General features: G+C 36.1%; 2 protein-coding genes across 2 annotated transcripts; one reads left to right on the top strand and one right to left on the bottom strand.

The window, feature by feature from the left end:
• The first annotated feature begins 32,884 nt into the window (after positions 1–32,884).
• Positions 32,885–36,632, top strand: LOC139843908 (putative F-box/LRR-repeat protein 9). Its single transcript, XM_071834093.1, has 3 exons — positions 32,885–33,075; positions 33,632–34,022; positions 35,787–36,632. Exons 1-3 carry the CDS (start codon positions 33,060–33,062, stop codon positions 36,361–36,363), a joined length of 984 nt encoding a protein of 327 aa, XP_071690194.1. The 5' UTR covers positions 32,885–33,059; the 3' UTR covers positions 36,364–36,632.
• Positions 36,633–67,682: 31,050 nt separating this feature from the next.
• LOC139845528 (kirola-like) lies at positions 67,683–68,781 on the bottom strand. Its single transcript, XM_071835779.1, has 2 exons — positions 68,567–68,781; positions 67,683–67,986 (listed from the first exon to the last, which is right to left on the bottom strand). Exons 1-2 carry the CDS (start codon positions 68,754–68,756, stop codon positions 67,718–67,720), a joined length of 459 nt encoding a protein of 152 aa, XP_071691880.1. The 5' UTR covers positions 68,757–68,781; the 3' UTR covers positions 67,683–67,717.
• Between the last annotated feature and the right edge of the window lie 3,308 nt (positions 68,782–72,089).

Below are 72,089 nucleotides of genomic sequence, written 5' to 3' on the forward strand. Positions count from 1 at the left end.
GTTTGCGAACAAGTTTGAAATCATTCAAACTATGTTCTAGTTTATAAACTCTTATATATATAGCTATAAATATATGAATTGAAAAAGAGTTGAAGTAGAGTTTTTACCTCAAGTTTAAAATGTAAAGTTGCTGGAAAGAAGTAGTAAAATAAAAGTTGAGAGAGTTCTTGCAAGTGTGTGTGAAAATTGGAAGTAAAATTTGGAAAATGAATGTGTAAAAATGAGTTAGAAATGGTGCTTATTTATAGGCTTGAAAATTTGGTTTTTAGTGAAAATATCTAAGATAAGTTAAAATTTATTATGTCATGAATGACATATTATTCCAATAATTGAAGATTTCTATTGGTATATACCAATAGTAAATACTTCTAGAAGCTGTGTATAGTACCCTAGATATACGTATAGGATTATTGAGGAAACGGAACGAGAATTCAAATATAACTATCTTTTGTAAATATACTTATATTGTTTTATGTATAAAAGCCCTTTAAAAATGATTAAATACATTACTTATACGATATATGTATAAACATTATAAATCATCAGTATTTATGTCAAATAACGTTACGTATGGTTATTGTTTTGAAAACTTAAGTTAGTAGTTTCAAAATATACTTATGACTTTTTGTTATTAATATAAAATGAGATATTAAAACATCCTTAGATCATGTTAAATATGTATGTATAATTATCATATATTGTATAGTTCGTGATATCATCGGTCAAACTAGACGGTCAAACGTTGTGTAAAACTCTTTTCAAAAACATAAATCTTAACAATTTGGATTGCTTATCATGTTGGTAAGGTTTAATTTATATAAATATTAATCTTATAAGTATAGAACGATCGAAAAAGTGCGGGTCATTACAATCTAACTGTGGACAACTAGTTGTAGGTTACTAACGAGGACAGCTGACTTAATAAACTCAAATCATTATAACCTAATAAAAAATGTTGTAAATATATTTTAAACATACTTTAATATATATGTACATATTTATTATAGGTTCGTGAATCGACCAGTGGCCAAGTCTTACTTCCCGACGAAGTAAAAATCTGTGAAAGTGAGTTATAGTCCCATTTTTTAAATCTAACATTTTTGGGATGAGAATACATACAGTTTTATAAATGTTTTACAAAATAGACACAAGTACGTGAAACTACATTCTATGGTTGAATTATTAAACCGAATATGCCCCTTTTTAGTCTGGTAATCTAAGAATTAGGGAACAGACACCCTAATTGACGCGAATCCTAAAGATAGATCTATTGGGTTCAACAAACCCCATCCAAAGTACCGGATGCTTCAGTACTTCGAATTTATCATGTCCGAAGGGAGTCCCGGAATGATAGGGGATATTCTATATGCATCTTGTTAAGGTCGGTTACCAGGTGTTCACCATATGAATGATTTTTATCTCTATGTATGGGATGTATATTGAAATATGAAATCTTGTGGTCTATTATTACGATTTGATAAATATATAGGTTAAACCTATAACTCACCAATATTTTTTATTGACGTTTAAAGCATGTTTATTCTCAGGTGATTATTAAGAGCTTCCGTTGTTGCATGCTAAAATATGGACAAGATTTGGTGTCAGCATGCTTGTATAATATTGTTTAAAACTGAATTCGAGATTTATTTTGTTATAACATATTAATATTGTAAACCAATATGTATTGGTAGTGTGTAAGTGTGATGTTTATAGATTATCATTTCTGGATAATCTAGGTGGTATCCTTTTAACCTTGTCGATAAAATAAAGGTTATGGTTTGTTTTTAAAAACGAATGCAGTCTTTGAAAAATGTCTCATATAGAGGTCAAAACCTCGCAACGAAATCAATTAATATGGTACGTTTATAATCAATATGAACGGGACATTTCAATGTATAAGCTACTATCTTCTTTAAACGTATTGCTTTGATGGTCAATTGCAGAGATTTTAAAAGGTAAAGTTCTCATGACCCGCCCAATTGTGACTCATGTCCATAACACATTCCAGGTAATTTGCTATTTTTGTCTCTTCAAACTTCGACTTCTTGACGTACTTGGAATGTCTTACATGTAACTTTAAAAGTTACAATTGGTTAAATAGACTACTTAGTATACATATAACTATTTGACAAACTACTTAGTTTCGAGATATATATTTGGATACCTATTTGACAAAATTAGTAGTCCATCTAAATTACTTAGTTTAGATAAATTTATATCTAATTTAGTACTTATTCCATGATTTGTGCAATTTTGAAATGAGTCCCTTTTATGAACTATTGTCTCTCTCCCGAGATGTAAAGATAGAATGGAAAAAAAGTTCATTAATGTAAGTTGGTGTTTGAAAGAATCGTGTATTTTTGATTGCAGGGACAGCTGAAAAGTGGCCTGTTTAGTCAACAAATAATAGGCACACCAATGTGCAAAGCTTAGACTATCTAGCACTTGAAATGGTGGAAAAGAAAGCTCATGTGCATTATTTGTTAACGATGGGGATATCTCCTGGAAAGTGGATCAAGACTGTGCTTTTTGGGAAGAAGACAACAAAATCTAATCTATCAAGAGTAAGAAAAATATCTCTTTATATATATCATAAAAAATTTATAGACAATGTTCGTTGAAGTAAACAACATTTTGGGGAACAGAGTGTTAGACCACTTGGTCAAAATAGAAAAAGTGACTTTACATATATGGTGATTGACAAAGTAATAGGTGATTTCATTCAAATATCATGTTATCTTTTTAAGGATGCTGGAAATAAAGACATATGTTGCAAATAAGGCACCATCAAACGATGATGGTGCTGACTCGATGGTTATCTCTAGCCCAGTGCGTCCTATACTCCTATTGTTGCTTCAATTGAAGAGCATATATAATTAGAGAATAGCTCAAGTGCCAACTTATTGCCTGATGGGCTCATACTATGGATTGCAGGTATAATAAACTAGATTTCAAAATCTATTTGTTGGTTGTTATTGCATGTACCTGTAATTGCATCACTCACCTAATTGTGCGAAAAATAACATTTACGAATACTATTTTATAGAACTTCCATGCAACGCACGGGCTCATAAAAGCTGGTGAAAAGGGTTAAGGGTACCATCAAAGCTGGTGCAGGTAATCGTTCTAAATGTTGAATATGGCATCTATGGTTTTCGATCCTTCTGATTTGAATATGGCATAGTTGGATCGATTCAAACTGATTATAATACTTTTGAATAAAGGTATGACACTTAGACACTCAATGAATTTATTTTTTTATCTACTTTTGGTTTCAATTGTTGTGCCTTCAATATGTTATGAACAGATTAAAGTTAATTTTGTTTTGTTTTATCTACTTTTGGTTTCAACTGTTGTGTCTTTAATGTATCCCGCCTTGCAGACACTTCTGACTTTTATGAAGATTCAATTAATTGTCAGCATAGTGTACGCGTTCATTCTTTTATATTCTCTATCTTCAGTTGGTTAACGGGTCAAAATTAGTTTGGGAAAAAATGGGTCAGAAATAATCGCTTATGTGCTTTCCGATCCTGCTGATCCGAATATGGCATAAAATTTTACATTTGAACTAATATGTTTTTTATCACAATACATTTCAGGAACAATATGAAGTTTTATTCGTATGTACTTTATTCGTGTCCAGAAAATCAATGATTCAATATGCATATCCAACTTGAATTTTGTTGATCCTGGAAGAACATGGTGTCAAGATACTTTCATAATCAAAGTTAAACTTGGTTAATGGGTTGATAGTACAACATCAGATGTAGCGGTTGATGGTTTTTTTGCAAGTACAGTCCATTATATCCGGTCTCAACAGGGCAAGGGTGGAGCAACAGGGGAAATATTTTGAGCCAATCAAGGTCTAATTAGGGTTTGTTATTATATAAAAATACTTGCCCTGCTCCGCAGGTGTTGAGGTACGGAAATAATTCTCGCTTTTGAATTTCTTGTGCGCTGGATCCTCGGTAGAGTACGTGAGGTATGGTTGTCTATAATTTTCGATTACATGATTCTTCATGCCTCCAAATTTGGAATGTGTAACTTAAGAACATAGTTTTGAAATAAATGTTTCTTATATAGTTGAACATCTTTGATTTACCGGAACGAAATCTTAAGGTGGCAATTAGGATCCATTTAAAACATTGTTTGTTTAATTATCTACTATGATGTTTTTTTTCCAATGTTCATTTGATATTATCATCATTAACTTATGTTTTAATAATTAGTGTAATTAGAGTCAACCGTGTAACGCACGGGCTCTCAAAGTCTAGCAGAGATAATAAAGGAAAAAAGAGGCGGTGGATGGAAATGATCGCCTTCTTCTTATCTCCAATAATTAAGTAGGCTACGAACCCATCCCCAATTCATCCAAAATAGGTGATGGCTGATTGGTTGATCCATTCCTATTACACTGTCTTCGGAATTCAGGTGAATATCCATATCGGAATAGCTGTCGGAGTTTAAGGAATTTGAACTAGATACGGGATCCATCTTGTATAATTAGGGAGATGATTTTTGATATGAATTATATTATAGAATTTAGTTTGGTATTCTTCAATACATAATTTACATATGTATATATAATACAAAATTCCATAAATCACGGAGAAATTTTCAGAAGATGTCAGGAAAAGTTTACAGTAACAGATACGCTAAGATATGAATTTTGTCTATACACTATCTATGCAATCAATACAATAAGACGCGTTTAGACTTAAGATGATAGACAGGTAATTTCTGACAAGAAATGATAAGAAAAACTTTTGACATGCAGACACAGTCGAAGTCCAGACTTACTAATGTATCCTAACAACTATCAGTTAGACACACTCATGAAAGACCTGGTTCACTAGAACCAACGCTCTGATACCAACTGTGACGATCGCTCCAAATCCATATGGACGAACACGTCATTCATCGATTTCATTGCGAGGTATTTGACCTCTATATGATACGTTTTGTAAACATTGCATTCTTTTGAAAAGGCACACCATAAATGAATATTTAAATCAAAGGTTTTCGACATCTTATGATTTCTGCATATAGACAATCACCGTAAATAATAGTTTACAATAGTACTTCCGTTGACAATGCAGTCAAAATAAGATACATGGTGATGATTTGGTGAATGCAATGTTTCCTTAAAAAAATATGCCATGTAAGACTCCATGCACATAGCTTGTCTAACATATAAGCAAACAGCGGAAGACTTCTAGGGAACCTGAGAATAAACATGCTAACAAGTGTCAACACAAAGGTTGGTGAGTTCATAGTTTTAATGTTTCGTATAATCTGTATATAAAGGTGGATCACAAGATTTCAGTTGTTTCATCCAGAAACGTTTATCAAAATATTCTACAAGATTGAGCACCCTGGTAACTAAACTTTAACGTTATAATAAGTACCCCTGTTTTAACATAAATGCAACTAACATGTACAATACACGCAATCCAACGTGTACTAAACTCAAATAGTATACGTCTATTTTATAGTTCAGGCTAGGGTTTCTATACCTGGAACAGACGGGGATGTCAAGCCCTATGGATCCATATACTACTACTCGCGCCCACCAGTTCTTATAACTGGCAGTTACTAGTTACCAAAGCTAAGGGATTTTCGGTTCAAACTCAGTATATAATTTAGTATGTACTTATGTCCATTGCGTTTAAATAAAGTGCATGTATTCTCAGCCCAAAAATATAGATTGCAAAAGCAATTAAAAATGGAGCAAATGAAACTCACCTTAGCAGCATATAAAGTCGTTCACCAAAATGTGACTGAAATTCGGATTACCAAATAACCGTAGATCTCAACCTAGAGAACATATGTTGGTCAATAAATGTCTATCAAGCTAGATCAGGTCATAGTGTATCATTTAAAAAGTCAATTTTAACAATAGTTTCAAAAGTTATCCAAAGTCGTTTCAAAAAGTCAATTTTGACAATAGTTTAACAAAACGAGACGTGCCTTATATAAGATTTCATTTACTCGGCTGGTAATATTTAAAAATCCATTTTATCAATCTTGTAAACAAGTTGTTTAAATCTTAATTGCAGATTCAAAAGCAATTTCAATTAACGTCAATCATAATTCAGTTGATCATATCTTTTAATCCATTCATCGAAACTATTCGATATCTAAATGAAAAGTTATTGATTTTTCGCCAGCTTTCCAAAAACATGCATATCATATACCTTTTATCAGTAATATATGTATTTAATTCGTGATTCAACATAAACTGTTTAACGACTAAATTTAGCATACAAGCATACCTAAACATATATACTAGCACTAGATATGTATACACTATTAATATATAAAAGATAAGATATGAATGCTCACGTATCAATATTGTGATTCAATATTGCAGGAAAGTACGTAGACGCAACGGAGATGATAAACACTAGGTTTGACTTGCCAATAATACCCATGAACATTACCCATAACCTCTATAGTTATAACCCATAGTTTCCTTAGCTCTATCCCGCTCGAAAACCCATTTTGAAATAGACACGTTCATGACCTCGTCGTAGTATTTTATGTATAATACTACTAATAATAATAAGATTAATAATAATATTAATCTTAATAATAATAATAATATAAATAATAATAATAATAATATATATATATATATATATATATATATATATATATATATATATATATATATATATATATATATATATATATATATATATTATAGAGAGAGATCGAGATAGATGAAGAATATATATGTTTAAAACAAACTGATTTCGAACGAATTTATAGTACCAGGCCTCCATTCTGTTCCCATGCGATCGCATGGTTTATGTGGGCAAATGCCATGCGATCGCATAGCACCCATCTCCAGCTCACACTCTTTTGTATTTTTGTTTGTCGACATATTTATTAATAATATATATATATATAATATATATAATTTAAATTAATTAATTATATATTATATTATATTCTCGTGTATAGGTGACTTGTAATTTTTATTCCGATAAGTCGTACGTCGTCACTCGACTTATGTCCCGGTTCCGGTTTTTCGAATGTCCCTTCGTACGCTGAGAAAACTCGCTCTTTACGTTTCGTGACTCATACCTTTACCAAATTATAGACTTAAATTATCCATAAACTATACCACTAGAGATATAACTTATACATTTGAGTGTTTTGGTCATTTACTTCTATAAATCATCGTCTCGCTATTTGTTAATATATATATATATATAATATATACATTTTCATTTTGAAATAGTGTTATACTGTAGCAAAGTTTTTTAGTGTAGCAAATAGTGATTTTCAAAAACACTGTAGCTTTTCGGGTACTGTAGCAATTCGAAAATACTGTAGCAAATTAGTGTTTTACTGGTTCATCTTAAACGTTTTAGTTAACTTATCTAAATATCAATCGAATCAATAATCGAATGTTACTATCGTTTACTAAATAACTTGAAATCATATATATATATATATATATATATATATATATATATATATATATATATATATATATATATATATATATATATGCACATTAAGTTAAATATATATTGTTCATGAATCTTTGAGAACAGTCAAAGAATAATTGATTACATGAATATAGTTCCAAAACTTTGAGACTCAACATTACAGACTTTGCTTATCGTGTCAAAAATATTAAATCATTTAAAGATAAAGTTTAAATTTGGTCAGAAATTTCCGGGTCGTCACAGAAAGTTTCTGCCGTTGTATAACCCACACATATATAAAGTTTAAGTACTCGTGCCTAGTATGTAAAACGTAAAATACGCATGTATTCTCAGTTCCCAAAATATTTAAAGTAAAAAGGAATGCTATAACTCACAGTGGTAAGGTAGTAGTAAAGTTGAGTCGGGAAGTAAGCAAGTACGTAGGTCCGGAAAGTCCTCAACCTAAGTTAAATAGTACTAAGTCAGTAAATCGTTCCAATAGGTTTAAATGTATGTAAATTAGGTATTAAGGGTCATCATCAATCATTATTAAACAAAAAGGTGTAAAGTAAGTTTCGTTCATGAAAAGAGTTTAAAACAAAGGCTGACTTTGATCAGTCACCATGGCCTCTATACCTACTGAAATAAGGTGAGACTAGTGGTCATGGCTCCGTATATGAGTCCTTTAGTTGCTGTAAAAATTCCAGAAGCATACCCGTCTTCGTTTGACCGTGGCGACGGTTTAAGTGCGAGTAGGTCAGAATTTTCAGCACAACGTTAAAAGGACATAGTGACACTCGGAAGGCCATAAATCCTAAACAGTAACTCGGATTAAGACGAGTCTTAAATGAAAAGTTATCTACACGACTAAAAAAACTGAAAATCATCTTTACAGCAGCCCAGGTGGTCTGACCAGTTCCATAAAATAGTGAGCAGTGTGTTCCAGTGGGTTCTTGGTGCTTGACGTTCATCACGGTTCTCATCCTTGATGCATATAGCTTCAAGTGTACAACTCGTTGATGTGTTTACATCATCTTTACCAAGTTTTGACCATCATAACACAAGTGTAAGTCTAAGATAAGTAGCACAACTCAATTAAGTGTTGCAAGTAGTTTGATGAACCAAAGTTACATCAAGATCTTAGATCCGACACATACATGAACTATAAAAGTAATATTGAACTACAAACTTGAAAGTAAACTAACTAATCAAGATCTTAAGCTGTAGAACATAGTTCTTAGTTTGATCTTGAAGATCCAAGACCCAAAAGTCTTGATCTAAAGTTATTAAGTTAAAACCTAAGTAATAACACTTGAATCTTTACTTTAATGAAACCATAAGTTACAAAACTTAGATTTTCATCTTGTAAAGTGTATGTAAGCTTACAAGCTTTTGTTTCTGACAAAATAAGTAGACCATAAACTATAGAACTTAGATCCATCACAAGTATATGAAGTTATAACTAGAAAGCTATACTTCCATGTTCTTGAACTTATAAAGTTAACTTTTGTTCAAGAAAAATGAGATCAAAGTTAACTACTAACACTTGACCAACAACAACCAAAATCACGAATTTAAAATGCTAGGAAATGAAGAAATAATCTAAATAAACAAGTATCAAGTTCAAGGTTGTTCATACTTTAAAGATTCAAGCCAAAGTCTTGATCTTTAAGAAAAGTAAACTTTAAGTTTACAACATGAACTTCAAGTATGGTTTTACAACACATGAACCTTCAATCTTTCAAAACATTAGATGTAGAACATAAACTAGAAAGTTTTGTTCTTGTATGTTCTTGAATAAACAAGATAATATGAAGAACAAACTAAAGAGTTTGATTCTTAACAACATGTAAGTAACAACAACAAAGTTTAAGTAATTAACCAAATACAAGAAGCAAGTAAAAGAATGATGATGATGTGTTGTTTGGTTTCAGTTTTGGACAAGAGAAAAGGAAGAATAGAAGTTCTTGTTACTTACAATTTAGAGAGAAAAATGCAAGTAAGAGTGTGTGTGCAAATGTGAGAGGAACTAGTGAATGAAGTAACAAAAAAAATGAAACCAAAACTCCTCTAAAGGCCTCTTGGCCGACGGTTTCACCAAGGGGTGGGGGAAGGGATTAGTCCACTAGTTTCATGCATGTAAAGGCTCAAAAGTTGGTGATAAGGGTGCATGGTGTTGGAAGGTGGTGTAACCATACTAGTAACTAGATTCCATAAGTATTAATCCATTTAGTTTAGTTCTAAAGTAATACTTACATGAGTGATGGGCTAATAAGTCCATTAAGGTGAGTAGAGTGGGCTTCTAAGTCCACTAACACTAACGAAAGCTCAAGTTCAAGTGATTAACAAATTAAATCCAACAAAGCCCAAGTAATTAACTAGTAACTTAGTTAATTAAAAATGATTAATAAAAATCAATCATGAATGTAAATAATATCTGAAAATATTATTCGTGAAATGTTCGTGTGTCAAAAAGACGTGTCGGGCAATTAAAAGTCAATCATGGTAACAAGTAAATGTATAACAATACATTCATTTAATCACAAGCATTAATAATAAAAATTATTAATTAAACGTTGGAAAAACTAGGGTCGTTACATTACCCACCTGTTAAAGAAAATTTTGTCCCGAAATTTTAAGCTGAGGTAGATGGAGGAGTTGGGAAAAGGTGAGGATACTTCCGCATCGTTTGATCCTCTCGTTCCCAAGTAAACTCAGGTCCTCGTTTGGCATTCCATCGTACTCGGACAATCGAAATCTTGTTGCGTTTCAAAGTCTTGACCTCACGGTCCATAATTTCAACAGGCTCTTCCACGAAGTGGAGTTTGTCGTCAATCGTAAGTTCTTTCAGTGGTATGATAAGTTCAGGTGCAGCAAGACACTTCTTCAAGTTTGACACGTGGAAGGTAGGATGAACTAAGCTCAATTATGTTGGAAGATCCAAACGGTAAGCAACGGGTCCAACACGCTCCAAAATTTTGAAAGGACCAATGTATCATGGGTTCAACTTTCCGCGCTTTCTAAATTGAATTACGCCTTTCCAAGGTGCAACCTTCAACATAACACGGTCACCCACGTTGAATTCAAAGTCCTTACGTTTACGGTCTGCATAACTCTTCTGACGATCACGGGCCATCTTAAGTCTAGCTTGACTCTGAGCAATCTTCTCCGTTGTTTCATGGACTACCTCGGGTCCGGTGATTTGCTTTTCGCCTACTTCGGCCCAACAAATAGGAGATCGGCACTTGCGGCCATACAACGCTTCAAAAGGTGTGGTATTAATACTCGAGTGATAACTGTTGTTGTAAGAAAATTCAGCGAGTGGCAAATGCCTTTCCCAGGCCTTTCCGAAATCGATAACACATGCACGCAACATGCCTTCCAAGGTCTGAATCATTCGTTCACTTTGCCCGTCGGTCTGTGGGTGGAAAGCAGTACTCATGTCGAGGCAAGTTCCCATGGCTTCTTGCAAAGAACGCCAAAATCTAGAAGCAAAACGGGGATCGCGATCTGAGATGATCGATAAAGGTACACCATGACGAGATACAACCTCTTTAATGTATAGTTGAGCAAGTATCTCCATCGTATCCGTTTCCTTCATAGCCAGAAAGTGCGCAGATTTGGTAAGGCAGTCAACAATAACTCAAATAGTATCGTATCCGCCCACCGTCTTTGGTAGCTTGGTGATGAAATCCATTGTTATCCTTTCCCACATCCATTACGGGATTTCCAGTTGTTGAAGTAATCCAGAGGGTGTCTGATGTTCGGCCTTAACTTTCGAACAAGTCAAACACTTACCAACATAAGTTGCAACGTCTTTCTTAAGATTCGGCCACCAATACTGCTCCTTAAGATCGTGGTACATTTTGCCCACTCCGGGATGAATCGAATATCTCGATTTGTGGGCTTCATCTAGTATAAGGTTCCGTAGATCTCCATAACAAGGTACCCAAATTCTTCCGGCAAAACATCGAAGTCCAGTCTCCCTAACCTCGAATCGAGAGACAAGTATGTTCAAATGTTCGTGAGATAAATTCTCCTCCTTGAGAGCCTCATCTTGGACTGCTCGGATCTGACTGTTGAGATTTGAATGGATGGTGATGTTCAGTGCCCGAACACGAAGGGGTGCCATCCTCTCCTTTCGGCTCAAAGCGTCAGCTACAACATTGGCCTTGCCAGGATGATAACGAAGTTCACAATCATAGTCGTTTAGCGTCTCGATCCATCGACGATGTCTCATATTCAGTTGCTTCTGATCAAAGATGTGCTGGAGACTCTTGTGGTCGGTGAAGATAGTACTTTTAGTTCCATAAAGATAATGTCTCCACAGCTTTAATGCAAAGACAACGGCTCCAAGTTCGAGATCGTGAGTAGTGTAGTTCCGTTCGTGAATCTTCAGTTGACGAGAAGCGTAAGCGATAACCTTTGATCTTTGCATCAGTACACAACCAAAACCACTTTTCGATGCATCGCAATAAATGACGAAATCGTCACTGCCTTCAGGAAGTGATAAGATAGGTGCGGTGGTCAACTTTTTCTTCAAAGTTTGAAATGCTGATTCATGTGCGGGTTCCCAAATGAACTTCTTCCCTTTGTGAGTCAGTGCGGTCAAAGGACGTGCAATCAGAGAAAATCCTTCAATAAACCTTCGGTAGTAACCGGCGAGACCTAAAAATTGGCGAATATGCATCGGAGTAGTGGGGGGTCTCCCACTTGCTGATAGCTTCAATCTTGGCCGGATAAACTTTGATACCCTGGTCTCTCACAACATGATCCAGAAATTGAACTTCCTTCAACCAAAATTCACACTTGGAGAATTTGGTGTAAAGTTGCTCTTGCCTCAAGAGTTCAAGCACTAATTGAAGATGTTGCTCATGCTCTTCTTCGCTCTTAGAGTAGATGAGGATATCATCTATGAAGACGATAACGAACTTATCCAGGTATGGCTTGCAGACACAATTCATGAGATCCATGAACACGGCAGGTGCGTTGGTTAAACCGAATGGCATCACGAGAAACTCATAATGACCATAACAAGTTCTGAATGCAGTCTTCATCACATCGCTTCCTTTTACCCTCAACTGGTGATAACCGGATCGCAAATTGATCTTCGAGTAAACGCTCGATCCTTGTAGTTGGTCAAAAAGATCGTCAATTCAGGGAAGAGGATACCGATTCTTGATTGTCAATTTGTTGAGTTCACGGTAGTTGATACACATACGGAAGGATCCATCCTTCTTCTTTACAAATAAAACAGGTGCACCCCAAGACGAGAAACTGGGTTGGATAAATCCATGGTCTAGCAGTTCTTCTAATTGGCTCTGCAACTCTTGCATTTCGGAAGGTGCGAGTCGATAAGGTGCACGAGCTACAGGTGCATCTCCTGGTACTAAATCGATCTGAAACTCTACTGCTCTCGGTGGCGGTAATCCAGGAAAGACATCGGAAAATTCATTCACAATTTGAGCGTCGTTCACACTCTTCACCTCAGTTTCTACCGTTTTCACATGTGCTAGGACAACAAGACGTCCCTTCTTTATGATCTTTTGCACTTTCATGCAACTAATGAGGTTCAGCTTCGAGGTACATCTCTCTCCGTAAATGATCAGTGGCGCGCCCTCTCCGTGTGGTATACGAAGAGCTTTATCTCCACAGAAAATGTCAGCCTTTATCTTTGTCAACCAATCCATACCGACAATAACATCAAAGCTTTCCAACTTAATGGGTATCAAGTCAATCTCGAAATCTACACTAGCTATGTTGATAATAGCTCCTCGACTAATATGGTCAACTTTCTCAAGTTTTCCATTGGCTACCTCTACAAGCATACTTTCTTTTAAAGGAACTAACGACCAATTAATCTTATCGCAAAAGTGTCTACATACATAACTTCTATCGGCACAAGTATCAAATAGGACAGAAGCTAATAGATTGTTGATAGTGAATATACCTATCACCAAGTCAGGGTTCTCGCGTGCATCCCTTACATTAACGTTGAAAGATCTAACACGGGGTGGTCTGCCATCCTTTCTTTTGTTGGGACACGCATTTCTGAAGTAGCCCGTCTGTCCGCATTCGTAGCACTTTTTAGGTCCATTGTGGTTCGCCTTCACATTCAGGGTGGTGACCTTGCAGTCCTTACCGATATGTCCGGTCCGTTGGCACTTTTCGCAAACAACGTTACAATACCCAGTATGGTGCTTGTAGCACCTCTTGCATTGTGGTAGGGTACCCTTGTAGTTGGGGTTTGAGTTGGTGTTCGGATTGGGATTTCCACCGTTGTTGTTTCCTCTGAAACCCTCATGTCGTTTCGCCGGGTTTGATCATAGGTCCTTCCCCTGTTGTTATCCCATTTGCGCTTATCACTACTACCCGCTTCAGATTTAGCCTTCTCCGGTTCATCGATGATGATTTGGTTCATTAAATTATGCGCCATGCGCATCGCTTCCGGGACATTGGGTGGCTTGGACGAGGTGACGTTTCCCTTAATGGACTTAGGAAGTCCCCATAAATATCTTTCCATACGCTTGAACTCCGGGGTAACCATGGTAGGACACATCAGGGCTAGTTCCAAATATCTACGATTGTACCCATCGAGGTCGTTTCCCACAACCTTCAACTGCATAAACTCAATCTCCATCTTCTGAATCTCGGTCCTAGGGCAATATTCCTCAATCAGGGCCCCTTTGAATTCCTCCCATGGGGTAGCAAACGCCTCATCAATACCTTTTGCTTGAGCCAACGTGTTCCACCACGTTAGTGCACCGTCAGATAGCATACATGAAGCAAACTTGGTTTTATTTGCTTCTGAGCAGTTACTAACTCGAAACACATATTCTAATTTCTCGAACCATCTAGTGAGACCAACCGGCCCCTCTGTTCCACTGAAGTTGTGGGGTTTGCAGCTTTGAAACTCTTTGTACGTGCACCCATTACGAATGGGCTGGATAAACGGTGGCGGTGGCGGTGGAGCTTGGAGGTTCCTTTCTGCTAAAGCTGCGGTGACTCGCTCATTGATCATCACCTCGATTTGGGCTGCGGTAGGTGTTGATCGTCCGTTGGCCATGGTGTTCTAAATAAAAATTTTGACTCAAGTCAAAATCCAGTATTCAAATAGTAATAATACAGTATATGGTAGCCAACATGGAATCAACACATCACATGTTTATTAAGTAATGCAATCCAGGTACAAATACCACAGAATCATCATACAGTAACGTAAATAGAACATCGTGCAAGAATTAAATAACGCAAATTTCCATTCATTAATAATAATAAGTTGCATACATCAGCATAGGTTCGTACAATACATAAGTAATACATAAAACTACAACTAGATTACATAACGGAATCTACTACAAAAGCCCTACGGTGAAGGTGGGTGTAGGATGTCCAATACGTGGGACATCTGGTCCTCGAGCTCAGTTACCCGAGCACGGAGGATCTCCACCTCCCTCATCAGTTCCTCGACAGAGGGGGATGGTGGGGCAGGCAGTGCAGTCGGTACAGGTGGTGCTGGTGGAGCTGGTGGTGCAGACGATCCGGCTCCAGATGTAGAGGCTGCGAAGCGGTAAGGCTTACGGATGAAGGGATCAGCAGGATACGGCACAAGCCGCTTACGGGCTGTAACCCTACGACGCCGACCATATGCGTCAGTGAATGCTCGACCTCCATTAATCCCTGGAATGATGGTACCATCGAAACGGTACCGCTTCTTCGGCGGGGTGGAGGGTGGCTGTACAGGTACATCATCAGGGTCCTCCTCGTCGGAGTCATCGTCACTAGAGTCATCTGTGGATGATTCGTCGGATGATGGGTCATCTGAATCATGTGAAGGTGGCTGCACGGGTTGCTGTACTGGCTCTCCTCGGGCGGCCATCATCTGTCGGTATCGGGCGGGTCCGATCGGCACGAGACGTCCATCAGGAGCACGTCGGCACCAATGACGATACTGATTACGGAATAGACCTTCCCCAAATTCCGCGGGAATCACAACACCACCAGGATGGTGTTGTGGCTCCTGAGGTACTGGGGCTAGTGGAGCTGGAATCTCCGGGAGGTCCTGGGCTCCGTCTGCAGTAACCACTGGGCCAGGTGCATGACTACTAGCTCCGGAGGACGAAGTGCCTGAGTCACTAGAGGGTGTCGCCGATGGGATCTAAGAATCGGCAACAATGGCAGGTGAAGTGGCTGATGAGTCTGTGTCGCTGCCCAAAATGATAGCAGGTGGAATATCCGACATCTGAACAAGGAAAAATAAATTTTCCATGTCAGTAAGTCATAAAGCAAGCACGTATTAGGCCAAGTAACTACAACAGTCTAAATCATGTATAACAGTAAATAGCATGGAAATAATAACGAATCTTACAGGAGTAGCATGAAATCGAAAGCAAATAATAGCATGCAGTAGTGAAAACAAGTAGCATACGGCATATAGCAGTAAAAGTAAGCAGCAGCATGAGGTAAGTTCAGCGGAAACAAGTAAACTAGCAAGTTGTAGATTAGTCCTATTAGTGAATCCTACTCGGGTCAATCTTAGACTCACTAATGCAACCTAATTCCCTACAACCAATGCTCTGATACCAAATGTGATGCCCCGTACAAAACCATCGTGTACGAATCATCAACAACAGGATCATTACAAGGTCAAACACTATATGCGTTTTCAAAATAAGTTTGCATTCATGGTAAAAGGTGACGTCATAACTAACGTCGAATGTTTTACATCAAAAGTATGCTTCTATGAATAGAAGCAAAGATAATAGTGTGTGACCCTTAGGTCGTTACAAATAATTGTTTCAGAAGTATTAAAGTTTATGAATGCAAGATAAACGTTCATGCGGTGACATCTCTAGAGCAGCGGGTGTCTACAGCAAGACTAGTACAACAGCGGAAGCGGCTAACCTTAAGTACCTGAGAAAAACATGCTTAAAAACGTCAACACAAAGGTTGGTGAGCTATAGTTTAAGTATAACAGTAATGTAAGGTAGGCCACAAGATTTCAGTGCTACAAATAGCGTTTCAAAACAGTATGTAAAGTATATGTTTAACCGTGGGCACTTGGTAACTAACTTAACGTTTATAACCCCCTGAAAGTACACTTGGCAAGTGCGTATGTATACGAAGTATTAAACACCCGTTAAATACTAGCGCTACTAGCCCGAGTGGGGATGTCAAACCCTATGGATCCATATCTAAGATTGGCATTCATCGGTTCAAAAACCAATGACTAAACGTTACCGAGCAAAAGGGAAAGTTTCTGCCGTTGTATAACCCACAAATATATAAAGTTTAAGTACTCGTTCCTAGTATGTAAAACGTAAAATGCGCATGTATTCTTAGTTCCCAAAATAGTTAAAGTAAAAAGGGATGCTATAACTCACAGTGGTAAGGTAGTAGTAAAGTTGAGTCGGGAAGTAAGCAAGTACGTAGGTCCGGAAAGTCCTCAACCTAAGTCAAATAGTACTAAGTTAGTAAATCGTTCCAATAGGTTTAAATGTATGTAAATTAGGTCTTAAGGGTCATCATCAATCATCATTAAACAAAAAGGTGTAAAGTAAGTTTCGTTCATGAAAAGAGTTTAAATCAAAGGCTGACTTCGATCAGTCACCACGGCCTCTATACCTACTGAAATAAGGTGAGACCAGTGGCCATGGCTCCGTATATGAGTCCTTTAGTTGCTGTAAAAATTCCAGAAGTAAACTCGTCTTCGTTTGACCGTGGCGAAGGTTTAAGTGCGAGTAGGTCAGAATTTTCAGCACAACGTTAAAAGGACATAGTGACACTCGGAAGGCCATAAATCCTAAACCGTAACTCGGATTAAGACGAGTCTTAAATGAAAAGTTATCTACACGACCTGAGAAAACTGAAAATCATCTTTACAGCAGCCCAGGTGGTCTGACCAGTTCCATAAAATAGTGAGCAGTGTGTTCCGGTGGGTTCTTGGTGCTTGACGTTCATCACGGTTCTCATCCTTGATGCATATAGCTTCAAGTGTACAACTCGTTGATGTGTTTACATCATCTTTACCAAGTTTTGACCATCATAATACAAGTGTAAGTCTAAGATAAGTAGCACAACTCAATTAAGTGTTGCAAGTAGTTTGATGAACCAAAGTTACATCAAGATCTTAGATCCGACACATACATAAACTATAAAAGTAATATTGAATTACAAACTTGAAAGTAAACTAACTAATCAAGATCTTAAGTTGTAGAACATAGTTCTTAGTTTGATCTTGAAGATCCAAGACCCAAAAGTGTAGATCTAAAGTTATTAAGTTAAATCCTAAGTAATAACACTTGAATCTTTACTTTAATGAAACCATAAGTTACAAAACTTAGATTTTCATCTTGTAAAGTGTATGTAAGCTTACAAGCTTTTGTTTATGACAAAATAAGTAGACCATAAGCTATAGAACTTAGATCCATCACAAGTATATGAAGTTATAACTAGAAAGTTATACTTCCATGTTCTTGAACTTATAAAGTTAACTTTTGTTCAAGAAAAATGAGATCAAAGTTAACTAGTAACACTTGACCAACAACAACCAAAATCACGAATTTAAAATGCTAGGAAATGAAGAAATAATCTAAATAAACAAGTAACAAGTTCATGGTTGTTCATACTTTAAAGATTCAAGCCAAAGTCTTGATCTTTAAGAAAAGTAAACTTTAAGTTTACAACATGAACTTCAAGTATGGTTTTACAACACATGAACATTCAATCTTTCAAAACATTAGATGTAGAACATAAACTAGAAAGTTTTGTTCTTGTATGTTCTTGAATAAACAAGATAATATGAAGAACAAACTAAAGAGTTTGATTCTTAACAACATGTAAGTAACAACAACAAAGTTCAAGTAATTAAACAACTACAAGAAGCAAGTAAAAGAATGATGATGATGTGTTGTTTGGTTTCGGTTTTGGACAAGAGAAAATGAAGAAGAGAAGTTCTTGTTACTTACAATTTAGAGAGCAAAATGAGAGAAGTGTTTGAGAGAAAAATGCAAGTAAGAGTGTGTGTGCAAATGTGAGAGGAACTAGTGAATGAAGTAATAAAAAAAAATGAAACCAAAACTCCTCTAAAGGCCTCTTGGCCGACGGTTTCACCAAGGGGAGGGGGAAGGGATTAGTCCACTAGTTTCATACATGTAAAGGCTCAAAAGTTGGTGATAAGGGTGCATTGTGTTGGAAGGTGGTGTAACCATACTAGTAACTAGATTCCATAAGTATTAATCCATTTAGTTTAGTTCTAAAGTAATACTTACATGAGTGATGGGCTAATAAGTCCATTAAGGTGAGTAGAGTGGGCTTCTAAGTCCACTAACACTAACGAAAGCCCAAGTTCAAGTGATTAACAAATTAAATCCAACAAAGCCCAAGTAATTAACTAGTAACTTAGTTAATTAAAAATGATTAATAAAAATCAATCATGAATGTAAATAATATCTGAAAATATTATTCGTGAAATGTTCGTGTGTCACAAAGACGTGTCGGGCAATTAAAAGTCAATCATGGTAACAAGTAAATGTATAACAATACATTCATTTAATCACAAGCATTAATAATAAAAATTATTAATTAAACGTTGAAAAAACCAGGGTCGTTACATATTCACTTAATACTTAAAACACATTATTAAACTATTTCGTTTGTCATTTCACTAGTATGTTCATAAAGCCCATGGATTATATTACATTATGTCTGAAACATATTAAAAGTCAATAATTGGAGGGGTTTTTTTTTTTTTTTTTTTTTGACAAAAATAACGAAAACTTATATAAATATGGAAAACGTTTTCGAATAGAAAACTTCTTCAACAAAAGATGTAAGAGAGAAGTGTGATGAGGCTCGTACATAGACAGTGGCAAACATATAAATTATCTATACCCAGTCTCATCTTGACAATCCTGAACCAATAATCAAAACAATTGCCGATTGTAACGACCCCGACAAATCGTCAAGTGACGGCGTCGTCTACATGGGTCCCATCACCTGGTCATAAGTCTTTATGACAACGTTTGACCAAAATATGTCGCCTTCATTTCAAAATAAAGATTGTTTCCAAAGTTTACAAGAATTGTTCAACCAAAAGTTAAGTTACAAGGTTCTAAGTACAAATGAAATCTAGACGACACGGTTTAAAGTAAAGTCAAAAGACGCTCCATGAAATGCATGTATACTCGACATCCAATGCAAGTATCAAATAGTAAGCGGAAGCATGTTTCACATATCGTGCATGAGACGACCCGACCCAATCCATAGGGACGAATACAATAACATATGATTACATCGCGAGGTACTTGACCTCTAAATGATACATTTTACAAACATTGCATTCATTTTTAAAAGACAATCTTTCATTACATCGAAAGTTGATATGTATGCATACCATTTCATAATATCCAAACTATAAATGACCTAATCTGTCATTTACTTAATAATAATCTTTAATGAACTTCAACGACTCGAATGCAACGTCTTTTGAAATATGTCATGAATGACTCCAAGTAATATCTTTAAAATGAGCTAATGCACAGCGGAAGATCTCTTTCAAACCTGAGAATAAACATGCTTTCAAGTGTCAACCAAAAGGTTGGTGAGTTCATTAGTTTAACTTAAACAATCGTTTCCATCATTTTAATAGACCACAAGATTTCAGATTTCCATTTCTCATAAACATACGTCCCATGCATAGAGACAAAAATATCATTCATATGGATTGAACACCTGGTAACCGACATTAACAATATGCATATATAAGAATATCCCCATCATTCCGGGATCCTCCTTCGGACATGATATAAATTTCGAAGTACTAAAACATCCGGTACTTTGGATGGGGCTTGTTGGGCCCGATAGATCTATCTTTAGGATTCGCGTCAATTAGGGTGTCTGTTCCCTAATTCTTAGATTACCAGACTTAATAAAAAGGGGCATATTCGACTTCGATAATCCAACCATAGAATGTAGTTTCACGTACTTGTGTCAATTTCGTAAAACAGTTATAAAAGTTGCGCATGTATTCTCAGCCCAAAAATATAAAGGGTAAAAAGGCAAATGAAACTCACACATATAAATATTGTAAAACAATTGATAAAGCATTTTGCATGTATTCTCAGTCCCAAAATGTATATAAAAAGGGAATAATGAAACTCACCATACTGTATTTTGTAGTAAAAATACATATAACATCATTGAACAAGTGTAGGGTTGGCCTTGGATTCACGAACCTAAATTATTTATATATATTTATGTATTTGTCAATATTTTTCTAATACATTAAGTTAAGTCATAGTGTACCACAATCCTAATGCTCGAGTCTAATATGCATAGATTGACGAAAATAGGTTTGACTCAAAATGATTTTTAAAAGTTTATAAATGATTATTATATAATTTAAATATCGTCGTTTTATATTTTTAAAATATTTAAAAGATTTAACAGAGTAAATAATATAATTCACTTATTAATAAATACAATTTTATATTAAAGTATACTTTTATATATTTTAAGTAATAAAATTTATAAAATTCATTTGATGTCATAAAAATATTGTGATAGATTCTATTGAGATAATTATATTTTTATTTGATAAAATAACATTGATAATAATAATAATTATAATAATAATAATAATAATAATAATATCAATTAGATAAAAATTAGAACAATGATATTAACGACGATAATAATAATCATTCTTACGAAATTTCAATTGGCTATAATTTCTAATCCGTCCATCAGATCCCTTTGACATCTAAAGGAAAAGTTATTAATTTTTCATTAGCTTTTCAATGACATGTATATCTTATACCTTAATTTATCCCTAGTATAACAACCTTTAAGATTCAACATAACCTATCTAAGGGCAATATCAAATGTACAAGCATGCATAATTCTATTTTCTCGAGCACTAGTCAGGAATACACTATTAGTATGTAAAAATTAAATTAGGAGTACTCACGTATCAATATTGAGATTCAATATTGCAGGAAAGGTACGTAGACACAACGGAGATGACAACCACTAAATTTGACCTCACGAGCATACCCATGAACCATACCCATCACCTCCATAGCTACAACCCATAATTTCCTTAGCCCTATCCTACTCGAAGAGCATATTCTGAACTCGCTCATTCATGACCTCGTCGTAGTATTTTATGTATAAGTAATAATAATAACACTCCTAAATAATATTAGTTTGAATAAATATACTAATATTAATAATAATAATTATTATTATTATATATACAGAGTAACTTGCGAATTGTGTGTGTGTTATGTCTTAATGAAATGAACCAGGGACATGCAACGAGTTTTATAGATAGTTGGTCAAACCGCATGATGGAACTTTCCAAATGGTATCCATTTTTTCCAAGTCTGCCGACACCCCAATTTCATATCTTACACATAACATAACATATACGTGGTTTTTATTTTAATATTATTTAATATATATTATATTTAATCTTTAGAATTAATTAAATATTATATTATATTTATGTTCATGGTAAAAATATAATTTTTACAAAAATGACACGGTCGTGGTCTCACGACTCATGTACCACTTTCGGTTTTTCGGGCGCACTTTCGCACGTTTAGAAAACTAGCCTTTTACGTTACACGACGTGTAACTTTTACAAAAATTAGACTTTCTTATCAATAATTTATCTTTATAAAAATATCACTTATAAAATTTAGCGTTGTGGTCATTTACTTATTTAAATCAAAGTCTCGTTGTTTATCAAAATATTTTATTTTAAATTAAACATTTTGTGACATGTACCTTTATTAATAACTAGACTTAAATTAATTAAAAACTAACACACTCAAAGTGTAACTTAATCTTTTGAGTGTTTTGATCATTTCCTTTTATAATTCAAAATCTTGTTTTTTATCAAAGCCTATTTATTAATATTAGTTTAAAATCAAAACGTTTTATGCCTTATTTAAATTAAATTTTATAATCTTATACATATTTTTGAAATATTTATCTAATAACATACTAGTTATCCTTTCAAAACTAATTATATAATTTAAGATCATTTACATAATCGAAAATCCTATAACGTTTATGCTTTAAAACTTAATTTGATTTCATTCTTTTATGCGTAAATGTTTAGTTTAATTTCCTTAACTTTCTAAATAATATATCTTAATATAACATATCAAATGGGTTTATCTAGTCAACGAATCTTATCCCAAGTATTCCTTCTATATGATCAATCGAGTATTATGAAATTCAATTCTCCACTAACTTTTGTCTAACTCCCAATAAGTGATACTTTGTTCTTACTTGTAAATCACTTTACCATTTATTCCGAATACCGTTAAAAAAGTAAGGGTTTCCTAATTCAAAGTGGACCTCATAACAGAGACTCATAATCATAGTTCAATGTATCCGATAATTCAATCATTTGATATTATCTTTTAATCTTCGATAAACTTACATCGAACAAATACGTTCATGTAAAGTATTATTCATTCAATAACTTGATAGCATTTCCAATTTCATAAAATAGATCTCATATCTTATATTCATAATAACTAATCCGTTCAATGTTTCATTAATATAACTCAATTTAAAATCAGACATATGTATATGTATATATATATATATTTATTTACACATAATTGTTCGTGAATCGTTTGGCATGGTCAAAGGATATTTGATTACAGAAATATAGTTTCAAAACTTTCGAGACTCAACATTACAGATTTTGCTTATCGTGTCGGATATATATAAAGATTAAAGTTTAAATTTGATCGGAAATTTCCGGGTCATCACAGTGCAAGCCCTGAGAAAAACATAGAAATCTGTCAACGAAAACGTTGGTGAAATCATAGGTTTAAGTAAGTAAGTGAGTAAAAGTAAGTAAGTCGAACCACAAGGTTTGAAAAGTTGAAATAATAGTAATACATTCTAAAAGTTAATATTCACGAGCACCCAATTTTCAAAGCTTAACATTCCATCCATTGTATACCCCATCCATAGTGCTAGAACAAACACTGATTCTCGAAAATATATTTCATCTGTAGACGGTAGCGAACCGTCAAAGATGAGGGTTGTCAACCCATATGGCCATATAACATAAGTTCTCGCTTACACCCGTCAAGTGTAACTAATGATAATCGAATTGAGGATTTTTGTTCTAAACTCGTATGTAGAATGTTTGTTTTCCCGTTCTTGTGTTCACTTAGTTCAAAAGAATCGTTTATGTTTTCTCATCCCAAATATAAGTTCAAAAAGAGTAAAAGTGGGACTATGATCTCACCTTGCGTGCAAGAGTTAATAAAGTACTTCAACAAGTAAACGCGTGCAAAGACAAAGCTAGTCTTGACCTAAACATATAGGTTATATCAATAACGGTAAACACAAACGGTCAAAGATGTTCAATTAGTCCTATGGCTCGTTACAACTCGATTATGTAGCATGTGAATCAATTAGTCAAGTTTCATGCACGATACAAGTAATTAAGCATGTTAGAACGATCGTATAATTGTTTGGTTAAGTTTGACTAAAAGTCAAACTTGGTCAAAGTCAAAGTCAACGAGGTCGGGTCGGGTGTCCGACAATTTTCTCATGATGAGAAGTCATATACGAGCATAATAGTCAAGTTTCATGTTAATCGGAGTTACGGTTAAGCGGGAAACATTTTGGGAGCGTTTAAAGACAAGGAAGTTGGCCTGGGCCATTTGCGCGGTGCGCAATGGGTTGCGCGGCGCGCACCCATGTGCAATACCAGGTCAGAACTCGACCAAGGGAACCATTTATTTGGTTTTTCTGATTTGCGCGGTGCGCAGGTGCACGCGCGGCGCGCATAACCTGGGGAAGTGCTGATTGCAGAAAAAAAATAACTTAAGTAACGAACCAAAACTCATTTTAACATATTTCATGCACCGAAAACACTTAAAACGCATATCATATAACATGAGAAAGGTAATTTGACAAGGAGAATAACTAAACGCATTTACTCAATCAAAACCAAACAACTTATATCAAAATCACCATTAATGCTCATCATTTATTACTCCAAGTTCATAAATGCCATATTATGATTCGGTAAATTAATGCACATGTGTAATACGCCGTTTTGAAGATAATCAAGCATACAACACAACTAGACACTTACAATTAACATTGCTAAGCATTTAATGCATCAAATATTCAATTTACTTTTATCAAACCCTAACCCAAAATCATAAAATCAACAATCTTGCTTATGAAACTAATCCATGTCAAACTACATACCAATTTGAAGCTAGTGATGTTAGGAACACAATTAAAACATGAATTTTCATCATCAAATAACATATGTACACCTAAAACTCAAGATTAAACAAGCATTCTTTCAATATGAGCTAGTTACACCAAAATAGCAAGAACAAGCATACAAAACACATAATCATACTAGACTTGAGCCATAGACACTAATTAACAACCTTTTAACTCAAGAACATGAATTTAAATAAATCTAGTGATTTAGAAATGTTACCCAAATGTGATGAAATTGGTACCAAATCGAAGAGGATGAAGAGAGGATCACGAATATATAATTTGTTTTGATGTTTGATTGCTTGAATGGAAATAGATGATGAATTTAGTGAATGGGTGTTTTGAGTTCAAAAATGGTGGAGAGAAAAGAAAAAAAGAAAGTGGGAGGTGAAATGAGTGGATAAGAGGAGGTGTTGACCATTTGACCTAGTCAAATGTTTGGCACCTTGGCGAAACTAGTCCCTCAAGTTTGTTGTCGGGTGCGGGAATTAACCAAACAAAATATTTAACTTCACGAGAGTACGGGGGACGTTATAATCCAATAACGAAAATATTTTAAGAATGTAGCTAAAAGAGGATACGAATCGAGATGCTGAGGATATTAAATAAGTAAATAAAAAAGACGGCGTTAAAATAATTTAACGGAAAAATGCGGGATGTTACATTATCCACACCTCAAAAGAAATTTCGTCCCGAAATTTAGTTGGAAGTAATAATCGATGCCTCTCACTCGAGACCGGAGATGTTAATGCTATGAATAAGTGAAGGTACGTCATTGAGTGTTCTCATGAATTTGGATAGTTAGGGTTTCACGTTGTATTAAGGTTTGGTTTTTACGATCCCTGGTTTCAACTGGTTTTCCTATGAAGAGTAGTTTGTCATCGATAGTTGATGTATCTAGCAGGATTGCACGTTCCTATTCCGCAGGACACGTTTCTAAGTTTGTTACACGAAATGTAGGGTAAACGGAAACTTAATTGAGTCGGAAGTTCTAAACGGTAGGAAGCGGTTCCAATACGCCCCAAGGTTTCAAAAGGTTCAATATTGCGGATATAGCCTTTCTCGATTTCCCAAAATGGATTACACCCTTCCAAGGTGCGGTTTCTCAATATTACGCGGTTACACACTGGGTTTGGTGAGGTTTTCATCTAAGTTTGGTATAACTCTTCTGGCGACAATGGGTTGTCTCGAGCCCTTCTCGGACTTGAACGATCTCAATTGTTGTTTCTTGATGGAGTTCAGATTTTGGTGGTTGATGCTTTGGTTAAATGAACAGGGGTATGACATTAGCGGTCATATAGGGTTTCAGAAAGTGCGTGTGAACACACGAGTGGTATCTACTGTTGTAAGAGTGATCTACTAAAGGTGACAATACGAGTTTGTGACATGTCTTTCCAAGACGTAAATCGTTAGTTTGCTCGGTTCGTCGGTTTGTGGGTGGTACGCGGTACTCATGTCTAAGCGGGTCTCCAAGGTTTCTTGCAAAACTAGAAGTGAAACGAGTATTTCGATACGTGATAATTGACAAAGATGCACCGTGTTGGAATAGAATCTCTTAATATACGTTTGAACAAGTTAGTTAGGGTTCGAAAATGTTCGTTAGAACTATTCACCCTCGTGGCGAATACTATTGTAATATGAAGAGTTTCTCTATCCATGGAGAAATGTTACAAGGAGTTTCCTTAAACGGAAATGCGAGCGATAAAGATAGGAGTGAAATGAGGACTTAGAATAGGATGAGCTTACATCTCGGGGTTGCCATAACGTGCCTCTAGTTGTCAAAAGTTGAAGTCTGAAAGAGAAACGAGGTAGTACACGTAGTTGTATAGTTCGGGGTTGAATAATGGTTGGACGATTATCAGCAACGCAAGGGCGTTAAGTCAAAGAAGAGTGAAGTATCGTTGGATTGTGTGTTACCTTAAATTCCAGTAATATCAGACGGTAACGGTGAAATAACATAGGTATGTAGTGTGGTACGTGATGACGAGAAAGTTGATCGGATCCACAATTTAGTATTCGAATTCTTCGCGCAAAATAACGAATTTTAGTTACGTTGATTTTGAGTCGAGAGAGTATGCCTTTCGGCGTTCAAGTAGAAATATTTCCATGTTTGAGTTCCATCTAGTGCTATACGAATTTAGCTAGGAAGGTTGGTGTGAAGAATCACGTTCAAGGCTCAGACATGAAGAGGTTTAAAGTTGTGTAACACGAGAAAAGTCAGAAATGAATCTTCGGTAACAACCGGTGAGATCTAAGATTTTTACGAATACAAGTCTGAGTTGGGAGAGTTTCCTGATTACATGTGGCTTGATTTCGAGATTGATTGTAATGCCTTGACCATTAACATCATGGTCTAGAAAATTGGACTTCGTTCAACAGAAATTCTCACTCGGAGAATTTGGTATAAAGTTGCTCTTTTCTCAAAAGTTCGAGCGTAAGATGGTGATGTTGTTCGTTTTCCTTCTTTACTTAAATAAGTTAAGATGTCATCTATAAATACGATAACAGATTTGTTTAGATAAGTTGCATACGTGGTTTAGGAGGTTCATGAATACGGACGGAGTCCTAAATAAATCAAACGGTACTAAGAGAGATTTACAACTAACGTTGCGAGTTCGGAAATGGCTTAGGAGACATCGTCTCCCTTAACCCCCAATTGATGATAACCGGAACGGAGGTCGTTTTGGAATGCACACGGGATTCATGCAAGTAATCAGGTGGTCATGGATACGAGGAAGAGGGTATCGGTTTTCAACCGAAAATTATTTAGTTCACAATAATCTATACCTAGTTGTAGGGAAACAATTTCTCCTTAACGAATAGGTTCTGAGCTCCCTAGTTCTATAGGTGTCAAGTCAATATTCTTAACGTATATCCTCCGATAGAATTTATAGACACACAATATCTTTCCGTTGGTCGCTTAAATTGCCTAAGTAGTATCTAAGGGAAAAAGGTGGAATGTAATGAGTACAAGTCAAAGTCTTGGTTGTAAAACGTCTAGCGGTAATTGAATCGAATAAGTATGAAACATACGGTTTGTTGTGAAGAAACGTACCCGTGACTAGTCCATCGTCGTCTCGGGCATCCTAGGCGTTGATGTTGAAAGTTCAACGGCGTGCGTTGGGGTTGATTTTCTTATTTGGGCATTCATTCCTAAAATGACCCGTTTGGCCACATGCGTAGCAAGTGACCAACTTTCGTGGGTTGGGTCCCTTTTGAGTGATGGGGGTGGCACTTCCACAATGTTTGGCGATGTGACCACTTCCTTGGCGCCGGTGGCGGAACCTGCCACATCCTTCAAAGTGATGCTTGCGGCATTCGTTACAAAAAGGTAGTTTTCCGGTATAGCCTTTCTTGTCGTTGGAGGCGAAAGGCTTCTTGGAGAGGTTGTTGTGGTTGTGGTTGCTTGATTGAGAGGCTTCCCATGTTCTTTTATTGCCGCTCGATTGGTTCTCGACCATTGGTGCCGGCATTTCCATTTCATTCGCCGTGTCTAAAGTATGGCGGGCCATTGTTAAAGCCTCTTGTAGGTTAGTGGGTCGAGGTGTCATTACCCTGTGTTGAATGCTCTTAGGGAGGCCATCCATGTAAAGTTCGACTCTTAGGGATTCGGGAGTCATGATATTTGGACACATTGTGACTAGTTCGGTAAACCGTTGATTATAAGCTTCGAGGTCGTTCCCGACCGTTTTTAAATTCCTTAGACCCTGCTCAAGCCTTCGAGTCTCGTCGCGCGGGAAGTATTCGTTGATCATTCTTTCTCTTAATTCGGTCCAAGAGAGTGTGTGGGCTTCATCGCTTCCCACTAATTGTACATACGTGTTCCACCACGAGAGAGCAATGCCGGTGAAAGTGAGGGTGGAAAACTTGACCTCATCTCGGTCTCGACAACCGCTTGTGTTAAAAACGGTCTCCATTTGTTCAAACCATCGGGTGAGAGTAACCGGTCCTCCGGTTCCATCGAAAGTGGAAGGATTGTACTTCATGAAGTTCTTGTAGGAGCAACCTTCGTTTGAATTACCGGTTCCATGATTGTTGTTGTTAGAAAAGTGATCGGCCACGGCCGTACCCACGGCGGTGGTTATCATTCGTTGAAGAGCTTGTTCTAGGGTTTCGAGAGGAGTATTGTGTTGACCTTGGTGAGCCATTGTTCCTTCATGACACAAGAATATCGTTGGTTAGTATTTTCAACAATACTAACCGGAGTATGGAATAAGGATAGAGAGGAAATTTTTCCTTGACTCGCCTTAAATTCTTTACGTCATAATGTCGGAACGTCCATGTGAATCACCGTAATATAATCCCGGAAATTATATTACCCTGATTTACATGTGCATTTAACATTACTTTATAAAGTCAAGGTGGCGCGTCAACAAAATTTATCAACGTAAGATCAAGATCGAATACGAGTTAGATATGATAGAAGAGTTCGAGTATAAATGCACAAATAGTCAAGTAATTCCTACTTCAGTCTATATGCCGGTTGTAGTCTAGATTCACCTATGTACCCTATGACTCGGGGTGGACACAAATGAACTCTAAATCCCTACAACCAAGGCTCTGATACCACTTGTAACGACCCCGACAAATCGTCAAGTGACGGCGTCGTCTACATGGGTCCCATCACCTGGTCATAAGTCTTTATGACAACGTTTGACCAAAATATGTCGCCTTCATTTCAAAATAAAGATTGTTTCCAAAGTTTACAAGAATTGTTCAACCAAAAGTTAAGTTACAAGGTTATAAGTACAAATGAAATCTAGACGACACGGTTTAAAGTAAAGTCAAAAGACGCTCCATGAAATGCATGTATACTCTACATCCAATGCAAGTATCAAATAGTAAGCGGAAGCATGTTTCACATATCGTGCAAGCCCTGAGAAAAACATAGAAATCTGTCAACGAAAACGTTGGTGAAATCATAGGTTTAAGTAAGTAAGTGAGTAAAAGTAAGTAAGTCGAACCACAAGGTTTGAAAAGTTGAAATAATAGTAATACATTCTAAAAGTTAATATTCACGAGCACCCAATTATCAAAGCTTAACATTCCATCCATTGTATACCCCATCCATAGTGCTAGAACAAACACTGATTCTCGAATATATATTTCATCTGTAGACGGTAGCGAACCGTCAAAGATGAGGGTTGTCAACCCATATGGCCATATAACATAAGTTCTCGCTTACACCCGTCAAGTGTAACTAAAGATAATCGAATTGAGGATTTTTGTTCTAAACTCGTATGTAGAATGTTTGTTTTCCCGTTCTTGTGTTCACTTAGTTCAAAAGAATCGTTTATGTTTTCTCATCCCAAATATAAGTTCAAAAAGAGTAAAAGTGGGACTATGATCTCACCTTGCGTGCAAGAGTTAATAAAGTACTTCAACAAGTAAACGCGTGCAAAGACAAAGCTAGTCTTGACCTAAACATATAGGTTATATCAATAACGGTAAACACAAACGGTCAAAGATGTTCAATTAGTCCTATGGCTCGTTACAACTCGATTATGTAGCATGTGAATCAATTAGTCAAGTTTCATGCACGATACAAGTAATTAAGCATGTTAGAACGATCGTATAATTGTTTGGTTAAGTTTGACTAAAAGTCAAACTTGGTCAAAGTCAAAGTCAACGAGGTTGGGTCGGGTGTCCGACAATTTTCTCATGATGAGAAGTCATATACGAGCATAATAGTCAAGTTTCATGTTAATCGGAGTTACGGTTAAGCGGGAAACATTTTGGGAGCGTTTAAAGACAAGGAAGTTGGCCTGGGCCATTTGCGCGGTGCGCAATGGGTTGCGCGGCGCGCACCCATGTGCAATACCAGGTCAGAACTCGACCAAGGGAACCATTTATTTGGTTTTTCTGATTTGCGCGGTGCGCAGGTGCACGCGCGGCGCGCATAACCTGGGGAAGTGCTGATTGCAGAAAAAAAATAACTTAAGTAACGAACCAAAACTCATTTTAACATATTTCATGCACCGAAAACACTTAAAACGCATATCATATAACATGAGAAAGGTAATTTGACAAGGAGAATAACTAAACGCATTTACTCAATCAAAACCAAACAACTTATATCAAAATCACCATTAATGCTCATCATTTATTACTCCAAGTTCATAAATGCCATATTATGATTCGGTAAATTAATGCACATGTGTAATACGCCGTTTTGAAGATAATCAAGCATACAACACAACTAGACACTTACAATTAACATTGCTAAGCATTTAATGCATCAAATATTCAATTTACTTTTATCAAACCCTAACCCAAAATCATAAAATCAACAATCTTGCTTATGAAACTAATCCATGTCAAACTACATACCAATTTGAAGCTAGTGATGTTAGGAACACAATTAAAACATGAATTTTCATCATCAAATAACATATGTACACCTAAAACTCAAGATTAAACAAGCATTCTTTCAATATGAGCTAGTTACACCAAAATAGCAAGAACAAGCATACAAAACACATAATCATACTAGACTTGAGCCATAGACACTAATTAACAACCTTTTAACTCAAGAACATGAATTTAAAGAAATCTAGTGATTTAGAAATGTTACCCAAATGTGATGAAATTGGTACCAAATCGAAGAGGATGAAGAGAGGATCACGAATATATAATTTGTTTTGATGTTTGATTGCTTGAATGGAAATAGATGATGAATTTAGTGAATGGGTGTTTTGAGTTCAAAAATGGTGGAGAGAAAAGAAAAAAAGAAAGTGGGAGGTGAAATGAGTGGATAAGAGGAGGTGTTGACCATTTGACCTAGTCAAATGTTTGGCACCTTGGCGAAACTAGTCCCTCAAGTTTGTTGTCGGGTGCGGGAATTAACCAAACGAAATATTTAACTTCACGAGAGTACGGGGGACGTTATAATCCAATAACGAAAATATTTTAAGAATGTAGCTAAAAGAGGATACGAATCGAGATGCTGAGGATATTAAATAAATAAATAAAAAGACGGCGTTAAAATAATTTAACGGAAAAATGCGGGATGTTACACCGATGATCCACCTTTACCCGCATCCGTAAAACCGCATTTCTTGACTTCCTTGACCCCCTAAACAAGTTTTGAACAGCTTCCTCATAATCAAAATCTTCAATGTGATCTTTAAGCTTATATAAACCCGTAGTGGAGGCAATATTTCTTCTCGACCTCAAGGTCACGTCTCCGAATTGACCTCTTGAAACATTCATATTAAAGAAATACCACGATTTACAAAAACCTTCGCAAGATGGGACCTCACAATCGCAATATATTCTTCCACTACGACCAGTCAACACCGGTTAAGACCTATCTTTGTTCGTTTCTTCTTTTTGCTTTGCCGTTAGTTCTTCCTTCTTTTTCTTCTTCTCCTTCTTCAATCTAGTCAATCTTTCCTCAAACGTGATGTTATCTTCGTTTAAATTCAAATTTTGAGTAGAACTGTAGAAGCCGCATCAACAGCAGCTTTTTGGTCCTGCGCATGCCCAAACTTTGCCCCAACAGTGTTAGTTGCAGCCAAGGTTGAAGAATTCGGATCTCGGGGAGATCTCGTTTGGACTTTTGTAGGGGGATCTCGGCATCTCGGAATAATCTCGGGAAGATCTCGGATATTGACTTACGTTGACTTTATAGTTTTTTTAATAAAAATATACATAAAAACATAAATATATGTATATTTATATACTTTTTTACGAGATTTTACAAAAATATCCGAGAAATGAGCGAGAAAATCTTAGAAATTACGAATTTTACAAGAAAATCTTACAAATTAGCAAGAAAATCCGAAAAATCGTGGCTTAGAATAAGTTTGACCCCGTTGACCGAGAAATCTCGAGAGATGAACATCTCGTCTCGGTTGCCTTCTAAAAACGAGATCTCGGGGAGATCTCGAGGAAATCTCGGGAGATTTACAACACTGGTTGCAGCATCTGGGCCGTTCCCTGACCCAACAATTGTTCCGACATCGTTTAAAGAGCAATTAGCAGCATCGGCTGGGCTATTCCCTGGCCCAATATCAGCACCCAAACTCGTTTGCAAAACCACGCGCCCGTTAACCATAGACGGCCCAGATTCAGGACAAAAGTCCACATGGATAGATCCAAATTTAATACCAGATCGAGCCCATCCATCAACAACAGATCGGTAACCAGGATCAACAAAACAGACACCAGGAGCATCAGAAAACGCTATTTTTTGAGGCGTGGCCAAAAGAACCGATGTACAAATCAGACACCAGCTGTTGGCGATGTTGATGAAATAAAAACTCCGTTAAACGATTAGGATCGGAAAACTTATTGGCGTCCAATTCGAGCCAACATAATCTTAAAGAAACGATGAAAGCTGACAGATGTAATTTTTCCCTAATTATTAAGTCATATTTTTGTTTTTTCTCATTCAGCTCTCTTCATTTTTACTACATATAATGTAAATGAATAGTGATGATGATGATGATGATTATCGAAATAATAGTAACAGTAGACGCTTTAGAAGCTCATTAGTTATGTTTAGGGTTTATTTTTCCTTATATATAGTGTATCTTCTTTCTTTATTCATTGTGCGATTTTGATTTAGATTAATGAATAAGGAGAGTGATCTGTGGTTTAAGCTTGAATTTAATTAAAATTCTATACTTTATTGTTTAAACGTATTTAGGTTAGCTTGTTTGAGCAGTTTATTAGTTAATAAGTTTAATTTGTTTAGTTTATTAGATGGAATATTGTGTAGGAATGTACTAAACTATAGTCTATTGTTTTTGTGTGTAACCAACTTCATTTTGATACCTTACACTTAAGACATAAGACATATCAGTAAAATTACCATTAAATACATGCAATAGCATTGTTTAAAAGTTGGATGTACCAATGAATGTAACATATTGTTTGTATTTTGTGTTCCTTTTATGCAGCTAAAGTGACAAAGGCATCAACATCAAAATTTAAACCACGAAAAGGTAAGAAATCCATGTTTGTTTCAAAGTCTAAACGACGATGGAAGGTGAAGAAATCAACTCCAAATTGGTTAAAGCTCCCAGCAGATATAACAGCCAATATACTTCAAAGACTTAGTGTGTTTGATATACTTAAAAATGCTGAGAAAGTATGTACAACCTGGCGAAACGTATGTAAGGACCCTGCTATGTGGAGGGTTATTTCGATGCACAACCCTGATGATCCGAGTACTCGACCATTATGTGAAGAGATATGTAAGCAAGTTGTTGATAGAAGCCAAGGCCAATTGGTTGATCTCTCTATCACCGATTTTTGCACTGACGAGCTTCTTCAGTATATCTCTGATAGGTATGCAAGCTTATTATAATCTTATTGATGTGCATAAGCTAATTATAATCTTATTGGTGTGCATTATGTGCACAAAATGACAGTCTAAGATGCTTTGCAATCTTTTTTACTTCTATATACATCTCATGATGCTAAATTGATTTGTTTATGTAGATTACCTTTTCTAGTTTTTTGGAAATTATAACTTAAAAGGTTCCCTGAGTATTAAAAGTTGGTTTTTAGTAAAACAAATTCACACACCCAACACGATTTTCCACGAATACATACATATTGTCCACCCCTGGATTTGAAGCCCATCTTCATGGTTGGAGGGGTCATCTCGATATTGCTAGGCGGAATGTTGTAGAAAATGGATTTAAACGGCGATTAAACGGGATTTTAACTAGTCTCTTTCGATTAATTCGATTTCACACAAAAAAGGTCAACGACTGATTAATCGGGCAACCACTGATACATTGGGTCAATCACAGTTTAAACGGGTCAAAACTGATTAATTATTGTTTCTATTTGTTTTATTTTTTAGCTTTAAAAGGGTTAATTAAATTGGTGCTCTAAGTAACTTTTGTTTCTATCTGTTTTATTTTAATTTTAAATTTAATTTAATTTAACTAATTTATTATTTTATTATTAATAATAAATATATAGTTTTTAAATTTATTTGATGTTTTAAATTAATTAATTATTCATTTCTGAAAGATATATATTTCAATATTTATAGTTATTATTATTTTTAATATATCTGTTTTTAATAGAGAACATTTGTCAACATCCGTTTAATCCTCGAATTGTCGATTAATTCTTCATAGATCCCGATCCGATTAATTCCCGAATTTCGTCTTTTACAACCTTGGCTAGGCCAATGCCCTTTGGTATTAAAAGCTGTTTTATGTTTGATTAATATTATCAAAGAGGATGCTTTTTAAAAGCTCAAATGGCTACTGAATGTGATATACATCAGTGGTCACTTTTTCTTCACTTATATATTTCTTCCTAAATTTCTACATACTCATATTATGACTTAACTTTAGTTTCTATAAGTATTCCTTTTATTAAATGGTAATTGACTACTTAATTTATCTGTTTGTTATCTGAAAGTAGTGTTGCTAATTTGTTAATGCTTAGTGAAGGCTTAATGAATGGTAGTTTGAGTCTTATAGCTTAACTAAGCTATGTGTCGGATATTACCATATGACTAATTAACGGTGCATTACCATATGACTAATTACCCAAATCGAAAAAGCTCGTAAAGTATATGAAGGTATGGAACATACCTGCATATTTCGGACAACGCGACCAATTCTACAACCAACACTACAATCGCAAACATGATTTCACTAACTAGATTTTGCTCTGAAAAATTGCATTATTCAAGTATGAAATGTGAATCAAAAAATGGAGTATCGTTAATTTAACGGAGTTCTAATTTAAAAGTAGTGATGTTCCCTTTTTTGATTAACATTTGGTAAAGTAGTCCTTTAAATAGTCCAAATGAAAATATGTTGCCTTTTATAAGAAATTGAGGTAAAAAAAGATTCCCTTTTAATGGAATTTGCCTATAATGTTTATGGTAAAAAAAACATTGTGATGTTTAGAGGTATTGTATTAGATCTGATATTTGTCTTTTTTATTTATTTATTATTTTTTCTTTTTAAAATGGGGATGTGTTTTTTAAACAATACCATTGATGTGAACACTAGTAAGAGTAGACAGTTGCAATGAACATATTATAATACTCTAACAAGCTTTGCATTTGTTTGACAATAGAGCAAGTCAGCTTAAACGTCTAGAAGTCATATGGTGTTTTGGTGAATTGTATGGAGAGTGGAGTGTTTATTTTAAGAAATTTCCGTTATTGGAGGAACTCAGTATTGAGACAACAGATATTGGGCCTGATGATATTGAAGCTGCTGGACGTTATTGTCCCTTGCTAAAAACACTCAAAGTCAATCAAAGGTTCTATAAATGGTCAAATCTAGATAAAGATGATGAGGAGTCTGTGCAGATGCTGAACGAGACGGCCATAGCTATTGGTAAATATTTGCACGATTTAAGCTACCTTCAACTCATTGGAAACAGCATGACGAATATTGGGTTGCAAGCGATTTTGGATGGTTGTACTCATCTCGAGTCCCTTGACATGCGTCAGTGCTTGTACGTCGATCTGAAGAAAGACGAAATTGGAAAAAGATGTTCAGAACGGATTAAGGATCTTAAACATCCTAATGATTCTATGGAAGGGTATATGCATCTTGTTAAGGATATAAATGATTACGTGCGATGTGATGTATCTTCTACATCTGAGTTATGTTCTAGATCCTTCAACTCATTTATGTCCTTCTGATGGTTATGAGTATGATGATTATTGGCAATTTCAACGACCTTTATGGCTTTGGTAGGCGTGGTTAGTGCGAGTACTCTGCCGATGTTTTTGTTGGGTACTGAGTTTGTCATTTGGGCCATCTTTTTGAACCTTCAAATAGTTATGGGTGATGTCCATTTTTGTGCATTTATTTGGGTAACCATTAAACATGGTGTCTTGGCTTCTATCGTTTGTTTTTGGAATTGAAATACATTTCTTTTATGAGTTCTTGGAATTGAAATACATTTCTATTACAAACTTGCAACACATTTGCACGGTTGTGAATTGTGATACTTGGCCGGCTAATCCCGAGTTGAGAACCTGAAGTAGTCCATCCCAACTCGGCCAAGTTGGCCAAAAGTTGCTAGTTAACGAGTCACATCTGGCTAAAGGTCAGATTTAGTCGGTCAAAGTTACATCACTAGAATTTAAGGTCAAAATTGGCCAAGGTCAAAGTGATTAACCTGACTGGTCTCTACAAGTTTCCTACTAATTAGTCACCGACTGGCGTCTTACAATCTTACAACCTTGATTGAAAGGAAATACTAAACTAAATACTAATAGAAATCAAAACGCGACCCAGAAAATGTACTTCAAATTGTGTAATAAGGGGCATGAGTATCAACAAAAATATTAACTGACCTCGTATCCAAGAACTGCTAAGAAGTCCTGTTTGTATGTTTTCCTACATATATGTTCAGTTCTTAGCATGGGTATACCAAAAAATAACGCGCTTAAAAGGTCAAAAATCTCCGACCTGACAGATTTAGTAAAACCTTTATTCGAGTGTGGTCATGAAACTTATGCCCTTGAAATATCCATACATTAGTAATTCATATGTGATAGCAATTAGGTGACCAGACGTATTTTAAATATAAAAAAAAAAAAAAAAAAAAAAAAAAAAAAAAAAAAAAAAAAAAAACTTTAGATAATGCGTGGACATGGAGGTGAGCCACTAGATACAAGCATGCCGACCCCAATAATGGACACAAGAGCTCCAAACCAAGTACGGGTTGGATATCAAGGATATCGATAGAGATAAATATTAGTTATTCGAGTTTTGGTTTGAGAAATGAAGTCAAGTCTCTTCTTTTCAAAACTTCTTGCTTGTTTCACAAGATCAGTTTCAAGATTTGTGATCTTGTGATATAAAGCGAGAATGTCTTATTTCTAATTCTTGTTTGGAAATTGAGCGGTCATAATATTCAGTTTTAGCTCGAAGTTTGGAGATTTTAGCACGTAGATAGTGATTGGTTTTAGTGAATCATGTTTGGTGTTGAGACTCTTCAAAAGAATAGCTTTGTCCTTCCACGTATGCTTTGTATTTGAAAACTTGTTCTTGCATTTTGTCTTCAAGGGTTTTGATTTGTTCATACATTTTTCAGCATCATGATCTGCACTCTTTAGTTATTTCACTTCACTCTCTAGCTTTGAGATGCGCATTTTCAACTCTAGTTCGTTTGATTCTGGTTGAAGAATCGATTTCGTTTGAGAAATCACTTGAAGTTATTCCCTAAGCCGACGTTCATGCAATTTGTGCTGTTTCACAATACAGTTTGAACGTCTGCCTCCTCGACTATAACAAGAACATCGATTTTGAAAATAGGCATTTTCATCGGTATTGAATGGTTCTTCGTGTTCCATCAACAACATGAATGTGTCGATAACAGTTGCTTTTTTAACTTGTAGATATGTCTTAACGACCCAAGGAACTGGCAATGAATATTAACACAAACATCCTTGATTTTGATGTTCAAATCTCTCGTTCAAATCAGGTTTACTGGGTATATGTGATGAAGTGCTTGTCTTTGTGAAGGTTGTATTGTGAAAGTTGTAGTTTGAAACTGCATTAAAATTCGACTTCCCAGCGAGAATCTCTGATAAATCTACAAAATCTAAGAAAATGGGCGGAAAACCAAAAATACGAATAATTATCGAATATCGGTCAAGAATTGACTTTCGTAGTCAATTTGATATGTGTATCAAGTTTTTCCGTGAAAAAACTAATAAAACCTGACAATCCAGAATATTCGCAAAATTCTACAAAAACATACGAAGGTTGACTTTTTGGTCAGAGAGTTGACTTTTGGTCAAAGTCAACTGGTCAAATCTAGTCAAGTCTGGTCAGAGTTGGAAGTCCTGGTTGAAATCTGTGCAAACTTAAAGGTTTAGGGGTTACAAAGTTAAAGTGTGTGTGTGTCTGTATGCGAGTGTCTTGATGCTCGTGAGTGACACGCTTGTGTGAGTGACCAGTTTGAACGTAATTTATATGTGAGTCCTCTTCCGAAACGTGTCTGATGGGTGCGTGAGTGACCCTGACTGTGTGTGTCTACTCTCGCTGGCGTATGTCTTCTCTCGCGCATATATGGCTGCTCTAGCGCGCGTATGACCACTCTCACTCGCGTGAGACTGATGTGTGTGGGCCTTTGGCAAACTAACCCTTTTAACTATAAAAAAATTTTACCCCCTGTTTGTACACTTTCCGGCGAGCCTTATCGAAGCGATATAGTTATGTAACTCTAATTATGAAGGTATAAAACAAGGGTGAATGAAAATGATTATTCTCTCCGTTGGCGATTCCCCCAAGGTAGCAAGGTGTGCCTTGCTTTACGCCACCGAGAAGAAATGTATAGTAAGTGTGTGTGACACTTGTGAGTTGAATGTAAAGAGTTTACACTCTTGTTGGCGATTCCCCGAAGGTAGCAAATACGTTGATTGCTTTACGTCACGAAGGTATAATGATACATGATTGCATGTATCAAATGTGAGTAAGTGATAATGTAGAGTGTGAGTTATGGATAGCATGAGAGCATTCCTCTTCTCCAGAGTTGAACCCTCACTATATATAGTGAAGGGAAGTAAGGTGTGGCTTAGACTAGCCGATTCCCAATGCTCTGTCATCAGTTCCCGAGGTACTGTAGCATCAGTTCCCAAGGCAGTCAAAGATGCTCCGTCTTCAGTTTCCAAGGTACTGTAGCATCAGTTCCCAATGCTTTGTATAGAGAGCCTTGACTTTCTAAAAATGTCCATTGTACTTTTGGAAAGCAATAATGTTCCTTTCCTTTGACTCAAGTTTGACCGTGGTTATCGAGGCACCATATTGCTTCGTTGCTGGACTCAGCTTCGTATGTAGACTTAGCTTCGTATGTACATTTAGCTTCGTAATTCTCATGTTCGGCGGAGGTTAATGTATCGGAGGTGGGGTACACTATCAAGCCCCCCAGTTTAATTTTACGAAGTGAAGGCCCAAGTGAGCTTCGTGAAGTTAAACTTCACAAATAAGTTGAGTGTTGATTTGATACTTTTGACAGCATCTCCTTGATGTCATTGCGTTGGATTACGAAGACATTGCATCATTATTATTTGAATTCCTTTCAAACGGCAATCTTAATCTTCGCAAGGGTAATTTTGTACCCCTTGTTTCAGAGATTACGAAGAGATTTCTTGTTTTTCGATGTGCTTCCCTGTTATGGTTGTCGGAGGTTTTTCTTCGGTCCACTTGGTGAAGTAGCTGTCGACTATGAGCAAGAATCTTATATTTCTTTGGGTGTCGGGTAGTGGCCCTACTATGTTGATTCCCCACTTCATAAATGGCTATGCAGATGTCACAGAAACTAACTCTTGCTTGGGTTGTTTTTGGACGTTTGAATGAATTTGGTAGGATCTCGCATTCTAGGTATTCCCTTTTTATGTCATTCATGCTTTTTCGTCTTCTTGGACCAAATTGTTCGCTTCTTTCTCGAATATTGACTTTCACTCGAGTTCTTCTACTAGTACCTTTTTACCAAGTGTCGGAACGTGAGTGAAACGAGTTTACTCAGTTCATCGGCCTTCTTATTTTGACTTCGTCGTGCAGGTTCGATGGCGAAGCTGTTGAAATTTCTATTAATTCTCGGGTTTCTGAGAGGTGCTATTGTATGGATGGTTGTATCGCCTCGAATGTGCACATTACTCGGTTTACTACAAGTTGTAAATCAACAAAAGCACGAAGGTAACAGATTTTCATCTCCCCTTCTATGAATCTTGGTTTGCTTGGATCCCTTTCTGAGTGATGTGGTAGCCAAGAACTTTCCTTCCTTGACTCCGAGGGAACACTTTTTTTTTTATTGAGCTTCATATTAATAGATTAAAGTGTATCAAAGGTTTCTTGTATGTCTCCCAACAAATCTGCTTCTTCTTGACTTTTGATGACCATATTTTCAACGTAGTCTTTAAGGTTTATACCCAATTGTTTATGAAACTTTTTATCCATTAACCTCTGGTGCGTTGTTCCTGCATTTTTTAGTCCGAATGGCATTTTTTGATAACAATAAATCCCTTTGCTTGTGGAGACCGACGTTTTTTCTTCATCCTCTTTGACCATTTGGATTTGGTGATAACCTTTGTATGTTGGGATTTCCTTCAAGTAGGAATCCTTAGTTCTTACAAGGGTACTTTTTTATCCCTTGTTACGAAGAGATTTCTTCGTAATCTTTTATGTTGGGGTTCCCTTTAGATGGGAATCCTTAATTTTTTGCAAGGCTTTTTATATTTCTTGCTTACTAAGATATTCCTTTGTTATTATTGAGATTCCCTTCAAAAAGGATTTTTCTATTTTTTGGCGAGGATTTTCATATCGCTTTCTTCGGAGATTACGAAGAGATTCATTCATAGTATTTTATATTGGTATTCCTTTAAATACGAATACTTTGAATAGTAAATAGCTTAGTTCTCTTTTATCATAGGAAACCATTACGTTTTTACAAGTAATCGAGGCATTCCCTTAGGAATCCTTTGTAGTTTTGTAAATAGCTTAGGTGTGCCTCTTGGGCCATAGTCGCATAGTAATTTTGTAGACAGCTTAGGCGTTCCTCTTGGGTCACCGTCACATATTCTACAAATAAGTGAGGTATTCCTCTTGAAAATCATTTGTAATTGTGTAAATAGCTTAGGCGTGCCTCTTGGGCCACCATCGCAATTTTGCAGTAGCTTAGTAGACAGATTTGGAAGCATCTCCATGATGTCATTATGCTGAATTGTCGTTACATCCCTTTGAGCAATTCCTTGTTGTGTTTTTAAGTGAAGGGTGTATCCGACTTTTCCCAGAGCGATTATCAAGGGTTAACTTTCGAGCTTGCTTCGACAGTTACTTCATAAGGTAATAAAGTAATTTTGTTGTTACTTTGATGCCCTTCTTTTAGATGTTTTGCTGCGATCAATCGTTCATCTTTCATGATGATCAACCTATCGCATTGCTTGATGCTGGTGTTGGAGCTAGGGTTGTTTAGCTTTACCAAGCTGAGGGTGTTATGAAGAGAGAAATCTTTCCTGACATTTCTTTTGTGAAGAAGCAGAAGTTATTTTATCTTCGTGATGGAGCTAGTGATGATAACATGAGCGATTGAGTTGGTGAAGACGCTCTTTTTGGTCTGTTTACTTTTCTTTGTTACTTGTTTTCTTCTACTTCATTTCTTTTTCTAATTTTGATTTTATTTTGCAGACTTGCCTATTTTTACCGAAGTTCCTTCTCTTGCAAATCTGGCATTATTGGTGGTTTTGTTCCTGAGAGTTGGCGGAACTCTTGTGCTGACGATATGAAGAAGTTTCATGATGCCTATTCGATTCTTAATTTTTAAGTTGTTTCAATGAATCATATGGATTCTTCTCTCTTGAAGAACCCTGCTGCTGAACTTGAAGCTTTAAGGAAATCTTACGCTGTGATGAGTCACTATGTGAAGAAGTTGGAGGAAAAAGTGTTGATGGCTCCAAGTTATGAGGAAGAACTGAACGCTGCTTGTTGAGAGATAGTGAGTTTGCAAAAACATGTGAAGCTTTGTGATGATCAGAAGTTGACTCTTGCTGTTGAGGTGAAGAGATTTGAGGAGCGATGTTCACAGTTGAAATCTGATTATTTCCCGGTTATTTCCCAGGTTATTCCGTATGTTTGTTGTCAGCTGTTGAAGAGTGCAGTATTAAACAATCTCGTTGGCGATGTGGTGTTGGCTGCCAAGATTCAAGTTATGAGTGAGGTGATAGGTGATTTGGCAGCGAAGGGAGTGGTGCATCTTAGTAACATTCATGACTATACCGACCAGGGCCAGGCGATGGTGGGTGTTGCTTGTGATGAACTTGAGCAAGCTGAGTTCGTTATGTGAAGGATGTTGCAACTAGTGTTGATGTCAAACCTAGTGATCTTTTGAGCATGATGGCTAAAGTTGTGCCTGAAGAACTTGCTAGTGATGATTGCTCAAGTGATAATCCTTGGTGTTGTTGAGGAGCTTGTGAAGGATGGTGTTCCACCCTCTTGATTATGACATTTAATTGTCTTTTGAAACAATTATTGTCGTTTATGGTAGGCTTATATGCCTGGGTTTGATGTGCCCTATTTGAACAACAGTTTTGTATGCCTTAGGCATTTTTAACTCTTGTTCTCTTTAATTTTAGCATGCTTTTGTGTATTTTTACCATGGATTTAATCCTGCTTAGGTGGGTAAAAAACTCTCTGCCCGCAGGATGGTAGTACAGTGATCACTTTTAAGGGAACAGTGTTTCCTTACTTCGAGCATTGCGAAGGAAATTTTTTCCTTCGTTGCTCGGTATTATGTTGCGTAGGTTTTGACAGGGTTATTTATACCTTTGAGGTATAGTCCGGCTGTCATATTCCTTATGCATTTTTGTAATAATATTTCAGCCTTTGAGGCAAATGTGATTCATTAAGTTCTTTTTAAGAAGTTTATAGACTAGAGTCATCATGGGTGACACCGAAGGGAGAACGAGGAAAGAAGAATCCTGTAATTTTGTGCAGTTATAAGCTTATGTTTTGCCACCTTAGGTTATTGTGATTAACATCTAATTTGACTATTTCTAGCTTCCTTTGTACAGAGCAGAAATGTATTTGAAGAATGCCATTAAGTCTCAATGGATCAATGAGATGACTATTGCAGTGTGGGCGATGTCTTCTGTTGTTAGGGAGGTTCTCCCATTTAATTTAGTTAGTGGCGAACCGCAGGTGGATCTGGGAGAGGCGAGTTCATTGAAGGTTGACTTGAAAAGTAGGGCTAATGTAGGTTTGGAGATTGATCCTATTGATGTAGATGTCCATGGTGATGAATCTTTGGCTTCTATTGCTTTTGATAGTACTGGAGCAAGGTTGGTGCAACGCCATCAAGCGAAGGGAGGTCGAAAGATGAAAGCTTTGCCTGAGGCTTCATCAGTAAAGAAGCCGAAGGTTGTTACTAGGTTAAGAGATAAAGATATATATGAGGAGTTTGGTGATGGTACTGATTCTGGTGAAGAGCAGGCGACAATGCTCCTTTTGATATTATCTTCTTTTCTTCTCCGTATGCTTTTACATACTTATTACTTTACTTTTTATTTTGTATTTTTCTTTGCAGGATTGCCCTTCTTTGTTGACATCCCTTCTCCTGCCAATTATTATGGGATCATCAATGGTCTTGTTCGTGGTACTATAGAAGCTTCCCTTGTTGGTGATGCTAAGAATTTTAACGACGCTCATTCCATCCTGAGATATCAGTCTAAATGATCGTCCTGGGTGTCTGTGATGAGCTTGAAGCATAAATGATCATCATGGGTATACTCATCAAGGGCAGGCTTTGGTGGACGCTGTTTCTGATGAGCTTGAACAAGCTGATTTCCATTAATAGCTGACTTTATTCCAGAGAGCCATGTGGATGATGATGTTAATGATGATGCTCCGAAAGCCTGAATTTCGCCCATGATTTCTAAGTCTTTTAGAATTATGTTGGGCGTGGTCGCCTTTTTGAACAATTTGTATTTGTGGGCTTTATTGCCATGTTTGAGCAAAGTTTGTATCTTTAATTCTGGCTATTTAGCATGTAGACACTTTGTGCCTTTGAGTATGGCTTATATGCCTTTAATTAAAATGCGTTCGTTAAGCCCTCTTAGTAACGTAGTACCTGGCACATGACAATTGTTAAGCCAGTTTGTCAGGAGGTGCGTTTGTACCATATAACTTATAGGTTATAGACACCATAAATTCATTTTGTATCTGCATAGTGCAAACGAGGTTGGGTCAAGGTCTTATCTTGAACTTCCATGAACTTGAGGAACATCCAAGAAACGGGACGAAGCATGATCATGAGATTATAGTCATGTACAAGATGAAGCTCAGATTGGTAGCACATCTTTTGATGAAGATATCATGGTGATACGAATAGTGATGCTTGCTGACAGTGCTGTCATTATCTCGATGATGCTAAAATATATTGGAGAGATTCCTCATCAACTTGTAGATATTTGAAGCTAGATTTTGATGGTTAGGGAAGGAATTTTGAACCAAAATTTCACTTTGGACTCACTATTTAATCATGAAGTATTCTTATTGTCATTTGCTTGTGCAGTTGGTTATAAAGTTGCACCACGAAGCTCTTATTGCTAAACCTGTCGGACTACGAAGCAGGGATGTCTGAATAAGTTTAAGTTATTCCTTTGACATAAGCATGGAGTTTGGTACATAGCATAGAAGTCGTCGGTGTTTCATTACAGAATGAGTTTAACCTGCAATCTTAACTTATATCCATGGTATCTTGAAAGTTGTTATAGTTTCGGGTCTTGCTACATTAATCTTCATGTATAATCAAAATTCTATAGGAGTAAGCGGTCCTTCATTGAAATGTCCCGTTCATATTGATTATAAACGTTCCATATTAATTGATTTCGTCGCGAGGTTTGACCTCTATATGAGACGTTTTTCAAAGACTGCATTCATTTTTAAAACAACCATAACCTTTATTTTATCCATAAAGGTTTAAAAAGCATTACGTAGATTATCAAATAATGATAATCTAAAATATACCGTTTACACACGACCATTACATAATGGTTTACAATAAGAATATATTACATCAAAAAATAAGTTTCTTGAATGCAGTTTTTACATAATATCATACAAGCATGGACTCCAAATCTTGTCCTTATTTTAGTATGCAACAGCAGAAGCTCTTAATAATCACCTGAGAATAAACATGCTTAAAACGTCAACAAAAATGTTAGTGAGTTATAGGTTTAACCTATATATTATCAAATCATAATAATAGACCACAAGATTTCATATTTCAATATACATCCCATACATAGAGTTAAACATCATTCATATGGTGAACACCTGGTAACCGACATTAACAAGATGCATATAAGAATATCCCCTATCATTATGGGAAATCCTTCGGACATGATAAAAACGAATGCGAAGTACTAATGCATCCGGTACTTTGGATGGGGTTCGTTAGGCCCAATAGATCTATCTTTAGGATTCACGTCAATTAGTAGATCGGTTTACTAATTCTTAGGTTACCAAGCAAAAGGGGCATATTCGGCTTCGATCATTCACCCATATAATGTAGTTTCATTTACTTGTGTCTATTTCGTAAAACATTTATAAAACTGCATGTATTCTCATCCCAAAATATTAGATTTTAAAAGTGGGACTATAACTCACTTTCACAGATTTTTACTTCGTCGGGAAGTAAGACTTGGCCACTGGTCGATTCACGAACCTATAACAAATATGTACATATATATCAAAGTATGTTCAAAATATATTTACAACATTTTTAATACGTTTTACTGTTTTAAGTTTATCTTTCCATTCAAATTTCTTCCCTTTATGCGTTAATGCAGTCAAGGGTTTTGCTATTCTGGAAAAGTCTTGGATGAACCTTCTGTTGTAACCAGCTAGTCCTAAAAACTGGCGTATGTGTTTCGGAGTTTTCGGGGTTTCCCACTTTTCAACGGTTTCAATCTTTGCTGGATCCACCTGAATACCTTCTTTGTTCACTATGTGACCGAGGAATTGAACTTCTTCCAACCAAAATGCACACTTTGAAAACTTAGCGTACAGTTTTTCTTTTCTCAGCAACTCTAGCACTTTTCTCAAATGTTCTTCGTGCTCTCGATCATTCTTCGAGTAAATAAGTATGTCATCGATGAAAACAATGACAAACTTGTCAAGATATGGCCCACACACTCGGTTCATGAGGTCCATGAACACAGCTGGTGCGTTAGTCAATCCAAACGGCATAACCATAAACTCGTAATGACCGTAACGCGTCCTAAAAGCAGTCTTTGGAATATCATCCTCATTCACCCGCATTTGATGATATCCAGAACGTAAATCGATCTTCGAATAAACAGACGAGCCTTGTAGTTGATCAAATAAGTCGTCAATTCTCGGTAGTGGGTAGCGGTTCTTGATGGTAAGTTTGTTCAACTCTCGGTAGTCGATACACAACCTGAATGTACCATCTTTCTTCTTGACAAATAAAACAGGAGCTCCCCATGGTGATGTGCTTGGTCGAATGAAACCACGCTCTAAAAGTTCATGTAACTAACTTTGTAATTCTTTCATTTCGCTGGGTGTGAGTCTGTATGGAGCACGGGCTATTGGTGCAGCTTCTGGTACAAGGTCTATTTGAAATTCAACGGATCGATGTGGGGGTAATCCCGGTAATTCTTTCGGAAATACATCGGGAAATTCTTTTGCGACGGGAACATCACTGATGTTCTTTTCTTCAGGTTTAACTTCCTCGATGTGTGCTAGAATGACGTAACAACCTTTTCTTATTAGTTTTTGCGCCTTCAAACTACTAATAAGATTTAATTTCGCGTTGTTCTTTTCTCCGTACACCATTAAAGGTTTTCCTTTTTCACGCATAATGCGAATCGCAATTTTGTAACAAACGACCTCTGCTCTCACCTTTTTCAACCAGTCCATGCCAATTATTACATCAAAACTCCCTAACTCGACTGGTATTAAATCAATTTTAAACGTTTCATCCCCCAGTTTAATTTCTCTCTCCCGACATATATTATCTGCTGAAATTAATTTACCATTTGCTAATTCGAGTAAAAATTTACTATCCAAAGGCGTCAATGGAAAACTTAATTTAGCACAAAATTCTCTACTCATATAGCTTCTATCCGCACCGGAATCAAATAAAACATAAGCAGATTTATCGTCAATAAGAAACGTACCCGTAACAAGCTCCAGGTCTTCCTGTGCTTCTGCCGCATTAATATTGAAAACTCTTCCATGGCCCTGCCCATTAGTATTCCCCTGATTCGGGCAATTTCTAATAATGTGGCCCGGTTATCCACATTTATAACAAACAGCGTTGGTATTACTTGCTCCGACACTATTCGTTTCGGCATTACTTGTTCCGACGTTATTTGTTCCTTTAGTTCTGTTAAACTTTGGTCCGTAAACCTCACACTTTGTCGCACTATGACCATTTCTTTTACACCTGTTGCAAAATGTTGTGCAAAACCCCTGATGATTTTCTTTACACCTATGACATGGCTGTTTTTGGTTTTTGTTGCCGTTGTTGTTATTGAGGTTGTTGTTGGGATTGTTATTGTTGTTGAAACGCTTGTTGTAGTTGTTGTTGTTGTTGGGATGTTTGTTGTAGTTATTGTTAGGATTGCGGTTATTGTTACGATTGTTGTTGCGGTTATTGGGATAGTTGTTGCGATTGTGGTTGTAATTGTTGTTGTTGTTGTACTGATGACTCTTGTCACCGTTTTCCTCCCACTTCCTCTTGAGTTGTTTCGTTTTGGCTTCTTCGGCCACCTGCTCTTTAATTCTTCCCTCAATCTGATTTATGAGTTTATGAGCCATTCGACTTGCCTTCTGTATAGAAGCGGGCTCGTGTGAACTCACATCTTCTTGAATCCTTACTGGTAACCCTTATACAAACGCGTCGATCTTCTCTTCTTCATCTTTGAATGCTTCCGGACACAATAGGCACAACTCTGTGAATCGTCGTTCATATGTGGTAACGTCGAACCCTTGTGTTCGTAACTCTCTAAGTTCTGCCTTGAGTTTATTGACTTCGTTTCTAGGACGGTACTGCTCGTTCATCAATTGCTTGAATGCCGACCACGGTAGTGCGTAAGCAGCATTTTGTCCTACCTGTTCAAGATAGGTGTTCCACCACATTAACGTAGTCCCTGTGAAGGTATGCGTAGCATACTTAACTTTGTCCTCTTCAGTACACTTACTTATGGCAAACACCAATTCGACTTTCTCGGTCCACCGTTTCAATCCAATTGGTCCTTCGGTTCCATCAAATTCCAAAGGTTTGCAGGCAGTGAATTCTTTGTAGGAGCATCCTACACGATTTCTTGCGCCGTTAGCTGCATTGCTAAATTCAAAGTTATTGTTGGTATGTAGCGCAGCCTGTACTGCGGCTATGTTTGCAGCAAGAAAGGTACGAAATTCCTCTTCGCTCATATTCATGGTGTGTCGAGTAGTCGGTGCCATTTCCTTCAAAATAGCCAACTGAATCAAGTTAATCATACAGAATATTAAGAGTAGTCAATAGTATTTCGTAGCATAATATGAACTCATTTATAAAAGCTTTTTCTTCATATTAGCGTTTTATAAGTTTAAATTCGGGTACTACCTACCCGTTAAGTTCATACTTAGTAGCTAATATACAATTCAACTACTACAATTCCATATGAAAATCTGATTATAATAATATATCACATATAAATATTCTTCAAACTTACAACATCGCTATATTACATATAACATGAAATATAGTACACTTTGATACATGACAGTTTTGAAGATAAATCTAGTAAATACGCAAGTTGTTCAGCAAAGGAAATAAAGACACGTAATTCATAAGTCCAGAAACAAATCATGCATTCTGGTTTTACTAAGACGACTTCCCATCCTTGGTCTTGTGGAAAATAACCGTTATGACCATTGACTAGGCAGCATGTTGTAATGTCGTCAAAAGGACGAGGGTTTCGTAATGTCCAACAGCCCCGTAATAATCTAAAAACCTTGTTTCTCACCCCAACTACTGAATCCGTCACTTGTGGGAAGGTTTTATTTAAAAGTTGCAATCCAATGTTCTTTTTCTCTCTTTGGTAAGAAGCGAACATCACTAACCCGTAAGCATAACATGCTTCTTTATGTTGCATGTTAGAAGCTCTTTCTAATTCACGAAATCCTATGTTGGGATATGTTGAGTCAAAATAGGTTCTTAACCCGTAGCGTAAAATTGCATTTGGGTTCCCTGAATTTAACGCTTTAAAGAAAACACGGCGTAACTTACGGTCTCCCCAATGTGATATACCCCACCTATCAAAGGAAAGCCTTTTATAAACTAAGGCATTTCTGAAAAGTCTTTCAAATGTTTGACAAGTTAATTTCGCCATAACTAAATGTGCTGATGAATTCTGACCGACTCTAGACAAGATTTCCTCAATCATATCCTCTGGTGCTTCTAAAATATTCGGTTGTCTACCCTTAACGTCCATTTTGTTTTTATACTGTAAAATAGACAAGGATTAGATTCGTAAAAGATAATTAACAAATAATACAAGCAATTTTTACATAGAACATAAAAGTACAAGCACACTACAATAAATATAATACACATCATGATTACAACCTTCTAATCTGAATCACTGGTTTCTTCTTCTTCGGACTTGGTTCGTTTTCCTAATTTTCTAGGAATATATGGTGTTCCTCTAATACGAGCCGTCGTTTTCCATAATGGTTTAGAAAAACTTGGTGGTTTAGAGGTTCCCGGGTCGTTGTTACATTTTAGGAAATACGGATGTTGTCGATACATATAAAGTTCATCGGGGTTGGAATCGGGTTTCTCTATTTTTATACCTTTTCCCTTATTATTTTCTTTCGCTTTATTAAATTGGGTCGAGGTAATTTCTATAACATCATCGGAATCCTCATCGGGATCCGATTCATCGGAAAATTGGTAATCTTCCCAATATTTTGCATCCTCGGCGGAAACACCATTGACCATTATTAACTTTGGTCCGTTGGTTGAGGATTTTCTTTTATTTAATCGATTTACTATAGGTATCAATATTTCTTCCTCCGGAACCTCTTCTTCTGGTTCCTCCTCTTCCGATTCATCCTCTTCTGGTTCCTCTTCTTCCGGTTCCTCCTCTTCCGGTTCCTCCTCTTCCGGTTCCTCTTCGGGAATTTGTGAATCTTCCCAAAATATATTCGACTCTTCATTATTTTTAGGTGAATCAATGGGATTTGTATTAGAGGTAGACATCTATCACACAATATCAAACACGTTAAGAGATTAATATATCACATAATATTTACATGTTAATAATATATAGTTTCCAACAAAAAAAATGTTAAGCAATCATTTTTGAAGAAAAACACGGTCGAAGTCCAGACTCACTAATGCATCCTAACAAACTCGGTAAGACACACTAATGCAATTTTCTGGTTCTCTAAGACCAACGCTCGGATACCAACTAAAATGTCCCGTTCATATTGATTATAAACATTCTATATTAATTGATTTCGTCGCGAGGTTTTGACCTCTATATGAGACGTTTTTCAAAGACTGCATTCATTTTTAAAACAACCATAACCTTTATTTTATCTATAGAGGTTTAAAAAGCATTACGTAGATTATCAAATAATGATAATCTAAAATATACCGTTTACACACGACCATTACATAATGGTTTACAATAAGAATATATTACATCAAAAAATAAGTTTCTTGAATGCAGTTTTTACATAATATCATACAAGCATGGACTCCAAATCTTGTCCTTATTTTAGTATGCAACAGCGGAAGCTCTTAATAATCACCTGAGAATAAACATGCTTAAAACGTCAACAAAAATGTTAGTGAGTTATAGGTTTAACCTATATATTATCAAATCATAATAATAGACCACAAGATTTCATATTTCAATATACATCCCATACATAGAGATAAAAATCATTCATATGGTGAACACCTGGTAACCGACATTAACAAGATGCATATAAGAATATCCCCTATCATTACGGGAAATCCTTCGGACATGATAAAAACGAATTTGAAGTACTAAAGCATCCGGTACTTTGGATGGGGTTCGTTAGGCCCAATAGATCTATCTTTAGGATTCGCATCAATTAGTAGATCGGTTTACTAATTCTTAGGTTACCAAGCAAAAGGGGCATATTCGGCTTCGATCATTCACCCATATAATGTAGTTTCATTTACTTGTGTCTATTTCGTAAAACATTTATAAAACTGCATGTATTCTCATCCCAAAATATTAGATTTTAAAAGTGGGACTATAACTCACTTTCACAGATTTTTACTTCGTCGGAAAGTAATACTTGGCCACTGGTCGATTCACGAACCTATAACAAATAAGTACATATATATCAAAGTATGTTCAAAATATATTTACAACATTTTTAATATGTTTTACTGTTTTAAGTTTATTAAGTCAGCTGTCCTTGTTAGTAACCTACAACTAGTTGTCCATAATTAGATGTACAAAAATAAATCGATATATATTATCTTGAATCAATTCACGACCCAGTGTATACACGTCTCAGGCTAGATCACAACTCAAACTATATATATTTTTGGAATCAACCTCAACCCTGTATAGCTAACTCCAACATTACTGCATATAGAGTGTCTATGGTTGTTCCAAATAATATATATAGATGGGTCGATATGATATGTCAAAACATTTGCATACGTGTCTATGGTATCCCAAGATTACATAATATATTAGAATACATGTATAATACAATATAAGTTAGCTAGGATATGATTAATATAGATTTGTTACCAATTTTCACGTAGCTACAACAAGCAAAAATAACCAATCTTGTTTTACCCATAACTTCTTCGTTTTAAATCCGTTTTGAGTGAATCCAATTGCTATGATTTCATATTGAATTTAAGTTTATGAATCTATACAGAAAAAGTATAAGTTTATAGTCGGAATTATAGGTTACAAGTCATTTTTGTAAAGGTAGTCATTTCAGTCGAAAGAACGACGTCTAGATGACCATTTTGGAAAACATACTTTCAGTTTAAGTTTAACCATGATTTTTGGATATAGTTTCATGTTCATAAGAAAAATCATTTTCCCAGAAGAACAACTTTTAAATCAAAATTTATCATAGTTTTTAATTAACTAACCCAAAACAGCCCACGGTGTTACTACAACGGCGTATATCCGATTTTACGGTGTTTTTCGTGTTTTCCGGTTTTAAATCATTAAGTTAGCATATCGTATAGATATAGAACATGTGTTTAGTTGATTTTAAAAGTCAAGTTAGAAGGATTAACTTTTGTTTGCGAACAAGTTTAGAATTAACTAAACTATGTTCTAGTGATTTCAAGTTTAAACCTTCGAATAAGGTAGTTTTATATATATGAATCGAATGATGTTATGAACATCAATACTACCTCAGGTTTTGTGGATAAACCTACTGGAAATGAGAAAAATAGATCTAGCTTCAAAGGATCCTTGGATGGCTTGAAAGTTCTTGAAGCAGAATCATGACACGAAAACAAGTTCAAGTAAGATTTTCACTCGAAATAAGATTGTTATAGTTATAGAAATTGAATCGAAGTTTGAATATGAGTATTACCTTGTATTAGAAAGATATCTTACTGTAAATAAGAAAGATTTCTTGAAGTTGGATGATCACTTTACAAGATTGGAAGTAAGCTAGCAAACTTGGAAGTATTCTTGATTTTATGAAACTAGAACTTATAGAATTTATGAAGAACACTTAGAACTTGAAGATAGAACTTGAGAGAGATCACTTAGATGAAGAAAATTGAAGAATGAAAGTGTTTGTAGGTGTTTTTGGTTGTTGGTATATGGATTAGATATAAAGGATGTGTAATTTTATTTTCATGTAAATAAGTCATGAATGATTACTCATATTTTTGTAATTTTATGAGATATTTCATGCTAGTTGCCAAATGATGGTTCCCACATGTGTTAGGTGACTCACATGGGCTGCTAAGAGCTGATCATTGGAGTGTATATACCAATAGTACATACATCTAAAAGCTGTGTATTGTACGAGTACGAATACGGGTGCATACGAGTAGAATTGTTGATGAAACTGAACGAGGATGTAATTGTAAGCATTTTTGTTAAGTAGAAGTATTTTGATAAGTGTCTTGAAGTCTTTCAAAAGTGTATGAATACATATTAAAACACTACATGTATATACATTTTAACTGAGTCGTTAAGTCATCGTTAGTCGTTACATGTAAATGTTGATTTGAAACCTTTAAGTTAACGATCTTGTTAGATGTTGTTAACCCAATGTTTATTATATCTAATGAGATGTTAAAATATTATATTATCATGATATTATGATATATTAATATATATTAATATGATATATATACATTTAAATGTCGCTACAACGATAATCGTTACATATATGTCTCGTTTCGAAATCCTTAAGTTAGTAGTCTTGTTTTTACATATGTAGTTCATTGTTAATATACATAATGACATGTTTACTTATCATTTATCATGATTAAACATAGTGTAACAATATCTTAATATGATTCATATGTAATTAGTAAGACGTTGTTATAACGATAATCGTTATATATATCGTTTCGAGTTTCTTAATTCAATAAACACAATTTTATGTATATAACTCATTGTTAAAATACCTAATGAGATACTTACTTATCATAATATCATGTTAACTATATATATAATCATATATATGTAATCATATAGTTTTTACAAGTTTTAACGTTCGTGAATCACCGGTCAACTTGGGTGGTCAATTGTCTATATGAAACCTATTTCAATTAATCAAGTCTTAACAAGTTTGATTGCTTAACATGTTAGAAATACTTAATCATGTAAATATCAATTTCATTTAATATATATAAACATGGAAAAGTTCGGGTCACTACATTCATCAGAGCGTTTTGTTGACTTTAAGCAGAATTGTTTAAATTTGGTAACCAGTTGACGAGACAGAATGTGCAATAGCGTGTTATGGATGAAGTTGTCTAGTAGCATGTCCATATTTCCTCTAAACTTGTGTCTTCAAAACAGATGTCGATTCTTGGAATATTATGATGGAAGTGTCGAAGTGTAAATCATCTCAAGTATAATCTTGATAAAATAAACCATTCCGGAACGCGTGGCGATAAACCTTGGTCATCGAGGTACCTTTTCAGATATAAAAATGAGTCAGATTGAACTCATTATTCGATTGAAGGTGATAACCGAGAAGACTTTGTGGCAAGAGATCATGAGTTTGTTTTCTCGGTCCCACGGATGGCGCCAATTGTTTGTACACTTTCCGGCGAGCCTTATCGAAGCGATATAGTTATGTAACTCTAATTATGAAGGTATACAGCAAGGGTGAATGAAAATGATTATTCTCTCCGTTGGCGATTCCCCCAAGGCAGCAAGGCGTGGCTTGCTTTACGCCACCGAGAAGAAATGTATAGTAAGTGTGTGTGACACTTGTGAGTTGAATGTAAAGAGTTTACACTCTTGTTGGCGATTTCCCGAAGGTAGCAAATACGTTGATTGCTTTACTCCACGAAGGTATAATGATACATGATTGCATGTATCAAATGTGAGTAAGTGAGAATGTAGAGTGTGAGTTATGGATAGCATGAGAGCATTCCTCTTCTCCAGAGTTGAACCCTCACTATATATAGTGAAGGGAAGTAAGGTGTGGCTTAGACTAGCCGATTCCCAATGCTCTGTCATCAGTTCCCGAGGTACTGTAGCATCAGTTCCCAAGGCAGTCAAAGATGCTCCGTCTTCAGTTTCCAAGGTACTGTAGCATCAGTTCCCAATGCTTTGTATAGAGAGCCTTGACTTTCTAAAAATGTCCATTGTACTTTTGGAAAGCAATAATGTTCCTTTCCTTTGACTCAAGTTTGACCGTGGTTATCGAGGCACCATATTGCTTCGTTGCTGGACTCAGCTTCGTATGTAGACTTAGCTTCGTATGTACATTTAGCTTCGTAATTCTCATGTTCGGCGGAGATTAATGTATCGGAGGTGGGGTACACTATCACCCCCTAAGGATCCAACCCAGGACCTACTCAATAATAATTCTTACAAATACAAATAGCAAGACGGCCATGCTCAAGATCTCACAAAATCTTATGGTTTAAAGGAAAAATCAAAAGAAATCGACAGAAAATATTTGTTTACTAGATGTTGTATCTGTACAATTTGACATTATTTCAAAGGCATGTTCTCAAATGCCATATTGTACTTGTTTAATTTTAATAAAAGTTGCTGCTTTTCAAAAAAAAAAACAATTTGACATTATTGTCCAATTAGATCATAAATATCATTAGACGCATAATAAGATTATAAGGAAATTCAGATTATTTTAATATGGAGTATATCCTTAAACCATTTACTTGACCATAATAATTCGTATTACTTATAATACGCATAATAATTCGTATTACTTATAATTAGTGTTTGATGTAGCCAAATTCAATTGGTAAGAGAATAGACTGTATAACTTTGACTAATTTTAGTCAGCGTCGGCGACTACAATGGGAGACGAAGGCGACATGAGCTTGCCATATAGATGTAGCGCTTGCAAGGCAATTCAGACGAGAGCAGGGCGTAAGCAATAGTTCTTTCTTGCATTTTGTCGTTGATAATGCTGAAATCGCTGGTTTTAACCCCCATATTGCATATTCTACCCCAAAAAAAAAAAAAAACCGTCAATCCCATATATTCTTTAACTAGTTTTTGAGCCCGTGCGTTGCACGGCTAATCAAAATCTGTTCAAAGATTAGTTATATAAAAACATAATTTTTTTCTCTAGCGAGCTTAGGTTCACAATAATGACATATAAAAAATGAATAACGACACAATAATGAATATGTATCGTAAGTGGTCTACTAATTCACAAGTGGCTTGCTATAGAGTAAGGAGTTGTTTACTTTTTTTTCTTAAACAACTTATATTTGACTCGTGAGTTGTTACAAGGATTAATGTGTTCTACTATAATTAAGCATATTTCTTTAAGGAATTATCACTCAAATGCCCATTTTTGTTCACCTTCTTGCGTTGAAGCCAAAAAAAAAAAAAAAAAAATTTGCCAAATTGTCCGCGCAAGGCGCAAAGGGCCTTGCGCCTTGCGTCCTTGCACCTGGGGGTGCCTATTGCGACCTTGCTTCCCGGGGACGCAAGGTGCCTTTTGCGACCTTGCTTTCCGGGGACGCAAGGACGCAAGGTGCCTCTTGCTCCTGTCTGATCGTTTTCCTTCAGACATTTCATCGAACACCTTATGTGCATGCACAAAATGTATGCTTAAAGAATTAAGTCATGCATCAATTATTTGTAATTTGTTAATAATCACATCTGAAAACTATCTCACGAATCACGATCTTATGTTCTTACATGTAACATCATTTAATACATGTTACTTTCTTAAATATAGGACCTGGAGTTACGTTTAAAAAAATTGTTTACTTTAAAACGATGGAGGATTGCAAGATTTTCAATTTGCAAAGCAAATTACACCTACGGAGTATTATTTTTGAAGAATCTAAACTTTTTCCTAAAGCTAAGGGTAGTTAACCTCGAGATAAGGTGCAAAAAAAAAGTATATTTTTTACATTTTGTGCATGCACATAAGGTGTTCGATGAAATGTCTGAAGGAAAACGATCAGGCAGGAGCAAGAGGCACCTTGCGTCCTTGCGTCCCCGGGAAGCAAGGTCGCAAAAGGCACCTTGCGTCTTTGCGTCCCCGGAAAGCAAGGTCGCAATAGGCACCCCCAGGTGCATGGACGCCTTGCGCGGGCAATTTGGCAAAAAAAAAAAAAAAAATTTGCGCTCCAACGCAAGAAGGTGAACAAAAATGGGCATTTTAGTTATAATCACTTTCTTTAATTGGTTAGTTACAACAATCTCTTTGAATTAACCGTACTAAATTGCTCTCATTTTTTTTTTTAATTTCTTTATTCTCTAATATTGTTAGTAATCATTTATTTAATGAATTTTAATCACAATCATTGAGAATTTGACAAGGGTAAATTTCACTTGTCATTAGCTCCTTAAAAATGGTTTTGTTGACAAGTAAGCTAAATAAATCTTTTTTATATAAGTATATAAAATATAGATATAGATAGATAGATATAGATAGATAGATAGATAATACTTTAAATTCATTGAACTCCTTTAACCTTAGTGGTACGTAAATCCAAATTAAATGACTCGCCCGAAATTCTTTGGTTTGTAACCGTTGACTAAACATTCAAGATTAGAGTGGATACAACCACACGTAATATTTTTTTTGCTGTATCGTATATCTATTATCTTGTAATCTTGTTTACTTGTTTAGTCATACGTTTATTATATGTGAATGTAAACAAATACAATGTTTGGGTTGGTGTTTTACTATGAGTGAGTTATTGTTAGTTGATGATATCCCTGCCAACACCCATCTCTTACACGTCACTCGTAGTTTGGCGAGTTTAAAGTTATATATGCACGTGAATTAAAAGATGAATTATATTAGGGTGTGTTCACATGACACTTTATTGGAACTTATAAGAAATTGGACTTAAAAACCATCTTCGTCTACTTTAATAAATGTTGGATGTGCATCAAAACAATGAAACAGGTACCAGGTCGCGTTCGGGCGTGGTTTGTCGCGATACGCGACACATTGGAACGCGACACATGTGGCTAGGACGCGACAAATGTGGCAGTGATTGGGGCTCGATGTTCATCGCGTTTTGGTCTAAGTTGCCGCGTTTGAGTTGGGGTTGTCGCGGAATGCGATGAGGTGTCGCGAAACGCGACAGTGTTCGTGGCCAGCATGTTATTTGATATGTTTCCTAATTTTGATTAGCACTATAAATATACCCATTGTATTCTGTAAACCCATGTACGAAAAATCAATAAAAAAACTCTCTAGTTGCCCGTGGACTAAAGCAATCATACCGATTGCATATAACCACGTAAATTCTTGTGTCTTTTACTTTTCTTGCATTTATTCTGTCCGTTTGTCGTTTGTAGGATCACAATCTATTGATTGCTGGTCGTTGTTGGGTCCATAAATTCCTAACAACTGGTATCAGAGCACAAGGTTCGTATTGGGCACGATGGCGGACGAAGGAAAGTTTAGGATTGATCGGTTCGATGGAAAAGATTTTGGATTTTGGAAGATGCAAATAGAAGACTATTTGTACCAGAAAAAATTACACTTACCACTTGAAGAGAAGAAGCCTGATAGCGTTAAACAAGAAAATTGGGATCTCCTAGATCGCCAAGCTTTAGGGGCGGTTAGGATGTCTCTTGCAAAAAAACGTTGCATATAACGTTATTAACGAGAAGACTACGTTTGGGTGCTTAAAGGCACTTACAAACATGTATGAAAAACCTAACGCCGCTAATAAGGTTTTTCTCATGCGTCAATTGTTCAACCAAAAGATGAAAGAAGGTGCGTATGCTGCAGATCATATCAATGATTTTAACAATCTCATTACAAGATTGGCCTCGGTGGAGATTGTGTTTGATGATGAACTTCAGACACTGATTTTGCTTTCGTCTTTGCCTGAAAGTTGGTCGGATACAGTTACTGCAGTTAGTAGTTCCAAAGGAACCACTAAGCTCAAGCTTTAGGGGATCAAGGATTTGATTCTAGGGGAAGAAACTCGTAGGAGGAATTTCGGGGAATCATCGGGGTCGCTCTTAAATACCGACAGGGGCAGGAAGAACGATAAGGGTACGAAGAAGGGTAAGAAATTCAAAAAGAGGTATAACTCTAAGGACCGAGAATCTGCGGTTTGTTGCAATTGCAATCAAAAGGGTCACTTTAGCACTCAATGTAAGAATCCAAAGGTGGATAAATCTAGGGTGAACTTCACTTCCGAGGATACGGATGACGCTTTGGTGTTGTGACGATCGCTCCAAATCCATATGGACGAACACGTCATTCATTGATTTCATTGCGAGGTATTTGACCTCTATGTGATACGTTTTGTAACATTGCATTCGTTTGAAAAGGTATTTCATAAATGAATATACAAATTCCAGGTTTTTTTACATCTGATGATTCCTACGTATAGACAATCACCATTTAAATGGTTTACAATAATACATCTGTTGAGAATACAGTCAAAATAAGATACATGGTAATGGTTTGATGAATGCAAGTTTCTTGTATATAGCATGTATGACTCCAAGCACATAACTTGTATCACGTATGAGCAAACAGCGGAAGACTTCTAGAAACCTGAGAATAAACATGCTTCAAGTGTCAACACAAAGGTTGGTGAGTTCATAGTTTTAATATTACACATAATCCGTAAATCAATGTGGATTACAAAAGTTCAGTTGTTTTATTCAAAACGTTTATCATTATGTTTTAAATAAAAGGTGGATCACAAGATTTCAGTTGTTTCATCCGAAACATTTATCAATCGGTTCTACAAAATTGAGCACCCTGGTAACTAAACTTTAATGCTTATATAATTTGTACCCTTTGTATAATCATCTTAATAATACACGCAAACCAACGTGTACGCTTCTCAAATAGCATACGTCCGTTAAAAGGCTAGCGCTCTAGCTCGGACGGGGATATCAAGCCCTATGGATCCATATACTACTACTCGCGTCCACCAGTTCTTATAACTGGCAGTTACTAGTTACCAAAGCTAAGGGAATTTCGGTTCAAACTCGTTGTAGAATTTAGTATGTACTTGTATCCATTGTGTTTAAAATAAAGTACATGTATTCTCAGCCCAAAAATATAGATTTCAAAAGCATTTAAAAAGGGAGCAAATGAAACTCACGCATATAAATATTGTATATCGGTTAATAAAGCATTTGCATGTATTCTCAGCCCAAAAATATAGAGAGTAAAAGGGATCATATGAAACTCACGCATATAAATATTGTATATCGGTTAATAAAGCATTTGCATGTATTCTCAGCCCAAAAATGTAGAGAGTAAAAGGGATCATATGAAACTCACGCATATAAATATTGTATATCGGTTAATAAAGCATTTGCATGTATTCTCAGCCCAAAAATGTAGAGAGTAAAAGGGATCTTATGAAACTCACTGTTTAATATTGATATACATTATTGCAGGAAAGCACGTAGACGCATCGGAGATGATAAACACGAGGTTTGATTCACAAAAATACCCCCGAACATTACCCATAACCTCCATGGCAATAACCCATAATTTGCTTAACTCTATCCCGCTTGAAAACATATTTTGAAAGTGACACGCTCATGACCTCGTCGTAGTATTTTAGGTATAATACTAATAATAATAGATTAATATTAATCTTAATAATAATAATAATAATAATAATAATAATAATAATAATAATAATAATAATAATAATAATAATAATAATAAATAATATTACGGAGTATATATATATTTGTGTATGTGTGTGATTTAAATCGAGCGAAAACACTGGAATTTATAGATGTGGCCTGAAATCTGGAGTCATGCGACTCGCATGGAAATGGCCTTCTGGCCATGCGACTCGCATGAGGACCAGGGACAGCTCACATTGTTTTGGCTCCTAGCTTGTCGACATAATATAAAATAAATATAAATATATAAATAATTAATATAATTATTTATATATTATATTTTATTCTTGTGCATAGTAGACTAGATATTTTTGGTCCGTTGCGTCGGGCGTTTCTTCTTGACTCGGGTCCCGGTTCCGGATTTTCAGACGTCCTTGCGTACTATTTTATATCGTGTACTTTGCGTTCCGCAACTTGTACTCTTGTCATTTTTAGACGTTCTTCATCAATAATTTGAACCTTTTTAATTGTATCTTGTACATTTGAGCATTTTGGACCTTTCCGTCTTCAATTCTTCGTTTTCGCCTTTTGTCTTCGCACTTATTAAATATAAACGAATATTACTTGAATATGGAACAATTACAACTAAAATCCTGTCTTTCTTGGGGGATAATGCTATGAAATATATGTTCCTTTTTAGCCTTATCAATAGCCTTAAATTATCCCTTAATTATATCACTCAAAGTGTATCTTAAACTTTCGAGTGTTTTGGTCATTTACTTCTATAAATCATCGTCTCGCTATTTGTTAAAATACATTTTTATAATAGCGTTTTACTGTAGCAAAGTTATTGTAGCAAAGTCAAATTTTACTGTAGCAATTCACTGTAGCAAAGTTAATTTCACTGTAGCAAATAGTGATTTTCGAAAACACTGTAGCATTTTGAGTAATGTGGCAATTTGAAAACACTGTAACAAATTAGTGTTTAACTGGTTCATCTTAAACGTTTTAGTTAACTTATCTAAATATCAATCGAATCAATAAACGAATGTTACTATCGTTTACTAAATAACTTGAAATCATATATATTCAAATAGATATATAAACCAATAAGTTTAATGTATGGTATCATGCAATTAAAACTTTGTTACGTTTTCAAGTTATAGTATATATATGTATCTATTTACATATAATGGTTCGCGAATCGTTGAGAACAACCGAAGGGTAATTGAATAGTTCAAAATTTTGAGATTCAACTTCATAGGCTTTGCTTATCGTGTCGAAATCATTAATCATTTAAGATTAAGTTTAAATTTAGTCGAAATTTCCGGGTCATCACAGGTGTGTTGTGTTGAAATTTCGGTTGAAGCTTGGATCATGGATTCGGGCGCATCATTCCATGCTAATCCTAGTAAGGAGATGATGAAGAATTTTAAGGCATATCGGGGGAAGGTGAGATTGGCGGATGACAAACGCTTAGACATAAGAGGCATTGGAGATGTGACATTGAAGACATCCAATGGTTCCAATTGGACTTTGAAATATGTGAGGTATATTCCGGATTTGAAAAGGAAGCTTATCTCTATAGGTCAATTGGATGAAGGTAATCATATTACCTTCGTTGATCGCAAATGGCGTGTTCTAAAGGATGGTCAAGTCGTGGCATCGGGACATAAAAGGGAAACTTTATACATGGCTGAGGTATTCGATGATGATGAGGTTAATGTGACGAGTAATATAGGGGCCGATTCTACTCTATGGCACCGAAGATTAGGGCATATGAGTGAGAAGGGGATGAAGTTGCTAGTTTCTAATGGGAAGATTCCGGGTTTGAAGAAGGTGGATATCGGGTTTTGTGAGCCATGTACTATGGGGAAACAAAAGAAGATATCATTCGGGAAATCGGGAATTGTGCCAAAGAAGGAGAAGCTTGAACTTGTTCATTCCGATGTCTATGGACCTACAACGGTTGAGTCGCATGGTGGTTTCCGCTACTATGTCACCTTCATTGATGACTCCACAAGAAAGGTACGGGTTTACTTTCTTAAGGTTAAATCTGATGTGTTTTCAACTTTTAAAGTGTGGAGAGCTGCTGTTGAAAACGAGACTAACTTGAAAGTTAAGTGCTTGAAATCTGAAAATGGAGGAGAATACAGCAGCAAAGAATTTAAAGACTATTGTGCGGAACATGGTATTCGTATGTTGAAAACAGTTCCGGAAACACCACGGCACAATAGGGTTGCCGAACGCATGAACCGAACGCTCAATGAGCGGGATAGGAGTATGCGGTTACATGCGGGTCTACCAAAGATGTTTTCGGCAGATGCTGTAAATACGGTAGCTTATTTGATTAACAGGGGACCCTCAACACCGTTAGAGTTTCGAATTCCAGGGGAATAATGGACCGGTAAAAAGGTGAGTTTGGCTAGGGGTTTTCGGTTGTAATGTGTATGTGAAAACCAAAGACATTGACAAAGACAAGCTTGAAGCTAAATCAAGAAAGTGTACTTTTATAGGGTATGGGTTGGATGACATGGGTTATAGGTGTTGGTACAATGAGGCGAGGAAGGTGATTCGTAGTAGAGATGTTACTTTTGATGAAAGCTCGTTGTATGGCACCAAGGTAACGGTTAATTCTAATCATAGTCCGGTTATGCTTGATAAGTTTGTTGATGTGAATACAGGTTCTAGTGGGAGTTCGGGAACTATTGAATTTCCAATTGACGGTGAGGATTAAAGTGATGGAGATGATTCGGAGAGTGGTGCTAGCTCCGAAAATGATGAGAGCTCTATTGGTAGGGATGATGGTGACTTAACTCAATCACCACCACCCGTTACTCCACCATTGAGACACTATAGTAGTACGCCCAAACCTACTGTTAGGTTTTCTCCATCAGCAAACTATTTGCTCTATACCAAAAATGGTGAACCCGAGAGTTACTTTGAAGCAAGACAATCTAAAGAATCCATACAGTGGGAGCTTGCTATGAAATAAGAGATGGGGTCACTTATCAAGAATAAGACATGGTATTTAGTGAAATTACCTCCAATGAAAAAGGCGTTGCACAGTAAATGGGTCTTTCGGGTCAAAGATGAGTTAAACGGGAAAAAGCTGTACAAAGCTCGGTTGGTAGTCAAGGGGTTTCAACAAAGAGAAGGAGTTGATTATAATGAGATCTTTTCTCCGGTTTTGAAGATGACTACTATTCGCTTGGTTTTGAGTATTGTTGCTGCTGATGACTTACATCTAGAACAGTTAGATGTAAAGACCGCATTCTTACATGGGGATCTTAAAGAGGAGATTTATATGGTGCAACCAAAGGGCTTCGAGGTAGTTGGTAAAGAGAGATGGGTTTGCAAATTGAAGAAAAGTCTGTATGGGTTAAAACAAGCACCACGACAATGGTACTTGAAGTTTGATGAATTTATGACAAGGAGTGGTTTTACAAGAAGCGAGTCGGGTCATTGTTGCTATTTGAAGAAATTCAAATCCTCCTATGTTATATTGTTACTTTATGTTGATGACATGTTGATTGCAGGTTCGGTCATGTTAGAGATCAACAGGGAGAAAGTTGTCTAACGCGTTCGAGATGAAAGACTTAGGAGCTGCTAAACGGATACTCGGAATGAGTATTGAAAGGAATCGGGTTGAAGGTACTTTAACTTTGTTTCAAACCAAGTATATCAAGAAAGTGTTAGAGCGTTTTCAACATGGGTGATTCAAAGGCAAGGTCCGTGCCTTTAGGCGGTACCTTAAAGTTAACGAAAACTCAAGCACCTACAACGGAAGTAGACAAAGAGGAGATGGCTCAAATTCCGTATGCGTCGGCAGTGGGTAGTATTATGTATGCAATGATTTGTTCAAGACCAGACATAGCTTATGCAGTGGAAGTTGTGAGTCGGTTTATGTCCAATCCGGGTAAAGAGCATTGGGAAGGTATAAAGTGGCTTTTGCGCTACTTGAAAGGTACTTCTAAAATGGGGTTGCAATTGGTGATTCCATTTTGAGAGAGTACGTTGATGCTGATTTGGGTGGTTGTGACGATTCGGGTAGAAGCACTACGGGGTATGTTTTCACGGTTGGTAAGACGGCTGTTAGCTGGATGTCCAAACTTCAAAGTTGTGTTGCGCTGTCAACAACGGAGGCTGAGTATATGGCAGCAGCAGAAGCTTGCAAAGAACTTGTATGGCTGAAGAATTTTATGTTTGAGTTGGGACGAGTTCAACAAGATTATGTCTTGCACTGTGATAATCAAAGTGCTATTCATTTGGTGAAGAACTCGGTGTTTCATGGTCGTACGAAACACATAAAGCTAAGGTATCATAAAATTCGCGAACTTATTGAAGATGGTACTTTAGTTGTCAAGAAAATTCCTGGTACGGAGAATCCTGCTGGTATGTGTATTAAGGTGGTTACGATCGGAAAACTGAAGCTTTGCATAGCTTCAAATTGTCTTCTTGTTACTCGATGAAAGAAGACGGCAAATAGAGAGCTCTAAGGGTTATTGGTTTTGATTTCGACAAGTAGTGTTGAAGACCTTGTATCGAAAGTCTGCTCTTCCAGCGATGTTGAGTTTGCGTGTCCCATGTTTGATTGGCGGTATGAAAGGTGGTTCGACATTCTTGGTTGAAATGGTTAGTTTTGGGGTTGACGAGATTTCTGGGTTTTGCTCTCCTTTGAGTGGGAGATTGTTGGATGTGCAAAGAAGATCAAAACAATGAAACAGGTACCAGGTCGCGTTCGGGCGTGGTTTGTCGCGATACGCGACACATTGGAACGCGACACATGTGGCTAGGACGCGATAAATGTGGCAGTGATTGGGGCTCGATGTTCATCGCGTTTTGGTCTTAGTTGCCGTGTTTGAGTTGGGGTTGTCGCAGAACGCGACGGGGTGTCGCGAAACGCGACAGTGTTCTTGGCCAGCAAGTTATTTGATTTGTTTCCTAATTTTGATTAGCACTATAAATATACCCATTGTATTCTGTAAACCCATATACGAAAAATCAATAAAAAAGCTCTCTAGTTGCCCGTGGACTAAAGCAATCATACCGATTGCATATAACCACGTAAATTCTTGTGTCTTTTACTTTTTTTGCATTTATTCTGTCCGTTTTTCGTTTGTGAGATCACAATCTATTGATTGGTGGTCGTTGTTGGGTCCATAAATTCCTAACAATAAACACTTACAAATAATAATAAGCTTCAACTATCAGGCTATGTATGGCGACGAGCTTATTGAAGTTTTTTGGAGCTTTTAGCTTTTATGAAGAAAAAAACTCGTATTTAATAAAAAGCTCTGTTTTGTTAGAGGAGCTTAAAACTCTTAAACGGGGGGGGGGGGGGGGGGGGGGGGGGGGACCTAAAAGCTAAAAGCTACTTGAAGTAGCGTTTTAGCTTCTAACTTTTTATCATTTTACTCTTTATTTAACAGATTCAGCTACTCTGTCAAACACTAAAACATATTTTAAAAGCAACCAGCTACCAGCTACAAGCTAAAAGCTACCGGCTAGTTTTACCAAACATACCCTCAGTTACAAAATAAACTCCACTCAATTTAGCCAAACACACTTTAGATGGAAAACTGGAAATCGGTAACGAGATTATTGAAGAAATCTATGAAAGAAACGATGTATTCAGAGTAATCGAAGGAGGATAAACAAGGCTTTCATTATAGCATTTCATGAAGATAAGGATGATAAACAATTGGCGACGTTAACGTTTGAGAAGCAAGATTTGGTCTACCTTTTGTGCGCTATCGTCTATATCTCGAAGATATGTAGTGGCGAATCAAGGATGAAAGCTTAAAAGGGTCCCCAATTTTTGTTTTCAACTAATTATAATTGAAGTGTACACTAGTGACTTTTTAGCTAGGGAAAAAAATAAATGTCACCAATATATGGGTACATATACTTAAATTTAGTGGTGTCATGTATAAATTGAAGACCACTTTATAAAAAGATTTCCAATGCTTCATTCAAAACCAGTCTTGAAGTGAATGAATTAGAAGAACGAAGAAGTATGGTATCACGGGACCCGAGAGCCTAAATCCTAAATTCGTCGTTGAAAACACGATGAATAAGCAAATTTACTAACATGATTCTCACTCAAACTTCTCAAAGAGTATATATAATTTAGTAACTGAAAATTAAGATTGAGTGAGTATATATATGAATTGAAGAGATAACTAAACAATAATAGAGTATTTCAATAATATAATGCGTATTCATTATTATCCATATTTACTAAATGCGATCAAAAAATTGGTCGTATTATATACTTATGCTTGCCTATTTGCTAGGGGAATAAAAAATTGGTCGTATTATATACTTATGCTTGCCTATTTGCTAGGGGAAATTTGTGTAGCATGAGAGTTACTTAGGGGGTAAAAATTGGTCGTATTATATACTTATGCTTGCCTATTTGCTAGGGGAATAAAAAATTGGTCGTATTATATACTTATGCTTGCCTATTTGCTAGGGGAAATTTGTGTAGCATGAGAGTTACTTAGGGGGTAAGTTTTGCAAGTATTTAGGGATAAAACTTAGGTATAAATCATATTTTGAGGGGTTAAAACGTAACTTTGAAATTTAATACAATAATTATTAAATAATACTCACCAAATTTTTTGACGGGATTTATCTTTTTTCCCGTTGCGATTTAGGTTTCTCCGTCATCACCGTTCAGCTCGAAATAATTTTACGAACAAAACACGACTAATTATATTCGAAACAGAGCTTTTTTTTTTAAAGGGAAATATATACATTATATAATAAATAAACTCAACTTATTGTATCAAGTGAATGTCTAATGCAAATTGTAAGTTCATGAGTTTGTAAGGCAAAAGACCGATTCGAGTCCTCTTGACCCCTTTTTTCTTAGTACTCGCTTAACGTTAGTTTTATAAAAGACGTTAGAATGTTCCGCTGTAACGCGCGGTCTGAAATATTTCTAGTTTTATACTCAACTTCATCTTAATAGTACATTAATTAATACAAATACAATACCACTAAATACAATCAATCAATACGTTTATAACATCCAATATCATGTAAAGCTTATCGATGCAGAAGTAACGACACTGAAAAACACCTTCAAATGTAAATTAACACATACATTATATATATATATATATATATATATATATATATATATATATATATATATATATATATATATATATATATAAAACAAACACAAACAATCCAACAATGCTTACTCTTGGCATATGATCGAGATTTTTTTAAGATCGTATCAGTTTTTGAGGTGGTGGGTCTCGATATCTTTAGTGACACTGAGAGCGAAATCCATCAAACTATCTGGATTTGGGACACTCCCATTGAGCTTCTCGTAGTGAAAAGTCCAAGTAACGACGTTCTCTTCTCCATTCGTGTCAACATCAACTGTGGTCATAAACGTCTTGTAAGCTTCCAATATATCGCCCCCGATTACATTGTAGCACACTGACTTTTTATCCTCGTCGATTGCTTCAAGTGTTTCTTTCGCCACTTTTTGCTTCCCTTCTGCCATATTGTTAACAATAAAATCAATAATACTAGCATAATTACTTAAAATACAACACTACATTTAACTTATAAATGAGTAAACGAATAAAGTTTTTCCGTTCAAGCTATTTGGAAAAGGGGAGTGGTTATTAATCAGATGTATGCGGCCTAATTAACCGAGTTTTCATGTGATCGTTTTGGGCCAATTTCCCTTTTTCACACTATGACATGCTGCTAGTAAGCTCTGACCCATTTCTCATAACAGAACTCGTTACAGATTTGTTTTTCCATAATTAAATTGTAAAATCGGTTGCATGGGTATTGCCACGATGAAAAGCTTGAACAAAAAAAGTTAAGAAAGTGGAATAGTTTGTCGTTTAGTGTGCTTTTAGCGGCTACTTTGGATCGTCACAAAAAATATTCATTGCCCGTTCTCATATTTGTAGTAGTAATATTAAGATACACTATTAGTAAGGTTTGACTGTGTAACCGGTCTTTTGTGAGAAAATCAACACCCCAACCACTAAATTACATTTATTTATCATCGGTGTAAAACTTAATTAAGCAAATTGAAAAAAATGAAAGGTGTATGTATTACCATGAAGATAGGTCCAGGTGAGGATTGATCCAACAGTACCCCATTCATGACCATCGTTGAGATTAACACCTTTTATGTACTCGGGGCTGATATCGACTAATTGATGTGGCCGATATCTTAATAATTCATGGAACAAATCTCCATCTGACTTGATCGTTATTTGCTTAGTTTGGATTCCACTTAGAGCCATCGATATGATCTCTTTTATTTTATGAAATAATTATGCAAATTGAAGAAGACATCTATGGAAATGGTATCAGCTCTTTGGGTTTTTATAATCATTAAGTCCTCTACATGCTCAATTATTTCCCGTTTTATTACCCCTTGCTCACTTCATCTAAGATGATTTAATAATTATATATTTATGGGGTAGTTTACACGATAATGTTCATTGTACAGATGGTTTATATATGGTGGGTGTTCGAATAGTAGCCACTGTAACATCCCGCATTTTTCCGTTAAATTATTTTAACGCCCGTCTTTTTATTTTAATAATATCCTTCGTAACTAAATTCGTATCCTCCGTTAGCTAACATTCTTAATATTTTTCCGTTATTGGATTTTAACATCCTCCGTTAATACGCGTTTTAAAATATTCCGTTTAGGTAATTCCCGCACCCGACTACAACTTGAGGGACTTGTTTTGCCAAAACCCCAAAATGGTGACTAGCACTTGACTAGTCAACCATCTTCCACCTCCACCCACTCATTCATCCATTTCTATTTTTTTTCTTTCTTTCTTTTTTTTTCCTCTCAAGAACACAAACATAAATCATCATCTAAATCCGGATCGGGAAGCAAACTTCAAAACAAATTACATATTCGTGATCCTCTCTTCATCCTCTTCGATTTGGTACCAATTTCATCCATTTTGGGTAACTTTCTAAAATCACTAATTTTCTTTAAATTCGTGTTTTTGACTTGAAATTGTGTTAGTTAGTGTCTATGGCTCGTGTATAATATGAATATATATTTTGTTTGCTCGATTTGTTGATTTGGAGTAACTAGTATGAACTTTGAAATGGGTGTGCTTAATCTTTGATTTTGGATGATTAAATGTTGTTTAAGTGTTAAAGTTCATGTATTAAATGTGTTACTAGCATCATTAGCTTCAATTTGATGTGTAGGTTGATTAAGAAAACTTCAAAAGCATGATTATTGATTTTGAGATGTTTGACTAGGGTTTGATAGTTCTTGACATGAATTTTTGGATGCTTGAATGCCATGGAATGTTAATTGTTAGTGTTTAGTTGTAATGTATGCCTCATTACCTTCAAAACGGCATATCATATGTGAGAATTGGATTCCCGAAACTCAAAATGCATTTGATGAACTTGAAAATTTGAAAATAGACTTTTATTGATCACTTGACGAGAAATCGGTTGTTGAAAATGATGTTTTTGATTGATGATACATGTTTAGTTGTGTTCCTTGTCAAAAGAGCTTTCCAACGGTATAAGATACGCCTTCTAGTTGTTTACGGTTTGCGTTTTATGGTTGTTTGAAGTTTTGACCAAGACTTGAACATTTGAAACTGACCAGGCACCAGACCCCGTGTATGGCCGCGACGCGGCGCTCCAGGTCGCGGCGCGACATAAGCCGCGTCCAGATTCTGTTTCCCTTGACCTTTTTACTAAAAATGTTTGACATGTTCTAGACCTCCAATTTACATGCAACTTGTTTTAACATGCTTATATATGAATAACTAGCATAGAAAAATAGTTCGGGACCCGACCCGAACGTGTTGACTTTTTCGTTGACTTCGACCAAGTTTGACTTTTAGTCAAACTTAACCAAACTTTTATACAATCGTTCTAACATGCTTTTATACTTGATTCTTGCATAAAACTTGACAACGTGATTCACATGCTATACTATTCGAGTCGTAACGAGCCATAGGACTAATTGAACACATTTCGCTCGACCTTGTGTCGTAACCGGTTAATTGATACAACTTACTTGTTTAGGTCAAGGCTAAGCAACATTCATGCACACGTTTACTTGTTGAAGTACTTATTTACTCTTGCAATCAAAGGTGAGATCATAGTCCCACTTTTACTCTTTTATACTTATATTTGGGATGAGAAAACATAAACGTTTCATTTTACAAAGTGAACACAAGTACGAAAACAAACATTCTACGTACGAGTTAGAACAAAAAGTCTCAATTCAATTATCATTAGTTACACTTGCAGGGTGTAAGCGAGAACTTATGTTGTGTGGCCATACGGGTTTGACAAACCCTCATTCGGACGGTTCGCTACCGTTAATCGGATGAAATATATTTTCGGGGATAAGTGTATGTTCTGACACTATATTAATGGGGTTTCGTGATAGTTAAGCCTTGATAATTGAGTGCTCGTGATATCAACTTTTAGAATGGTTTATTATTATTTCAACGTGACAACACTTGTGGTTCAACTTACTTACTCACTTACTTACTTACTAAACCTATGATTTCACCAACGTTTTCGTTGACAGATTCTCTATGTTTTTCTCAGGTCCTTGAACTTAGGTGATACATGCTTCCGCTCATACTTTTGATACTTGCATTGGATGTCGAGTATACTTGCATACGTGGAGCGTCTTTTTGGCTACTTTAAACTATGTCGCACTTGTTTCATATGAACTATAACTTTTGATATGTACTTGTCTTGGGAATTACTTTTGTAAACATTGAAACATCCTTTTATGAAATGAATGCGACATATTTTCGGTCAAACTTTGTTATAAATGCTTATGACCATGTAATGGGACCATACGTAGACGACGCCGTCACTTGACGATTTGTCGGGGTCGCTACAAGTGGTATCAGAGCTTTGGTTGTAGGGATTTAGAGTTCATTGGTGTCAACCCCGAGTCATAGGGTACATTAGTGAATCTAGACTACAACCGGCATATAGACTGAAGTAGGAATTACTTGATTATTTGTGCATTATACTCGAACTCTTTTATCATATCTAACTCGTATTCGATCTTGATCTTACGTTGATAAATTTTGTTGACGCGCCACCTTGACTTTATGAAGTAATGTTAAATGCACATGTGAATCAGGGTAATATAATTTCCGGGATTATATTACGGTGATTCACATGAACGTTCCGACATTATGACATAAAGAATTTAAGGCGAGTCAAGGAAAAATTTTCTCTCTATCCTTTTTCCGTATCACGGTTAGTATTGTTGAAAATACTAATCAACGATATTCTTGTGTCATGAAGGAACAATGGCTCACCAAGGTCAACACAATACTCCTCCCGAAACTCTAAAACAAGCTCTTCAACAAATGATAGCCACCGCCGTGGGTGAGGCCGTGGCCGATCACTTTTCCAACAACAATAATCAGGGAGCCGGTAATTCAAACGAGGGGTGCTCCTACAAAAGCTTCATGAAGTACAACCCTCCCACTTTCGATGGAACCAGGGGATCAGTTGCTCTCACCCGATGGTTTGATCAAACGGAATCCGTTTTTAGCATAAGCGGTTGTCGAGACCGAGATAAGGTCAAATTCTCCACCCTCACT

Source organism: Rutidosis leptorrhynchoides, chromosome 4 (assembly GCF_046630445.1).
Source record: "Rutidosis leptorrhynchoides isolate AG116_Rl617_1_P2 chromosome 4, CSIRO_AGI_Rlap_v1, whole genome shotgun sequence".
NCBI classification, from domain to species: domain Eukaryota; kingdom Viridiplantae; phylum Streptophyta; class Magnoliopsida; order Asterales; family Asteraceae; genus Rutidosis; species Rutidosis leptorrhynchoides.

What these genes read in the sequence shown, in the direction of transcription:
- LOC139845528 (XM_071835779.1), bottom strand. Translation starts at nt 68,756, where the DNA reads ATGGCTCTAAGTGGAATCCAAACTAAGCAAATAACGATCAAGTCAGAT. An exon ending in CACCTGGACCTATCTTCATG is followed by an intron (nt 67,987 to 68,566) that starts GTAATACATACA and finishes ACAATATGGCAG; the next exon opens with AAGGGAAGCAAAAAGTGGCG.
- LOC139843908 (XM_071834093.1), top strand. An exon ending in CTTCAGTATATCTCTGATAG is followed by an intron (nt 34,023 to 35,786) that starts GTATGCAAGCTT and finishes GTTTGACAATAG; the next exon opens with AGCAAGTCAGCTTAAACGTC.